At 41.6% G+C, this 72089-nt stretch overlaps 2 protein-coding genes across 3 annotated transcripts in view; one reads left to right on the top strand and one right to left on the bottom strand.

Moving 5' to 3' along the window:
• The window catches only part of nlgn2b (neuroligin 2b), a 67411-nt gene extending 58069 nt beyond the window's left edge, over nucleotides 1–9342 (bottom strand). Inside the window, exon 1 of one of the 2 annotated variants that reach the window (XM_069146858.1) lies at nucleotides 8516–9342. The gene's annotated coding sequence lies outside the window, so the exon portion shown is untranslated. The remainder of the gene's footprint in view (nucleotides 1–8515) is intronic. The other variant, XM_069146857.1, reaches the window with a different exon arrangement.
• Nucleotides 9343–40911: 31569 nt separating this feature from the next.
• On the top strand, nucleotides 40912–71480 carry fgf11b (fibroblast growth factor 11b). The gene is made up of 5 exons (XM_069146856.1): nucleotides 40912–41901; nucleotides 58825–58935; nucleotides 60028–60131; nucleotides 68196–68394; nucleotides 68504–71480. Exons 1-5 carry the CDS (start codon nucleotides 41709–41711, stop codon nucleotides 68638–68640), a joined length of 744 nt encoding a protein of 247 aa, XP_069002957.1. The 5' UTR covers nucleotides 40912–41708; the 3' UTR covers nucleotides 68641–71480.
• The last annotated feature ends 609 nt before the right edge of the window (nucleotides 71481–72089 follow it).

The following is a 72089-nucleotide window of genomic DNA, read 5'->3' as shown; positions in this document are numbered from 1 at the left end:
TCCTTACATAGCATATAGACAGATATTAAAAGTGAGACTGTTATATAACACTTTGTCAGTGAAGGTAATTCAGGGTTTTGCAGCACTGTCCAATCTTGATCTTCCTGTCTGGTAGCAGGGTTGAGAAGTCAGTATCAGTAACGAAAGAGAGCATGTGGTGCATCCTCATACAAAATGTCCTTTCCTTTTGATGTTCAGGACAGCATTATCATATGTTTTACATCTATATTTCAAGAAGACCTGCAGCCGGGGGAATCTTAAGTACTGTTTGAGATGCAACACGCACTGTAGATCAAGTGTTATTACACTCTGGCATAAATCAATGGCTACACGGGGCAAATCAATATTATAATTTGTCAAAAGCCATAATAAAGGCCATTTTAATTTCATTTATTATAGTTGGTGACATTGCACAGATGAGATAAGGAGGGAGCTGTTATTGTTATTTGGTAATGTAGATGCACACCATATTGGCATATTTGCAAACAGAGGTTCAATCCCAAATGGAAACCTAAGAAGATCATATGCTGTATGTGCAGGAGAGCAGGTGCACAATGTTTGACGATAGACAATCATAATAATGGGTAATACCATCATCTACAAGTCATGCAGCTGGTTTTATAGCGGCTATAGCAGTGTGCCTTCTATGTCTGGCCAGGACGGTTCAGCAACATAGAAAATAAACCTGTTTCAGTGTCTTCCATTCAGGGCATCTTTCATTTAAGTGAATGCATACAGTTTATTTTGCCATGCTCATGTTATTGAAGCTGCCGCAACACAAAGCTGCAGCTGGAATTTTAACGTGGCCTTAAGAGGACTTTGAGTGCAAAGTGTACCTTGACAGATGGGCTGGCTGCACTGATGATGTGTAAGTTAGCTCTAAGTAGAGCGCTGAGACTTGCTGTTCGTGATGTATTCTGCTGGAATGATTTGTATGCCGGAAACTGTTTAGAGGTTTCCTGCTGTACTCCAAAGGTACTGCTCTGTGGCCGGCTGAATAAAAGATTGGGACGGTGGGGTTTCAGTGCTAAACTGGCTTTTAAAAAGGATAAATCGTTTTAAAATACAAGTCATTAGCGAGACAAAGACTTTGTTGTTGACTAAATTTGGATTACAAATGAATGTTTATACGGTATATTTTGCTCCTTAATTACTGTAAATCATTGTTACATTGTGGATTTCACAACAAATCCAACATGCTTCAATAAAAAGTAGACAGAAATATTTTATAATGGTCAATCTAAGCTGATGTTTGGAACTTCAAAGCCAAGTTTGACATCGTTCAGCCTTATGAAGCCTGACATCTGAAGATATAATAAGTCCAAACTGCAATTCTCAAGGAAGGATTGTTGGAAAATTATCAGAATATTAATTGCTGCCCCTTTTTCATGAACTCCTGTTCTAATGGAGCGATATGAAGCTTCATGTTGGCTCAGGTAGCACTCTGGGTTCCTGCATGCCATCGGCTGATCAGTATCTGACTCGTACAATCACCTATCAGATTCTAAAAAAGGTAATTAGGTGGTTTTAGTAATCTGACAAGCTCACACATTGACTCCTGTGATCATTCTGTTACTCTCTTCTGTTACGGCAGAGGGGTGTATCTGGACATCTATTTTTGATAAATCATCCTCTTTCCTTTGATGTAAGTGTCTGACTGAACTGCAAGACATTTTGCAAGAGCACTGTTCAGTGTAGAGGTCTTAGTAGTGGCAGTCCGCAATGTAACCCGTCGGTTGTGTTTATATGAACTGGCTTAGCTGTCTTTTTTCTAAAACATGACTTCCAAACAAGAGGGCGTGATGTCCAACAATTTCAAATGATTTGCCAAGATATACACACTGGGCATTAAATTACAAGTATACAGCAGATGCAATAATATTACTGCAATGTAAGGGGTGTAATCGTTGGTTTCACTGGCAAGGAAAAAGAGATTCTGCATTATTTTTCACACCGAGCTCAACTCTGGTTAACTTTGACGTGCAGATTTGAGCCAGTGACAATCAGCAAACTGCCCTGTTCAGTGCTGACCATCGATCCAGAGAGTGTAAAATAGAAGGAGCTGTCGTAGGTCATCTGTTTTACACAATTCAGTTTAATGTAACCATCTTATTCAAAGTATAAACTGCTCCACTAGGGAAAAGTGATTTGCAGGCAGAAGCTGATGGTACAAATATGGGTTGTGAATAAATTATGAGAACTTATTGTACCATTAACAACCAAGCTAATTGGCTCGCGAACTAAAAATAACAGACAGCAACTTTGGAGGGATTTTTTTTCTTCCTACGTGAACTCTACTGAATAACATATACAATTCTGGTCCAACAAAAATAAAAAATAAAAACTCAGAAAACTGTTGTGACTGTAGAATATGAGCCCAGAAATTAGTAGAAAGCTTGCCCAGCTACAGTAATTCATCAGCGAGACCTGTGAGTGCGAGTAGTCAGCGCAGATGGATTTCCCTGTGGATTGTCTGGTGTCATTAGGCCTTTAGCATGAGCGGAGTATAGCATCATTGCTCATTTCTGTCACAACAAGTTCCTGCAAATGTTTCAACATAAAAGCCTTGATCAGAAATAAAGGGTGTCTGTCTGCTGAAAGAGGGGGCTTTTAATTTGAAACGGATAAAAGGAAGTGTTGAGTTTGGATTATTGCACAAGGCAGTAACTTTAACAGGGCAAATGGTAGCGGATCAAAACGAGGCTTTGAGTTGACATTGTAAATCAATGACAACTTCGACCATTCCATTTGTTTTAATTGGTTCTCTTGCATGACATACACTTTAGTACCCCCCAAAAAATACAGATGAATTTCAATCGGATCAAGCAAACTGTGAACTTTTTATTTCCTCAACTAGAGAAAGAGAATCGTTGTGGTGCGCTCTGGCAGCACTACACCTATGGAATCAACCTTTTACGAACCTGGTTTTATGTCCCTAATTATATCTTCAACACTGAGTGACAGTTTCTGCACTAGTGGCACAGATAAGGTGGGAGGTATGGTTATTTACATTTCCTTTAGCACTATATATACCAATTTTCTTTATCGCAGTTCTTCACTGTATTCCAATCCAATAAAATGATCAGCTAACTTCATCGGGTAACTATCATATTCCCATCTAAAAATGTATAAACTCACATTTATATCAGATTAAATGGGCTGCCACCCTAACATATCACGTAGGCTACATGTCAGATTCCTATGTGTCCCATTCATGTCAATACTCCCCACACATACATATAAAGAGCACCAGCTGCCTATTAAGTTTTGTACACTGATACACTACCACTACGTGAGAGAAATCAAACCCATTTTTTTTCCAAATACATGCAATGTTTGAATGCCAGCTCGAGCTTCTGCATCACTGCCCAGAAAAATATCAGAGAATTAAATGTTGCAGCTGCTTAATGGATCATTTCTAATGAACTGAAGGGGGGAACTTTGTGATTCAGGAAAGGTCACGTGTCCCGTTTTAATGGGCTTGTGCCTCTGCCGCTAATAGAAGACCCATTAAATGACCAGATATCTTAACGGGGGTTTTTGGTGTGATATTCTTCCCAGACTGTACAAGACAGGCTGGCACTTACCCTGGCTTATCTTAGGGATGACTGTTATGTGATATTGTTCAAAGGAGGTTACACAAGATGGTTACCATGGCATTTGCACAGGCGTTTTTGCAGCTTTACTTTGCTCACGGATAATGGGTCAGGTCAAGCTATTCCACTGCTTTTCTCCTCCGTGGTCGTGACGTGACTGAGAGCTGGGTCATTTTAACCTCCCTTCTCTCTGACTTGACATCTTCACGCAGAAATCTAAATCTTGGAGCCTTAATTATGGTGGCTACACCATTAGGCCAGCACACAGTTTGTTTTATGTAAAGATGCTGAGGCTTGGTGAGAAACTAGGCTGGTCATATGGTTAGAGAATGCATAGTAACAGCTGCCACGCCTCCAAGCCGCTCAAATATAAGGCAATGCCGGATAGATTTTCATGCTCTTTTGTAATAATGATAATTGTACAAATACTTAAATAACAACATAGTAATGCTCCAAAATGTCCCATGTGCAGCCTTCTATACATCTAGTCAGTGGGATTAAGCATCATAAAGCAGAGACAATACAGGTAACTTCCCATCCCGAAGTCCAACAGAAATCACAGATTTTTGAAGAATGTTCTGGATAAATCTCTCTGAGGGCTCAGTACAGTCCCACACTATGAAATAGTTAAGTCCTCTTTTGTGGACTTTCTAGACTCTCGATACATACATTCTGTAAGTGAAAAAAATCCTGCACTCTCCTTAAAGGACTGCCTCACAATTTATTGTGTTGTGACTTAAAAAAGAAGACAAACAAACAAAAACAAAAAAAACAGGAATGACAGGGGAAACCCCATAAGTTACCAAGAAAAGATGAATAAACAAAACAATAAATTAAATAATGGTCCGTTGTCTCTGTCCTGTGTCGTCTGCTACCCAGTACCACTCAACCCATCAGTCCACTAGAGAATACAGTGTAAGTGTCACGTTTTGCCTTGTCTAGGCGTGAAAAGTAAGAGGTTTAACCACCAAAACCATGTTGTTAGGTTTAGGAAAAAAAAAAAAAAACTTGGTCAGGGTTAGGCACAAAGACTACTTGATTAGTGTTAGTAAAAGTTCATGTTTTGGTTTAAAATAAGTCATTTTACATGTGCTATACATGTACTATATGTTGTGTAAGTAACTTACAAGAAATCCATGGACTTGAAACCCTGATTTCCTAGGTGATAGTCTTTGGTTTAATCAATCTAACCACCCCCAACCGGCCTCCCCACTTGGACTCTATCACTCTTTGTAATCCGTCACCTGACCTTTGTCTTCTTCCTCAACCCTGATCATACGTGCGTGTCATTTTCATGCTTAGGTGAATTAAAACATGACACTGACTCTGTATCCTCTGGTGGACTGATGGGTGTATTACATAATTTGGCATGATATTGCGCTGTCATGTGCGCTTATGTGGGAATTGTTGAATTGTTGGGTTTGTCTGTATAATGTTGTAAAGTTCTGCTGTAAGGACTTTGATGTGTTAAGAAATACTGAGATCAGAAATAACCCATGCTGTGATTTAGCTCTATATAAATAAATAAAATTGAATTGAATGTGAATTCAGTGCCATCCCACAATTTATATATTTTGTGCACTGTATATTCCTGCATTTCCTGCTAAAATTACATCAATTAAATGTTGTTGGGTTCAATGCTCCAGTCAAAGAGCGCACACTGAGATTGGGTCTGTATAATACTATATGACATATAGCCTTCATTATAAAAGTTTCTAACAATCATGGACTCACATGTGTTCCTTCTAATCATCAAAGATCTCTGGCTTGAAACACCATACAGACTTCACCAGCGATACCTGAAAAGACAATGTTGGGTAATAAAGAGAAAGTCTCTTCCACCTCTTCTCTAAGAATCAGCCCGGATCTGCTGTTCTGCCATTCAAATCATACGGCAGAAGCACTTTGAATGCAACTAGATTAAATGAGAATATATAATTACATGAGAATACAGAATATCTTTGCACTTTTCAAAGTGTGAATGCATCAATGCTGAGACCACTCATTTATCAGCACTTTTTTTTTTCCACAGTCGCCTGCTGTGATGGAAGCATAATGATACTGTTGAAAATGTAATGCTTTTAGTATACAGTTTTCTGTAAATTTATGAGTTTTTAACTTATGCTTGGAAGACAAGATAAGACTCTCTTGCAGCAGCAAAATTCTTAATGACAGAGACACTACATATCTACGCTTTTAAAATGGAAGGCAGCAACAAACTGTGACCCGACCACACACTGCACCGCCCAGTCATGTCGCTCTTTTCAGGTTAAACAGATGGTTACACATTTTTCTACCTCATAACTAACTGTGAATACATAATGTTCACAAAAAAATTTAAAAGACTTATCATGTGTTTCACATCTGGATGATTAAAGACATGGAAACACACATACGAAAAGAATAATTTTTGAGAGGAGCATTAGTAAAGGGTGGGAATAAAGATATCCAGCTGAAATAAAACACATCTGCGCATTTGGAAGAAAATAAAATAGAATTGCAGCTGGCTTTCATAAATTTTTTTATCATGCACATTTTTTGTGACGGTAAAGAAACAAATGCCACCCTTAGTCTACCGTCACATATTACCTCAATGTTATAATTGACACCATATGGTGTTAGAAGTTTGTTCCTAGCAGCATATGAGCATACAACAACAGCAGCCTGTATGGTCAGGGAGCTGACATGAAAGGGCCAACTGCACCAACTGCCAGGTTCAACATACTGCTCTTGTTTCAAACTACACAGCGTGCACTTTTAACTCACAACCATACGCCGAGCCTTTGTTATATTAGTAACTAGTCAAATATCAAAGTCTGTATGGGTAGAATGGTTTCCTTTGTTTTCCTTGCTTGGACCCATAAGATCCATCCAAAATTAAATTAACCAAAAACAATACACACAATGCAATACAATGGTAAAAAAAAATAATCTGACTATTCATTTCAAATGCTGGCCTCTGACAATAGAAACAAGCAGTGATATGTGACAAAGGTTGCTCCTTCTTTAAACTAACTTTACACTCCAACAACAGGACATCAACCGTGCCCTGTAAGAAAGCTTTGGCTTTATGAGAGCAGGACAGAATAGCACATCAGACACTTCACCTTACTCACCCACTTATCAGCCAAACATACTTCGTTAAACATTAAGACTTAACACGTTTTGTTCTGGATTGTAAGTCTCCACCTCCAGTTGTCATACAATCCATTAAGCAGCCATTCTTTTCCTTTTCTCTTCATTTCGCCTCACTTATCTTCTATTTTCTCTCTGGAAAACTAACTGACACTGCGCTGAACACCATATTAGCTTTATTGGCCCTTTAGTGTCGTTTATTGGACACAGTGCTTCGGGAATGGCTGCAATCACAGAATGTTCTTCTTCGTGATTAAAAAAAACAGCTGGAAAACCAGTGTTAAAAGTCAAAGAGCGTGTATTACCTGCTGACAGTAGGTGTCTCATGTCAAAGCGCTATGCTTGCCACCATATCTGCCAGGCCCTCTGGCTGCTAAATTACTGAAGACAAAATGGATCAATTCCAGAAATAAATACTGAAATATTATCTGAAAGGAATAAAGGTTTTAAAAGTTTACGAGACATTTAAATGTTGGGTTCAAGAAGCATTTCTGCAAAATGTGATGTCCAGTCATGCTTTAAACACCATGTCCTTTTCTCTGTTGTATAATGAAACAATTTGGATTAAAAAAAAAAATGCACTGAATCAGGCAAACGTGTGGCATATACGAAGCCCGTGCAACTCCTCCAAGTCTTCGGCCTTGCATTTGAGTAAGTGGCCAAAACGCCAGTAGCCATGGCTGACGTGATGCCGACCTCAGAAAGCAATCACAGCTATTTCAACAGTACACCGACAAGAGTAATACAAAATCCTGCAAAAGTCTACAAAACCACTTTATTGGTTTTCTGATGGATTTTAAATGTCACTTCTGCGTAGCTACACGGATCATATCTGCGAGGGAGAGCGAGAAAAAAAAACATTCATTCCCCTAAAAATTAAAATATACCATTTCTCATCCATGACCTGTCAGAACAGAGGTCCTGTTGTCTGCCATTAACTGAGCACAGCCCAACCACCGCTGAATATTAATGGAGCCTTCCCTGGATCATCAGAGTGTGTGCATTTAATTCACAATCCTATCTGCATCTTCTAGGGCACAGGCTTTGTGTGGCTGTGTGTGCGTGTGTGTGTGTGTGTGTGTGTGTGTGTGTGTGTGTGTGTGTGTGTGTGTGTGTGTGTGTGTGTGTGTGTGTGTGTTTGTGCATGCTGTGTGTGTGTGTCTCAGAGCTGTTGTTTGTTCATTAGAGAGGACATCTTCTGAGTTCAGGGCCTGTCACACACTCTGCTTGAGATTAGGTATATGGCAGCACAGAAGCTTGTGTGTCTCATTAAGATGTAATCAATATGTGTAGCAATACAAATACAAAAAAAAAAAAAAAAAAAAAAAAAGGCATTATGAAAATAATCTATACCTTGACATGAAAAGGGGAAAATGGGAGCCCAGTTGAGAAGAGCAGCCCGGTCTGATTGACGGTCTACATGATGAGCTGGTTCCAATTAAATCACACTAATATCTTCCTGTTGGCAGCGGCACGGTTGACACGACTGAATACTGATGTTGGATACACAAAGTAGAGCGATCATGTTAAGATGTGATAGCTTATCAACAGGCAAGGCCAATCGAAGGCTCCCGCTGAAAGGAAGAAAATATGTGCTATAGCAACAAAGTGGAACGAGGATTTTACATTGCAATCCCATTCCCCAATTGTGACAGTGCGTCAAGATGGGTAACGTGCGCAATGTGCGAAGTCATCAAAGCGTACATATTGCGCACACATCAAGCCCATGATGGACAGAAAATCTCGAGTCACGTTCAGGAGGTAGTGGGGAACATATGGCTTACCTAAAAGACGCGATGCAAGCACCGGAATTAAGATGATGACGATGATGATGATGATGGCCCGTCCATCTAAAACACGATTCTTCTTTTCTATCCTCTGTCGGCGTGTCGATGATCTTTTAACTAGGCCATGTCTTCCCGGATCGCAATTATTTCTCAGGAGGGCAACGCGTCGCAGGCTCTCGCACATCAGTACACCTTCTCGGTGTCCGTCTTTCTCCGGCTTTTCCAAAAAAAGCACACCTCATACTGCCCCCTCCTCCTCTCATCCCTCTCTGACAACACCCTGCTCTGTTCCTTATCCACAGATATTTGACTTTTCTGAGGTTGAGATGCAGCGGCGGGTGCAATTCAAACAGGGGAGAGAAAAAAAAGACAGTAAAATAAATGCGTAACGCTGTAGCGTCAAGACTCTGCGCGTTGCTTCAAAAGTCAACGCAGGGATCTGTCCTCTTTTTCCCGTTCGTCCATGCCGATGATAATCCACGGTATCTGCCCCGCTGCACCGCCAGGGGCTATAAAACACGGGGGTGTTGGACTTAAAAAATGTGAAATAGCGCTCTAAAGACACCCCACGAAATCAGGTGTCCAATCTCTTCTTTACGCGCTTGCGTGGTGCTCTCTCTTGGTTTCACTTGGTCTCTGATGCTCTGAACAGAAAATAGAGGCTCAGCCTGAGAAACAGCGCGGGGATCTTCCGTTTAGCCTTCATGGTGTTAGAACAGCACCAGAAATGCTTTTGAATATTAGGATGATGCAGTGATATTATTTTGTAGCGCGATGTCTGCACTGACGAGGATCCCACGGCTTGTGGCTTCAACAGCCCTCTCTCTCCCTCTCTCTCTCTCTCCCCCCCCCCCTCTCTCTCTCTCTCTCCCTCTCTCTCTCTCTCCCTCTCTCTCTCAGTGCGGTCTCATGGACTCTCGCTTATAGGGCACCACTTGCAATATTTCAATCTCACAGCTAGTTGTCATGACGAGGAGGCGCGACGCATAATTCAGTGATCAGGCGCTCGTTCTGCACAGATCGTCATGTGAAAAACAAAATGTGCATTTGAAACACAGGCTTTGCTTTGGTTGTCATTAGGTGAGGGTCTGCAGGCTGACGTCACACCTGTGTTTTTATTTGTATTTATTCACTTTTTTTTGGCGCCAGGCATCGGGGCATTATGAAATATAATGGTATAATGCTTCCAACATATCTTTATAACAAAAACAATAATGATAATAATAATAATAATATTAATAGACCTAATAATAATAATATGCCCACACTTCCTGGAGGGAAGGTCTCTGGGCTGGTTTTACAAAAGTGACCATGGAGACAGTATATTGAATTGGTACGTTCACTTCAACCTGCATTGATTTGACCACTCGGAGGCAGCAAAAACAAGCTGTAAACATAACATAATTGACACAAGTATCAGTCATGTTGCAAGCAATTGTTTGATTCCTCTAAGTCCAATAATTACACTCTATATTAAGCTCTATTTTGTTCTCTACCAACTCCTGAGGGAAATTTCGGGCCCAGTAGCTGCTTAATAATTTCTCTGTTTGTCATTTGCTTTTGGACAGGTAAGCATGCATGTAGGGGGAGGTTTAGAGATGTTTTGGAAGAACAGCTGCCAGCTGCATCTGAAAACAATGCTGATGAGGGCAGCGAGAGTGAAACTAAATACTAAAGCTGCGAGATTTGAAACCAAAACAACAAGCTGAAAGATGTTAACACAACACGCTGTAGAGCTGAGGGAGTTAAGGGGAAATGATTTGTAGATTCATTACTATTAGTGACCCTTTTCACACAAACAGCATGTGGTGTGCCCACAGACTGTGAGCTGTGGAGAGTTTCTGTCTGTATAGGGCTCTGTCTGATAGCCTTTTGTTGAAACATGCAACCATTTAAACGTAAAAAAAAAAATTGACCTCCCGTACAGTTTTCATCAACAGGGAAATTATCTAGAGACCAAAACTGCTTTACTTCCAGCTTTTAAACATGTTTTAAAAAAAAAAAAAAAAAAAAAAAAAAGCTATAAAATTGGATATTTTAACATGGAGGTCTATGCGATTGACTTACTAATGAAGCCAGCCCTGAGTAGCCATTCAAGGAACTACAGTTTTTAGCACTTCCGCTTTGGCTTCATTTTTTTGCCCTGGAGGTTTCAGCCTGGGGTCCTTTCACAGGATGACTGATTTGTAAGAGCTCAGACATACAGATAGAGCTCAGAGCCAATGAATGAGCCTTTATGTTGAATGAAGCCAGTTGAGGTAATTGTGCCATCTGATGAAGTTGGCCCCCGGGACACCTCCCCCAAGGTTTTTTTTAGGCAACCGGAAGGAGATCAGGGGAAGACTTAGGGATGGAATATTTCATTTGGCCTGGGAATTCTGCAGAATGCCACAGGAAAAGAAATATGCAGAGGAAATGGACATCTGGGCAGCTTACTAAATACAGATATGCCTCAGGAAATGGGTGGATGGATGGATGGATGGATGGATGGATGGATGGATGGATGGACGGATGGATGGATGGATGGCTTCACACTAGAGTCTGCTTTGATTTTTAGTCATTAGTTTGATTGGATGTACTAAGCACTGCAGAAGTTGCGCTACACTGTTACCTTGTAATTAGTTTTTTTAAAGTCGCCAACAAATGTTACAAATGTAAAGCTCCTTCAAAAGGACATGTGACCTCTCTCAAATGAATCTCACCTGATTTTAATAACACACTTGTTTTTTTTGATGAAACTTTAAATAATTAAGTGTGAATAAATACTGTGACACACTACCAGAGCACAAAAACAATTTAAACTTTTTGAAATCAATTTAAACAATTCAAAATAATTGAGAAACGATTTAATTTAACTATGAAGGTCTGATCCATAATTTATCTGTAAAAAATTAAAAAAAGAAGAGAAATATGCACAACTGATTCAGCTTGCAGACACATGAATTGAAAAATGAAGTGTTTTAACTTGTAAGAGAGCCTTAAATCAGTTTTTGCATTAGTTTCAAGCTATGTTCAGAAAGTCTAACTATTTGCCCCGTCTCTGTGGAGGAGCTTAAACTGTCCATGTACTTCTTAAATACACCCTTTATTTTGGATTTAATTACATAATTGGATCCATATTGTGAAAGTATGAGATCTGAAACAGTCTAATTATCTATTTTACATTGCTTCTGTTAAATCAACCCTGTTACTCAATTCTGGAACTTGCATGTGTTTTGAATGATTATGTCATATTCACTAAAGGAGATTAAAAAAAGGAGTCCAATTATCTGTCATTCTAGAGAAATTAAATTGATGAAAATTAGGATTTCAGCATGAAAAAAACAATCATACCACAGAACATTCTTTAAAATAAATAAATACATAAAAAAGCAGTTTGAGGAGGAAGAGAATTTGTTGCACATCAAAACAAGACAAGCTGTCCGAGTGTGATGATGTGTCATCTTTCTGACTAGATGTCATAGCTGAAGAATTTAGAAAAAAAACAACTTGGTAGGCTAGGCTAACCAAGTCTGGCTTCTTTTTCAGACCAAGTACTGTACTGTACTTCCTTTCAACACAAATGTTGCCATATCAAGTGACTTCGCGCCTCCTTCTCAGAGTCACAACCCAGTTTCTGGTGGGATATTCCCAGTTTAACAGGCAATCTGGAGGATTCTCCCACTCTGGGGTTGGAACTTTCCCACTTCCTAGTTGCTTGTGAATGCACCATTAGGCTATAAGTGTTGCTTTGACAGAAAAAAAAAGAAAAAAAAGGAGCTATAAACCACAACCTATGGTCAGTACAGATTGTAACCTTTTCTTGACACATCTGCAGATGGCAGATCTCAGGTGTCATGTCAGAACGAGAGGGGAGATGTTGTAGGTGCTGAGGTCCCTGCGGGGCTCTGACCACTTCTCATAGGTCAGGGAGGAGATTAAAAAGAGTCAACAGCTGCAGGATTTGCTCACTGAATAGTATTGACAGCAACAACAAAGCAGCATCTGACCAGACTGCTGCTGGAGTTTTAATGTCAGAAACGGTCTGTGAGTGGGAGTGAGTGTTTTTTTGTTTTGTTTTTCTCTGGGTTGCATCACAAGATCTACATTTTCATGGGAGAATAGAGAAACCTTTCACTGCTAAATTAATCTGTTGGCTGGCTTGGCTTGCATCCAGCTGGAGATATCCTCACCTTTTGGATGCAGGGTCAGTACTATACAACACTGTAGTGAAATGTGGGAATTCCTATTAATCATTAGCTAAAATGATTTTGAATTGCACCAACCTGGGAAAACAATAAAGCAAAATAACTTGGGTGTCCAGAAACGTGCTGACAAAATACATGGAGGCTACATTATAGACTGATGATTATATCAACACCTTGTAAACACTATTAAAACAGCCTTTAACAGAGACGAGGCTGCTGCTGTAACCGATGGTAACGAATCCGAGCGTCAAGGCAACTCACACGAGAATCAGCCAAGACAGGATCGAGTTCAGAGACGCATCCATAAGGGGATGACGCATTTCTCGAGTTTAGTTGTTGGAGAACAGCTCCCTCTGCTGGACAGATGCTACTGTTGCATTTCCAGGCATTTAAAACAACATCGATATTGTCTCATTATTGTTTTTGTGCTCTGTATGTGTCATAAGTGCCTGTAAAGAATTTAAAGTGGACATCAAGGACTTTAACCTTTAAAGGTCATGAAAATGAACGGCATACTTTATTTAAGGGATGTTAAAAACAGTGATTGTGTAGTAACACAGTTATGTGCCACAACAACATCCTCAGACAAATAAATTTTATAAGCTACGTCATGAACAGACACATCTTTATGAATAATCAAAATTGTAAGTTATTTGCAAACCTCGACATGCCTGCAGATGAGTAAACAGTGAACGAAAGCTGGCAGTGTCCTCCATCTGGAAAGATATAATTTATAAAACTCTGGATATGTTGTAAAAAAAAATCAAATCGTCAAGTTACAAATCATCAAGCTAAGAACAGTTAAAGGATTCATAAAACTGCATATTTAATGTATGAAATACCGATTTAATGATTCATTTCATTTGTAGAGGCCACTCATTAACCCAACAGCTGTACTGACTCTGAAAAGATAGAGTGATGCAACTGAGGTCCTCCTCCATTTCCAGTCACACAGAGAGGAAAACATGAGCTGCCACAGAGGTCAGAGTCGGAGCGGTCAGTGAACAACGTCGCGCTGTAAGTTACATTTTGGTTTTGGGATAAGAATGGAGACAGAAAGACGGTTAAAGGATGTTGTCGACTGCACTTCCATTTCATTCACGGTGGCCTGTTCTGAGTAGAAGTGTAATCAAGCATGTAAGCAGAGAGTTCAACGTGTGGACATTGGATGTCAGCTTTGGTACCCGTACATCATTGATTGGGACGTTGCTTTATTAGTATTAGCATTAGTCAGTATTTGATTTTCTGTAACCATGGTTAACATTCGACACTGTCATAGCACAACGGCAACCATGAAAGTTGGTTGGTGCTGTGAATGTAATGTGGCTAATGCAAAGATAATTTGTTGGTTTGGCAAAAGCTTATAAGTTGCTCCTGGGCAGAAGACTTAACAGATAACAGAGTTAAAAAAAAAAAAAACCCGACATAACCCTCATTGAATTCTCACAGTCGAGTCCACTATTTTCAGATATATTATAATTATTGGAATTGTTAATATAAAACTGAAAGAATGTTATGTTATCCACACTTTCAATTAGAATCCTCAATACCTTTTCTCGTCTAATGTTAAAGGTGAAAACATAGTTTGAAAAAAAATGTCTTGTTATACGACGACTAACAGGCTCTCCACAGCAGTACAAGAACACTGTGTTTTCTATAGAAATATGAAAAATTAAAATTCTACTACATGACTTGTATATGGATCATTGTCTGGTGATGATTCTTACTTTTTCCATGTGACCTGTGTCTTACATCAAGGCCCCAAAGTTTGAGAAAATTATTAGTTGTCCTGAGCATAGACTGTATATAAAAGTGGACGTAGTTTATGGGCCTGAAAAATGATGCCAATATGGAAGAACCTTGAGCTGTAATATCACAAGGGGTCGGCTCCAAAAAGCCTCTAGCTACATAAACTCCCATTTAATTTGTCTCACGAAATACGAAGTCAATACATTTTTACCACTAGTCATTTTGGTGTTGTTAGCTAAAGTTAATCCTTTTTATTAGTCTTCTGACGGTCCATCTATAAAATAATCCCGTCACTAATTAGGAAATAGGCCTCAAAAAGCCGTGTTTTAGGGGGCGTGTCTGTTTGCTTGACAGTTCTGTGTTGCAGTCAGGTTTCCGCTATCAGTGGGCGGGACGTAGTATCGACAGGTTTCCAATCAGATCGAGTCAGAATTTGAAACGTACCAAAAAAAAAGAGTGCTTTATATCAATATGCAACCCTTCAATATTTTGATTTCTTGAAAAACAGAGCAATTTACTTAAAGTGAAAGTTCTTCAACAATCTTTTACTTGACAATAATTCAACCTCCTTTGTGCTTTTCCTAAAGCAACACGAATATTGGCATGTTGTCATCGTGAGCTTCCAGATGTCTTTGGACCTAAAAAGGTTACTACGTTATGGTCTGTAGTACAGAAAAAACACAAGTAAAGATACATTCTGGCATATCTGAATCCCAACCGCAGGGAAAAGCCTTTGTTTTGAAGAGAAAGAAAATATATTTGAGTAGGTCAAATAATGAAAGGTCATCCAGCACCATCCAGTTGATAGTGTGAACATTTGGAGGCCTGATTGCAGATAGAGATGGGGCAGGAATGATGATTTGTTCCCTATATTTAACACCCATTTAATCTCTCTCCCTCTCGCTTTCCCTTTCTCTCCTTCTCGCTCGGTCCCCCGCCCTCATGTACGTAACACTTTACAGTCTCCCTATCCACAGCTATGTCTTTAATAGGATGAGGGAAATCATGTTAAAGGATTTAAAACCTCTGCAGTAAAATGCTGTAGCTTTGCCAAGCTCACTCTCTGTCGCTCAGCTCCTCATTCTCTGTCTCCCCTCAAACACTCGCCTCTCTCCGAATTACTTAGCACCGGCTCAAACTGTTCACTCCCACAGACTATAATGGGTAATAACAGAGGTCCGGCAAGGACACTGTAATAATAAAAGAAAAAAGTACAATAGTACTATAATAGTACAAGCGTGACTGTGTGTTTTCACACTTTATGTGAAGCACATGCCACATGAAAAGTTAAATATTTCTAAATGTGCAAATATCTCTGGTGCATTTGTGGGAGCTGAGAGAGCATTAAATATTGGAGAGCAGAGTCTGCTGTATCAATCTTCGGAGAGAAAAAAACAAAACTGTCTAACCGTCTAGTTTCGAGGAGCACGACTTGAGGCTGCTGTTGGAATCAGAAATGTGAAACACAAAAGGATACCGCGTGTGCTGCTGTGTCCCAGTTTTCATCATTGTATCCAAATTTGCCAAAGACCCTTTTTAAATCAGGAGAAAACCATTCTGACTGGATTAAATACTGAAATGACATTACAATATGATGCTCTGAGAGGCGCAATGTGTTGTATTTAATGGCTGTTTTAACATAATACAGATGGGGAACAGGCCATGTGGGCCATCCATCTATTTAGTAAAGTAGATAACACATTTGATTAAAACATTCTGCAGTTAATTCGAGTTAATATGAGGGGATTAAGTGGTGCTATGTTACAGACACCATTTGTGCTACATTTGTCTTTTTAGAACAGAAATGAGAACGGTTATTTTTATGATGGATTAATCATTTTGAGTTGAAAATGTCAGAAAACATTGAAAAATGTGTGTCACAAGTTTATACAACCCAAAGTGACACATTAAAAATGTGTGTTTAGTCCAATCAACAATCCAAAATTTAAGGGTAATCTATTTCTAATGATAGGAAACAGAGAAAAGCAGCAAAAGTTTGAGATTTAAACAGTAAACTGATTTGCAAAATAGTTCCTAATCAGTTAAATGACTCATTGTTGACTCTTTACATCTCATTCCTGTTTTTGCTCAGCAGCTATGAGGTGTTAAATTCTTCAGATGTAATCTTGCCTGCATTGAAAATGGTTATAATATCAGCAGATAACAAGTCAACTTGTGTCACTTCAAGGCTGCCCAAACAGATGTGGGCATTTCATAATTGTGAACAACACTGAGGATTATCATGATACAGATGTTAAGTGAGGATATAGTTTGGTATGCACAGTAGCTACTGTCGATGTAAAATTACTGTAATGACTTTCAAATTACATTAAAATTTCCTCTTGTTTGATCATCTTTTTGCACGTGATGTCAGACATGCAGCCACGTGCACTGAATTTGTTGTGAAAACTGGATGAACGAGCGAGCTGGTGACTGAATCGAGAAATGCCCTTGCTGTGTTTTTCAAGGATGCGGCAGACCTGCGAGTCAGTTGCATTTCACGTACAGCAGGAGGTGCTGGCTGACTGCGCTTGGCTCCCTTCATCTTCCTATAATCCTGTGGCGGCTCTGTCAGTGGGAGATAGTCACGGTCTGTGAGTAAGACTATCAAGGAGGAGAGGGAAACCAGGATCGAAAGGGAAGATGGGAGGATACACGGGGACCGGCAAGGCAAAATTGGTGCTTTAGTAAGGTGTTAAGATGAAAAGTGGGGGTATAGGTGGGAGAGAGTGTTGTTTTGTGTGTGTGTGTGTGTGTGTGTGTGTGTGTGTGTGTGTGTGTGTGTGTGTGTGTGTGTGTGTGTGTGTGTGTGTGTGTGCTAAAGCTGGATGGGTGATCCTTAAGGACATGGTTTGGTTTAGCAGAACCACTTTTCTTCCCAGTGGCTGCCTCTCCTCTTTCTGTCCTCTTTCTTCCGTCTTCCCTGACTGGCCTCAGACCAAACCTCATTCTAGTGTTACATCCTCTCTCATGCCCCCTCTGTCCACCTTCCCTGCCTCTTTCATCTCTCCCCCTCTTGCTCTCTGTTTTCTTCTTATCACTCGGTGAAATACTTCCTTATCCTATTCTCTCCCTGAGGCCTTTGTCTCTTGGAGTTGCAGGTGAAATTAGAGGGTATAATTTCCTACAATCAGCAGAATCTGGTCCACAGCACACCCCCTCCACCCCACCCCGATCCCCTCTCCCTCTCCTCCTGCCCTTCCGCCATCCAGCCATCCAGCCATCCAACCCCCACCTCCACCCCCACCCTTCTCACGCGGATCCCCCACCATGGCCAGGGGCAGAGGAACACCAGCAGTCTCAGTGAGAAACCTCCCTTCGTTCTGCCTTCTACATGGGGTCACTTTCATCTTGTGATCGCGGGGAAAGAACAAACCGACACAAGAGTAAAAAGAGGCACTAATGAGGATGATAAGCAGATGAGCGGATCTCCGTCCGCCGCGTGTGATGAAATGGAGTGTGCGTGGAAAGGTGGAGAAGGTTAGAGTCAAATACATGGAAGGAGAGGAAGCAAGTGAAGGACGAAGAAGAAGAGGTGGCAATGACGTGAAGGAGGACAAACAGACCTCTGCTGCACAAACATATCTCCACACACACACACACACACACACACACACACACACATCACACATTGGACCAATCTGCCATGGATAAGAAGATTATGCCTCTGAGTTTCCTGGAATGTTCTCTGCTGTACCCCCTCAACGACCACCACCCATCCCCCAGCCACACCAACACACACTGTCTGTCTGTCCCCGTCTCTCTTCTCCGGGGCTGTGGCCTGGACTCAGGCCGCAGATGCCCCCTTCTTCCACAGCTCTGCTTATATAAGCACGGCCCCGTCCTCTCCTGTGTCCCCAAAGCTGCCCACTGAGCACACGATCCGGGACCCCGTCACTCAAACACTGTTTCCACTGGTGTGACGTTGCGCAGCCCGCAGGAGAGCCTGTTTGCAGTCCATTAGCCTCGTGTAGCATCTTATCCATTAGAAATGGACTTGGATGCTTTAATGGCCTCAAACAACAAGCTTTTGTTTGCTGTGAACGATGCAGCTCCAGGAAATACTTTACCTTTTGGCCACTCGTGTTTCTTTTCTTTAGTTTCATGTAGAACAAAGATATTCTTTGTTATCTTCTCATTCTGTATGCCGTGCTACACTCCAACATGTGACGATCGCCCTTCAACACCGAGAAGTCAGAGGAAACTGTAATTATGTGGAGAGCAACTTCCCTTCGAAGGTGTGTTTCTCCCTCAGAACTTTGTTTCCTTTTCCCCGCCTAATGAAATCTATCCATCTTTCAGTCTGTCCTTGTTTCTACTCACTCGCAGCGTGCCGCACCCCCTCCACCACAACTCATGATGTTTTTTTCCTTTTGCTCTTCCATGTCTGTTTGTTGCCCATTCCCATTAATCTCCATTAACACAGAGAAAGTATTAATAGTTTCAGGAAGAGAAGAGAAAGAAAAGAGGGAGCAAATTACACTGGTCAATGAATGGCTGATTTACATTTTTGACTCCCCCTTCCTTCGTATATATGTGTGTATATACGTGTGTGGTTGTCCTCCTAAGTCCTGCTTTGTACTTATTATCACTGTGTATGTGAGTAGACGTGTGTGGTTGCTCCTGCTTCACATGTAAAGCCATTAATATATATATATATTAAAAAAAAAAAGTGGGCACCACTAACGTATTTGCTGAGTCCATTTATTTCTGTTAAATCACAAATATTTTTGTCAAACCTATAAAAAAATAAATAAATAAATAAAAAAAAAAATCATGATTCTAATGAGTAAAATGAGACAATAAGTATATGAAAAGTATATGTTAGAAAACAAGAACTCTAAGTAAATGTATTAAATGAGTCATAAATGTGTGAAAATTGAACTATAATGTTTAAGGTGGATAAATCTTCTGACGTTCCTGGGTCTTGGATTAATTCATTGTACACTCTACATAACGTAACAATATCAGGTGCTGTGTAAGTGTACGTGACATTAAATCTGGTTTGAGTCGTCTATAAAAAAGCAATATATTTACAGGACTATTACTGAAGGTCAACCATCCTAAACCATCCCCTAGATATTTGCAAAAGAAATTTCAAAAATTACAAAAAGAGAGGGAGGGGGATCCTGGTCAAAAGTTTAGGAATGCTGATTTACAGGATGCTGGATTTACTGATGAGAGTCGGGCTGCGTGTTGCCTCGCAGTTCCCTGCGAACTATTCAGCATATCAAATAAATCTTCTAAACTGTAGGAAGCAATAATAGGAAATTACTAAACTACGGTTCATTAGTTCGCCTGAAGTTTACAAGAAAAATTACCACTGCATCTGCTGGATTGCAAAAACATCTGTATTGTCGTCCTTCAAGTCACCTAAAAATAACTGTTCCCTCCCAACATGTTCTCATGGTCTGTAAATCAAATACACTAATATCTCTATGGAAACAAGCTTTTGTGGACCTTTTGTTACAACTAGAATACTAGCAAGCTAAACAAATGCAGATATAACTTCAATATTAAAACAAACATTAACATTTGGTCCAAGTTATTAAATACTAGCAGTGATCAATATTACACGATATTGTAAATAATCAAAAATATTTAGGGATCTTATAAATAGAGCAAGTCATGTTTATTCACAAATTACATTAATTGCAATAGTATTGGTTCTGTAGCAGTTTTCGTCACAATATATGTTCAATACAAATTGTACAATTTCCACAGAAGCAGCAACAGGTATCAGAGGTGTTTACGTTGCCTGGTAACACAGAGATGGGATGTCTGTGTTGCGGGGTATCTGAATGGATGTACTGTTTGTGTCCCCCATGGAACGGAACACGGCTTCTGTCTTGAGAGAACAAGTAAACAAAGCATCTTCCGATAAGCAAACACTTCACATCTGTATGCACAGTAAGTGCACGAAACAAAGAAGGCAACAAAAATGAAAATAAAAATGGGCAACAGCAAAATTAAAATTGCATTATAAAAATGTTTGACTAGCAAAAACAAGACTAAATTATTTTTAGGTTTTATTGACTAAAGTAAAAGTGTACAAAACTACATTTACATCAAAAGACTAAAACTAAATCAAAGGACCATAAGAGTTGTTTTGCAAATTTAAGCATCTTGAGTATCAAAAAGATTTATTTATTTTAAGAAAAAAACCCAGTCTTTTTTGTGTTTTTTATTGAATGGGATTAAAAAACGTAACTCAAAACTACTGTAATGCCCGTCAAAGCAACGGCATTAATCTTTCATGTGGTAATGGCCCTTCTGTGCAGGGATTTTTTTTCAACGGGCTGGATCTGCCCATTCTTTTCCAGGCTGATGGTGAATGGCACAAATTCAGGTTTGCTAACTAGCTAAAAGATTTATTTTCTGGCTCGGACTTGACTTGATTAATTAGTATTCTCTTTGACGATGCTTTTTTTTTTCCAGTGCGAAAAGGAACTCTTGGATGCAACATAATTGGCCATGGCTCAAAACCTTTGAAGTAAAATTGCCTGGGTGAAGTCGACTATTGTAAACTGGATTAAGAGTCAAGGGGGTAATAAGTAATCAGTTTTTCATTCTCTATCAACTTTCGCTCTCTTGCTCCTCTCAGACATCCACTCTCCTTCCGTCACCTCGTTCAGTCTGTCCTGCTTCTTTACCAATCCTCCCTGCTCCATTTTCGGTTTCCTTCCTATTTGAGCAGCTCCACCAGAGGACTAGCTGTCAATAGTGGAGCATTTTCTCCCCACTACTGTGTTAATAATAGACACATTTTGATACCCTTTGTGAGCATTGCTGCGATTTCAGATCATATAAGGCGTTGCACTGTGACTGCCAAACGTTTGGAATCAAAATAAAGATAAACGGAGAATTTGAAATGTTCATTAGCTCCTAATTAGCGGCATCCTCGACTGAGCGATTACCACAACAACGCACGGATGTGAGAAAATAAGACACGCAGTGGATGACGCACACACAGAGGAAGAGAGAAAGAGACGGGGGGAGACGGACTCCTAGTGGGGTGTGACAAATTGTTCCTTAAGCCATGACACAGTAGATGGGCTGCAGTCCGAAAAACAAGGGCAGTAATTATACGACAAAGGCCTCTCGCTCTTTACCACACACTGCAATAAAAGCAGTGTGAATTTAGCAAGCAGTGGTTCTGACGATACAAAACTGAGTGGATAGATGAGAACACAAATCTTTCACAATACGCAAGTGAAATCTCCGCTGATGATGCTGGTGGAGGGGGGAGGGGGGGAGAGAGGAGGAGGAGGGGTGCTCGGTCTCTGCCTCAAAAATATCATGACACTCAACATACAATCAGTGTTGTTGTTTTTTTTTAGCTTGTTCACAACAAGCCCCCTAAATAATGATCTTTGTATCGGGGTGTTAAACATATTGGTTTAGTGGTGAAGAGGAAACAGCGAGTTGGCTGCGGGCAGAGCGCCGGAGGAAATCGCACACATTTGAAAACTCAACAGGTGTTTGATAAACTGCTCCCCGTTACCGGCAGGTTTTGTTGCACGTTAATAACAATCTTAATGAAGGCTGGACTTTCTGTCTTTAAAGTCCACTCTACAGTCTTCAGTGTAATGCATTTTATGGCTCTTCTCTCCAGCAATTTGTGACTTTAAGATTCATCTCAGTTCATAATGCTTAATGCCAAAAGCTTATGCTGTCTACTTCCGAGGCAGATTCAGTGGGCTGTTAAACCCCCATATTACCAGGATGTAAATTTTTACTGCTAAATTTTAAAGCAAGAGCTACATTATGCGCCGTTCCTCAAATAACACCATCTGTTCCACCGATAGCAGCGGCAAAGTGTCACGGTATCAGTTTAAACTTTGCGAGAGTTACGGTGACATCATGCGCCGCGGCAGCTGAATGAAGACGACTAATCAGCGAGGAGAAGTCTCACGGGAACATTAAAGTCCTTCGCCATTATCATGCGAACAGATATGTCTTTTTGGTTTTGAAGAGTCAGTATTAGCGGCATTAGACACAATGAAGTCGCGTGGCGGGTTGGGGGTTGTTTGGAGGATTAAAAGTCATGACTTCAATTTTAGCTAGTCATTTTAGCAAACATTCCTCCCACCATCCAAAAGACATGCGTCTCAGGTTAATTGGTGGTTCTACAAATTGCCCTTAGGTGTGAATGAGAGCGTGAATGGTCTTTGTTTCCGTCTGTCCCTACGTGTTGGTCCTGTGATGGACTGGCGACCTGTCCAGGGTGAACCCTGCCTTCGCCCAATGTGAGCTGGGATAGGCTCCAGCCCCCCCTCCCCCGTGACCCTGTTGAGGATAAAGCGGGTATAGATGATGGATGGATGGATTTTAGTAAACACCCACAAAGACATAAAGCAGGTTTGTGTCCAAGTGATTGCAACTAAGGAGGAAGTTGAAGTTAGTAATGTTACAGAAAAACATGGTCTGCTTAGGGAGGTGGTTGGGGTGGATGGATGGTTCAACAAAACATCGGGCTTGAACACGAGAGAGCGTTGTTTGTTTCTAGTTTCCAACTGGGAGTTTGAGGTTGTTGTTTTTTTTTTTCATTTTTTAGAGTCTTGTAACGTTAGTCCCAATCTTCTGGCATGGATCGCTTCCTTAGTTACGTGACCTTTGAAACCCTGGTTGTCTGAGTCTGTTTTTGAGACTGTCATTGGTACACTACAGTTCCAAAGTGGAAAAGTGAAGTCATAAGGTTGACTGCTTATTTTGCTCGTGATATGCTCGCTCGCAGCACATGGAGCACCACATGGACATGCCAACAAAGTTAAAAACGTATCCACTATGGATGAATTGAACGAAACAATGATTATAATTCAGATCATGATCTTTCCCTTAACCTAACCAAATTGTTGTTGTGCCTCACAGCAAGTCAACACAGAAATTGGTTCAGCTACAATTTGTAGTCTAAACACAAGTCTGACAGAACAGATGCACTTTACACATGTTAATCAGTGTAACTTCCCCAACAAGCTGCGTGAAAGCTCGTGTTCTACTTTCACTATGGACTCATCATCAAGTTTAAAGTTTAGCTATAGTGATCGTGGACTCTGAACACTGGTAAAACACATGCATTTGTCTTGGAAAACAGTGGGAAAGAAAGTAGTCCCACCAACAGGGACATCAAATAAAAAAAATTTAAAAATCTTTATGTTTTGTTATCTGCTAATTTTCTTCTTGCACCATCATCAGATCAGAAATTCAATTTGTCCCACTTTTATTTATGACCATAACTTGTATGAACCGACATAAACCAATGCTATTGCCATAAGCCACTATGCATTTAGTGATCATTAGCAAATGCTTAATGCTAAACTTGCATGGTAAAAACAAGCAACATTATAGCCTCCCTGCTGGACATCAGTATTAGCGGTGTCATTTAGCAATGTGAACATAGTGCCATTTAGCATTTAGCTAAAAGCACTGCTGTGTTTTGGTTCCGCCTCATATGCAAGTTAAAGACTGCAAGTTTTAATGTCTTCCATATGTAATATGTGTGGGAATTGCTCAGCTGATTGTATGACACGGAAATTACACATGACATAGAATAGAAGACAAATAAACATGCGGCGGCACAGTGGATTGAAGTGTCAATGAGAGACCGTCAGGGGATTCACATCCACACATTGGCCTCATCTGCTAAGCTGACATAAATATCCATCAGTCTGCTGTTGTGTGTGCGTGTGTGTGCACGAGAGAACATCTGCACTTTGAATGCACTCGTCTCTCTCTCACACACACACACACACACACACACACACTTGTGTTAATATGCGGGAGAAACATCTGTGGGGATATTGCTGTGTATCTAATGGTGGGAGTAAAAGGTATCATATTCATATTTTAATTACAGGCTGTGTCGGGGCTTCTGTTGATAGACAGGCTTAATGTGGGGACAGACGAGGGTTAGGGGTAAACAAGGATTTGGCTGTCCTCCACAGGAATTGAGAGGACAGAGTCGCAGGATTAAAACTGCAGTTTTGGCTGAAAGGCACCTAGCCTGTGGTGGCATGGATGCAAATCCAACGGCTGATCACCGGGGGCACGAGCATCATACACCATACACTGGTCCTCTATCACAACTGAAATGTGACATTTCAGCTCGACAAATAGACACATCGTGTGTGATTAATCAAGGATGATTGGAGGGAAGATTCAGTGGTGGCTACAAAAGCGTGTCTGCCGTCACTGGGCGACAGCACAGGTGTTAATTAAGCTGCATTTGAAACAATTTGGAACAGCGAGGAGGGTCACTGACATGCTCTGTTGCCTCACAGCGTGATGAGGCTGTTTTCCTCAGAGGTGAGAATGTGACTGAGATGGTGTTAATCTGTTTTAGCCTTGTGATGGACTGCCAAGCTGCGAAATGCATGCCGGGATGAGTGCTTGCCCTCAGTAAGATAAAGGTAGCGCATGCCATTGTCTCCTTTTTCATCAACACTTCACATGAAGTTAAAAACCAATAATCAATCGCTTTGGTAAATAAATTGAGTGTTTTTCTGCTCCTCTGCAGACCGAAGGCTGCATCATCTATTTTCTAAATTGGATTTAAATTACACAAGAGGGATTGGCACACAGCCCCCCCCCCCCCACACACACACACACACACACACACACACACACACCACCACCAAACACGCATACATGTCTGCATACAGTCAAGTTCAATTTGAGCCTTGGCATGTACAGAAAGCCGGATTTAAAGTTGGTTTACGTGAGATAAACAGCCAGCTCTGACCACTGAATTAAACCTAGCCCAGTGCAGTGCACACATCTCTGAAAACCAGCACTTGCAAGGATGCATGAATTGTGAGTGCTGACAGAAAATTTTTAAACTGAAAAAAAAACAGCAATTATTTTTTGTTCAAAAATAGTGTTAACTATCTCAAACCATGCCGGATTTAAAAAATAAAAACTTAGCAACACAACCAAACACGGTAAATACAGTGGTGTGAAAAAGTGTTTGCCCCCTTCCTGATTTCCAATTTTTTTGCATGTCTGTCACACTTAAATGTTTCAGATCATCAGACAAATTTAAATATTAGTCAAAGATTACACAAGTAAACACAAAATGCATTTTTTAAATGGTTTTTATTATTAAGGGAGAAAAAAAAAATCCAAACCCACATGGCCCTGTGTGAAAAAGTGTTTGCCCCCTCCTGTTAAAACATAACTTAACTGTGGTTTATCACACCTGAGTTCAATTTCTCGAGCCACACCCAGGCCTGATTACTGCCACACCTGTTCTCAATCCAGAAATCACTTAAATAGGACCTGCCTGACAAAGTGAAGAAGACCAGAAGATCCTCAAAAGATAGACATCATGCCGAGATCCAAAGAAATTCAGGAACAAATGAGAAAGAAAGTAATTGAGATCTCTCAGTCTGGAAAAGGTTATAAAGCCATTTCTAAAGCTTTGGGACTCCAGCGAACCACAGTGAGAGCCATTATCCACAAATGGAGACAACATGGAACAGCGGTGAACCTTCCCAGGAGCGGCCGGCCGACCAAAATCACCCCAAGAGAGCAGCGACGACTCATCCAAGAGGTCACAAAAGACCCCACGACAACATCCAAAGAACTGCAGGCCTCACTTGCCTCAGTTAAGGTCAGTGTTCATGACTCCACCATAAGAAAGAGACTCGGCAAAAATGGCTGCATGGCAGAGTTCCAAGACGAAAACCATCACTGAGCAAAAAGAACATTAAGGCTCGTCTCATTTTTACCAGAAAACATCTTGATGATCCCCAAGACTTTTGGGAAAATACTCTGTGGACTGACGAGACAAAAGTTGAACTTTTTGGAAGGTGTGTGTCCCGTTACATCTGGCGTAAAAGTAACACCGCATTTCAGAAAAAGAACATCATACCAACAGTAAAATATGGTGGTGGTAGTGTGATGGTCTGGGGCTGTTTTGCTGCTTCAGGACCTGGAAGACTTGCTGTGATAAATGGAACCATGAATTCTACTGTCTACCAAAAAATCCTGAAGGAGAATGTCCGGCCATCTGTTGGTGACCTCAAGCTGAAGCCAACTTGGGTTCTGCAGCAGGACAATGATCCAAAATACACCAGAAAGTCCACCTCTGAATGGCTGAAGAAAAACAAAATGAAGACTTTGGAGTGGCCTAGTCAAAGTCCTGACCTGAATCCTATTGAGATGCTGTGGCATGACCTTAAAAAGGCGGTTGGTGCTGGAAAACCCTCCAATGTGGCTGAATTATAACAACTCTGCAAAGATAAGTGGGCCAAAATTCCTCCACAGCTGTAAAAGACTGATTGCAAGTTATCGCAAACGCTTGATTGCAGTTGTTGCTGCTAAGGGTGGCCCAACCAGTTATTAGGTTTAGGGGGCAAACACTTTTTCACACAGGGCCATGTGGGTTTGGATTTTTTTTTCTCCCTTAATAATAAAAACCTTCATTTAAAAACTGCATTTTGTGTTTACTTGTGTTATCTTTGACTAATGTTTAAATTTGTTTGATGATCTGAAACATTTAAGTGTGACAAACATGCAAAAAAAAATAAGAAATCAGGAAGGGGGCAAACACTTTTTCACACCACTGTATGACATACTGTATTTTTTCCTTCAGGTTTGCCTCTGGACATTCCTGTTTGCTTTCCTGATTTCTAGTAGCACTTTAGGCTTCCTCTTGCATGTCATTTAATTGTATTTCACAGGTGGGACGGTGCTTGTTCACTGGCTTGCTGGGTGGCTCTGACAGAGCAAACAAAAAACTATTTTTACCACTGTCTGGATGTGAGTGTGTGTGACAGTGCATGTGTGCTTGTCTTCATATCACAGCAGGTAGGTAATTATCATATGCCGAGCTAATTTGAACATTCGTGCTTCCTGTGTCACTGTTAGACTTTCAGATTTCCAAAGGACAGGAGCAGAATCCGTGGACTTAGATGGCAGTAAAAAAGAGACAGATTGTGTCCAGTACAGCTACTATCAATACTGTTTACTTATTGTTGCTGTGGTCCATGTCACAGCTCCATTGTACACGCAATGCACGTCATGGAGTCTGAAACACGGATAACTCGGTGTGGCCATGTCACATAAAAACTTTTATTTAACGTGTGAAAAACAAACGTCAGATCCCACGGCTTCGCCTCCGGCCGGGCCATATGCGGTGCATGACTTGTAGTAAGTTGATAATAACAAAGATCTGCATGGTCTGCTCACAATAGCGCAAGCAAGCCCCCAGCAAGAGACTTGACTGCAATATCCATTAATCCACTGCAGTTTCCCACTGGTTCAAAGGCTGTCTTGCAGCGGAGCTCTGCAACATCAAAGAGTGCTCTCGTATGAAGGGTAGCAGTGAAATGTGGAACTCTCAGCTCGGCTATCTACCGAGCCGCAGAGGAGTCTTTGGATTTCACCAAGAGATGCAATTACAGCTGGTTTGATTGAAATGACCCCTGCATTAACAGCATGCTAAAAGGTGAAGATAGTTATTTGCTTTGGCTTCGAGCCCTCTAATGATATCATGAGTCCTTTCGGGGCACAACGGGTTTTCATTAAATATGATGTATCGTTGGCAGTCTTCTGTGTTGCTCCCCAACTTACTTTGCTATCATCAACATCTAAGACAAAAGACAGAAGGAATTAAGAGCCCACATAGCACATGTTCTTTGGACATATTGGTTTCCATATGCAGCTTTATTTTCCATTGCATGCTAGTTTATGTGCTCTGTGATTGAAAACAGGTTAAATTAAGAGAAGTATATGAATATATATATTTAAAAAAAAAAAAATGTTTTGTTGAGATTGTTCCTGTTGTGCAGAAATGGAGAACAGCACATGTGGAGCAGGGGGATACAAAAACTTTCTTCAAACAAACAAAAGATAGTGACTGATTTCTTGAGTATTCCAAGTTAGGTCGCTTGATCAATACAGCAACTGAGTTACACATGTTTTTGTTACCAATACAAACACATCTGTGATTTCACCATAGACCTGAAGCTTGAACAGAGCGCACATCAAATTTTGTGTCAAACTCAGGATATCGGCAACAGAGACCCTTGAAATGCTTCAGAAAGCAATGAAGCAATGAGCCGGGCGACGTGTTTCAAGAGGGGCCGAAGGTCACTCACCAAGACCAAAGTAACGTCAGGTCAGGAGTGCTAACAAGAGCGTGCTGGTGGTTTTCTTTGACATTCGCTGGGTTGTGGATGGTGATTTCGTTCCTCAGGGTCCGACCGTCAATGTCAGGCTCTACCGTGACGTTCTGAGGTGTCTGTGGGGAAACATTCAACGCAAACCACCTATGTTGTGGTGCAACAGGACAACGCCCCGACTCACTGCACGAGTTTCTCTACCCGTGATGTTACTTAACGTTAGGAGCTTCTAATGTAACAACCCAACAGATTTCTGTTATGCCCAACAGTTTTAAATATTTCAGGTTGGCTTCTTCAAAATTATGTTTTGTGTGTCAGATTGGCATCTCGCTCGGCTCTACGCACTTTGATAGCCATGAACCTCGGCAGTCATTGCTGTGGAGAAGAGGTCAGTCAGAGGATGAATCGGAGCCATGACAAAAACTGTTTTAAAGTTGCACTTGAGAGCAAAACAAAATCAACCAAAGAGGAAATTGATTTAGACCTGCAATAACTGATTAGCCAGTTTTCTCAACAGCATCATTTTTAGCTTCCACCCACCAGTAGCAAACAGGGATGGTGATTTCAAGCTCGGTGATGAAATGTTGCTTGAAAAATAATTCTTTATGTTTTGCACAGTCATATATCTTTGACTTTTTAACACAGGAAAACTTTATAATTTGTTCGAATGAATCAACAGGGTGAGATTTATGCACATCTACGTCGTAGATGTGCTCCATCTGTGATTCACAGAAACTCTTTCCACATAGATTTTCTCCCTAATGAACCTTATCCATACACCTCTGGAGAGATCTATCTGCAACAGTGTGGATTTTACATAACTTACTATATACAGTATTATGTGTCTGTCTCGGTATGACGCCCTCTCCAACCACCTTTAAGAGCTATTGGGTGTTCTGCAGAAATGAATAAATATCCATCCATTATCTATACCCGCTTAATCCTGAACAGGGTCACGGGGGATGTGGGGGGATGCGGGGGGGTGGAGCCTGTCCCAGATCACTTTGAGCGAAGGCGGAGTACATCCTGGACCGGTCGCCAGTCCATCACGGGGCCATGAATTAATAACTTAAGCTTAAAAACCTCAACAAACATCATACCACAACATCAATGAATACTTGAATCTATCTTGAATTATTAGCCACAGAAAACTACATCAACCAAAATACTATCATGTTTATACTGACAACCTGGGAATTGGGTTGCTATCAGCCCAGTGTAATAAGTTGTTCATGCCATCCATTCTCCAGACAATTATCTTGTCTTCAAAAAGGTCAACCGAACTTGTTTCCCTCTTGGTTTGATTTCTTCATATCACTACCACGCCCTTACAGCCCTCCACATCCAAAGGTCATGTTTGTTTCATGGAAGTTCCTGAGCTTTCAATCTGTTTATAGCTCACTGCCGTACCATAATCCCACATGTGCCATCTCACTGTGAACACATTATGTCTCAGACTGTAATCTGACTAAAAATGCCCGTTGCACTAAGCCGGAAAACCACTAATGCTTTTATATAAAGCTCTCAATATATATTTAATTAAAAGAAGAAAAAAAATTAAAGGGTACTCTGGGACTGTGATTACTGTGTCTGTTAAATACCAAATATAGACTGCTGCACCCTTTACAGACAGAGCTGAGGTTTCAGTGACTAATGGATCAGACTGGTAGTAGTGGAGCGCCTCCAAGTATAAATGTGTGTAACTGTGTGAGGGTAACAACCGTGGGTGTACATTAAATCACAAATATTTAACCTATATATATATATATGTTAAACCCAAAGTAATAATATATGTGCTTCCACCTAAACTCACTTTGATCTAACTTTCACCCGACAGACATCAAATGTAGCACTAAAAATACTAATACTAATACTGAGGGCCTTTGATGGACTTGTTTGATGGCTGCTGTGACCACCTGAAAGGTGTGACAGATGACAGACTGTATAGTGACCATAAACAGAAACCCATGGCAGCTGTGTCAGACACAGAGGCAGAGATCAAGCCTGGAAAAAGTTCCTCGCAACAACTTGCAAGATAACGCCTTCGATACTTTTATGGCACAGACTAAATTACTTCAGTATTCTCTATTGTCCAAAAATGCCTTTTAACTTGGTACCAAAGTCTGACACCTAGGCTACATCCACATTAACCTATATCTGACATCTCAGACATCTTATCAGCATTGGGGAGACACAGCATTGACCATACTTAACCTCCACTTGGATGGTCCGCTCACGTACGTAAAATCTCCCGGCTTCAACTGTGATGAATAAATCTTGCAATAGGATACTCCACACTGTAACTGTCCGAGTTGTGAGTTGCTGCTAAAGAAGTTTTTTTTTCTGTGCAGTCAGCTCGCTAGCAGGTAAGCATTTAGGGAAAATCCATCAATTACAGTGTGTAGCGATTGCTTGCATGTGAGGCGTTTAGGGAACATCTGTAAATTGTAGCTGCAGAAAATAACCGGAGTTACACACTCCCACTCTGATCTGCATGAAAACTAAAGATTTGAACTGTAATGTGTAATGTCATTTTCTTAAATGGGTTTCTTAAAATTGGTATTAAAAGTAGGGATCCAGGATCAAAGGACAAGGTATCTCGAACAGTATTGAACATTTTTGAATGACACCCAGCCCTAGAAGTGTTTCAGATAAGGTCTTAAAATAGGTTAGTTGAACTGTGTCTGAGTTCAAACTAAATTAAGCTAAACTCAAGTACTTGACAGGTGAAATGCTGGAGATGCTTTACCTGCAAAAGGTTTTGGCTTTTCAAAGGCAGTGGTCACCTTACAGTGCATTTACATTTACACTGTTATTTTAGTTTCACAGAAGGTCAAATCAAAGTGACAATGCGTGATCACGCTAAGTAAACGTAATATTTACCATTTTAGTTTAGTGTTCTAGCATGCTGACATTTCCTACTTTGCGCTAAATACAAAGAACAGCTGAGGTTGATGAGAATGTGATTCGTTTTGTGGCGGTTCAATCCATTTTAACGTGAATATACAGTGGCGCTACATGAGCAGTCAGGGGACTTCTGCAGTTATTACACTTCATCCTAAAGGGGACGTGGATGTCTGTACCAAATATAATGGAAGCCCAAACCTATCGAGGCAGGTTTCATTGAGGCCTTTGGGATCCATTCATCTACTTGGTGGGAACATCCAGGGGAGCACCAAAGCCTGCGGGAGTCATGAATGTTGATACAGAATGGCAATCCCTTGAGTAATTGTCAATATATTTCATTCTGCACCAGTGATGCACTGATATTGTAGTCGGGCTCCTACCATGGATAAAAATGTGACATCATTTACATTCTGACGGGTAGAACCATGAAGAAAACAAATTTAATTTGGATTGCTTTTCATAATTTATCTTCAGTGTGAGAAGGTGGAGTTTGTTTGTGCTCTTTGCATCGCGTCTACACGTAGCTTAAGCAGCACACGAGCCGAGCAGCAGCTCCATGTGTGAACTACATGGGATGTTCAAGATCAGTACCGAGCCGTAGGTCACCCGTGTTTCTGCAGTCTTCAGAGCTCAATTCACAATCGCCGTCGTTACCGCTGGAAATCTCCGTAAAATAGACTTAGAGGGTAAATATACGCTTCATGTTTATGAGCATATAACAGCAAAACGTGAGCAGTTGCGTGATTCAAGTAGACGCCTACATTCATTTAAATAAAAGCGTATCTTTTCCATTAGATACATATAAGAGACTGAAAAAGGCGTAAGAAATGCATTCTGGGATGCTGTCTGTGTTTTTGTGAGACAAACCGTCAGTCTGTCTGCTCGCTGCCTCACAGCCCCGCTAAGCCACAGAATCTTTTCTTGGCATGTTTGCATGAAAGCCTTTTGTTTAAAAAATGGTAATGCTGGGCTAATGAGTACAAAACATCAAACCCCGAGCACCGGGGAAGGTGGAGCATGTACCGAGCTAAAGCCTATTGCGTAACATAATCTTTAAACTGAATAAAGAACATGATGGAGCGGTCTGACTTTGCACTGGTAGACAAATCTGGAATCATAAAAAGGAACAATCCACAGAAACTGCACTGAGAGCAGGTGGGGTGGTTTTGGTGCCAGAAGTTAGTTTTGGTGTTATGATCCTAATTCTGCAGAACATCTGCGATGGGAGGAGCCCGTCTGATAACCCAAAGGACACGCCAGCTTTCACCTACCACGTCTCTCCTCCACCATGAAAGCTGGATTTCTGCATCACACTCGTACCTTCAAATGGAATAATGTTAGTAATACTGCAGTGTGTGTACGTAAAGACCTGCAGCACAAACAGTACATGCAGTAACTGTAGTTTTGGTGAATCCTAAACTCAGTTTAGGCAGTTAATCTATAAAGCTGCGGTAAGTGTCAAGTAATAAAATGCCAAAAAGACTGATGGGACACTTGAGAGACCTCCAGAAACAGAAAATCAATATTTATTGTATATTGAATTCAAAGCTAATCTCAAAACCCAATTATGTGACCTCATTTTGCTGCCAAAAAACTATCTGCTTTTTTATTTTTTATTCCTGCTTTGCTTTGATTCTCTCTGGATGTTCTTCATATATGCGAGAATAAATCATAATAAAAAAAACTTCAGTATTTCTGTACATTTGTGCACACAAACACACTTTAATTACTACATTTCTGAACTGTTTGTGTTTACTGAGAGGACTCTGAGGGATGATGAGAATTTTGTTGTAGCGAGATCAGTTCATAAATTGTGAGTCATTATTTGAACCTAAACATTTCATTTCCGTTCCTAATCCACGAAATGAAAGGTCATCCTAATCTGACACGGACCTATTTCTGTTTTCCTTCAGTTTCATAGAAATGGAGGATAAAGATTGTGAAGCAGGGAGAGACAGAAAAAAAAAAAAGAGATGGAGGATTGAAGAGCAAAGATCACCCTTGGCTTGTATTAATCAGACCAAAGCATCAATGTTGCATCTGAGCGTTCAGTTGAACTTGTTTATTGAATTTGAACAAAACACATGAAAGCATTTGAAAGTTAAGAGGCAGTTTTTACGGGACATACTTAAGTGCTTTAAGAAGGGTTATTGTTAAACGTAATTCAACGAACCGTAATGCTAAGTGACAGAAAATTCGATTGAGAATTAAGAATGTAAAAACTTTATCCAGACGGTGGTATAAGGTACTAGCTGAAGGACTGACACTAGAGAACTTCCCGCCGGTCTTTCTTTGATAAAGAACCTCGCACCAAAAGTGGAATATTTCTGCTTAATTTGATTCTTAAACCAGTTTTAACTCTACAGAGAATTGCCACGCGTCAACCATAAGTCCTGAAAATATAACTTTTACAAGCCGAAGTTAGAAAAACGTAAGGATTTTTAGGACGTTTGTGCAGACAGGTTAAATAGAAATAAATACTCCACATGTGCAGGTCTAACAGCAATCACAGCAGTAGCTACCCGTTTTTGAAGGGGATCACACAGGACAGAGTGAAGGGGGGGTTAGTGTGGTGATGGGTGAACCGGCTGAGGTCACAGCGGGCTTAAATGAGGCCTTCCAAAAATCTGCATTCATCAAGGAGTCTTCACTTACTCTGAATAAGGCAAGTTTAATCCTACAGATTCACCTGCCAAGACTTCACCTCAGGCAACGGTGAGGATAAAGACAATGAGAAAAGTACATCCAAGTACAAAGAGAACGGGTTCATTTTCCTGTTTGCCCATTCTTATGGTTTACTGACACATAACTTTGGAAAAGTTACACCATTCATATCATTTAAGGTCAAATGACTCTTCTGAGAAGACAATGCTGTTGCTAGTGATTGTTGTAAATTGGGATGGCCATAACTAATTGTTCAATTTAAACAATCAAAAAATACATTAACCATCCTACAGATTCACTTGCTAAGACGTGCGGTGTAACGGGTCAGGAAATGTATTGTGGATTGGCTGCACTATCCAGTAACGCCACTAGGAGGCTCTTGCCGTTTGTTGAACACTCATGAGGGCCGCACAAATAATAAAAGGAGGGCACCACCATGCTGCCGGCCTGAGTGTGCTAACTGTGACAGGTGTATTGATGAAAATTGCCTCGTAAATTCCTCTGAAATGTTGTCTGGCAGCTGTCCAGTCTAACTAGCTATCTGAGACTCACACTAATGCTGGCATTAACTAGCATGTTGAACAAAAGCAGCTGCCGTGTTAGCCTGATCAGTGTCCTTGTGGTCCATCTGAAAATAATTCCATAATTAGATATTTGGCCTCAAAAAGCGCTATGTTTGGGGACGTGTCTGGTTTGATTGACACGCTTGTGGTGCAGTCAGGCTCCCGCTCTTGGTGGGTGGGGCATGGTGTCCTTAGGTTCCCATTCAGATTTACTCAGATTCCCCGCTGGCTCCTCCCCAGCTCGTCAAAAAATGGTCACTTCTGGAGCCAAACCAAGAGGGCGACGGCCGAAATGCCGAAAGTGAGGCTTCAAAGAGTTTAAAAAGCAACGATTGATGTCCTTGTTGGTTCCCACTTGGGGTGAATGCACTGAATTAAATCATTCCTTAAAAGTGCTCCATGGAAGGAGACCCGTTCCCTGTGTAAATATGAAGGACTCGTTATGGTAATGAAAACACTACGAATCTTAGTATCAGGTAATTATTCACATAATAATTAATATAATATTTAATTCCTGCTAATAGATCCCTGTAAATCCCACACACTGAACCTTTAAATACTAATAGATGATATTCAGCAAGTAAACTTAAAATAACAGGAATTATAAATGGAGTTTGGTGTGTTTGTCAAAGTGACAACACTCGTGGTTCTGGTGATCATGAAGAATAAACACTGTTTGACTGTGTTTCCCTTCACTGAGTGGGATTACGCAGTCACGGCTCACTAAACGAGTCGGTGAACGAATCTTTTGAACGAAGCTTTTAATGAACTGATTCTAGGGATTTGTGACACTGAAAAGAACTGCTTTGCACTATGACCGCATCAGACAGAACAAACCAGCGCTGTGGCTGCTAACAATGCTAACACTAAGGACAAGCAGGAGTCTAAATACACATGCTTCCAATGAAATAAAACAAAATGCATGCTTGCAGTGGTCAGAAATACTGAACTGAACTGATGAAGTTGGTGTGACTGTGTTTCTGGGCATCTGGTCTAGCTGAGCAGCTGTTTCCAGCAGCTGGGCTGTCGTTAACTGCAGTGAAAGAGTCCTCCCATCATGTAGATAAGTAGGTTTACCAACTTGCAATTTTGGTGTGAGACACCATGCTTTCAGGCTCTGCCTCACGCTGCCAGAACAAATCTCACGCCAAATAAGAGGACGCCTCAAAACCCAATCTTTTATGAAAAAAAAACACTTTTAAAAGGTGAAATATGTATTCTCTGCATGCGGGAAAAAGTCTGAACACGAGGCATTTCAGCACCAGCACCGGTCTATAAACATCAGAGAATATAAAACACAGTCTCCAGGCCTTTAGTTCAGGGAGGGTGTGCGCGCGCACACACACAAAAATCACAAAACACCTTTCATGTATATTGAGTTATGCCTCATTCACGTTGCCCCACAATTTTAGATCTATGAAAGATGATTTTTACAACAATGAGTCTGTAACAGGTTCAATTAATGAGACTCAAATACTGAATACTGTATAATCTGGATTTTGACAAAATATTTACAGGAGTGGAAGTTCTATTTGTTGCTTGTTGTTTTGTACTGTAGGTGTCTTTCCTCTGACTTTATTAAATACCTGCAGCGCCGTACAGCAACAAGCTTTTTGTTGCACTTGTTGCTCCACTGAACTGTCCGACACCGTTCCACATGTTAATTTCCATCCCCAAGTTTGAATGCTGTCATTAACATGTTAAAAGAAAAAAAAAAAATGCCAACCTGCTGTCAGTATTTTTGAAGACCATTCTACACACACACACGCATGTACACAACATTTTTTAGATTGTATTCAATAGTTAGTTAAAGATATTTATCTGGACCACAATAATAAGAAATTGACATATACATCAACATACTCCCAGAGCTATAGCCCCAGCATGGTTTAAAATACTAGAAAGAAAAGAAATTGGAGTAATTTAAATCCAGATTAAACTGTGATCAAGACAGAGGGGATAGGGTTAGTATAACCCCACCGCTGTCCTCAAACATCAGACACATCAGTTAAATACTTCTGTGTTAGTTTCAACCCTATAATTGCTGATGGTAACGGTAAGGAAACGTGATCCGGACCTGAAACTAAATTGTGAATTCTAGATGAGAACCATGGTGATGTTGGTGTGTCTGTTGGAAATGGGGAGAAAATGGTTACTAACTGGTAATAGATTACTATTAAAAACAAACAAAAATAAAATGTAAAACAAGTAATAATAAAAAAATAGTTGCGGCACTTATTGAGAAAATCCAGCATTACTAGCATTATTTAAAAAACAAGCATCTGCAAGGGGCTGCAGTACAAAAAAAAAAAAAAAATTGACAGCGAGTCAAACGAAGGAGCTGTTGTAAACAGAAAAAAAAATAAATAATAAAGTGAAAATTGGCATCCGTCTCAAACATCGAAATAATTTTCAGGAATGAAAGCTCATTACCAGAGTCTGGTCTGACCAGGTTAAATAAAGAATGAAACAGTGATATGTGCTGTTCAAAGCTAATGAGCAACTCACTCAAGGGTCATGGACACTGGAAATAATATTTCTGTATGCAAGAGGCAGGCCTCAGACTCCACATGGTCGCATAATAGAGGGGGATTAACGAAGAATACCTCCTGTCATCTGCGGACAGTGTGATGAGCTGAGAGGGGATTGAAGGAGAGAGAGAGAGAGAGTGATGAAGAGAGGAGGCAGAAAGAGACAGAACTAGGCCAATTGTTTTGATGTGCTTAACTCTTTCTGGCTTTGTGTGTGTGTGTGTGTGTGTGTGTGTGTGTGTGTGTGTGTGTGTGTGTGTGTGTGTGTGTGTGTGTGTGTGTGTGTGCATCTGTGTGTTTACTTAAACATGGCTCCTTGTCTAAACTTCAGTATAGCTACGTTATAGCACGATACACTGGACCAACAGGTAACCCTTCATCAGACCAGCACATCCGGGACATGTCCCCGCCCCCTTTTGGGAGAAAACCAACTGTGACACTGACCTTAGACTTTATTGGAACACTACCGGAGTTTAATTAGTTTACGAATGACCCCAAAGACACCCTGTCAAGTAAATATATGTCCACTCTGCCTGCCATACAACAAGCTACATCAGGGCTCTTCAGACGTTTTTCCCTCCGACAGCTACATAAACAAAATTAAAGTGTCGAGAGCCTACTCGCGGAACATTTTTGTCTTCGAGCCTTCTGCATACATTTCTATTCAATGTTTGGACTTTATTTCTAGTTTTCTGAACTACTATCCTGTCAAATAAATAGTGAATGTACTACATCTCCCTCTAAAATGTCATGGAAATGTAACGTTTTATAAAATGGAAATATAAGCACGTAAAAAAGGAATAAAGTACAAAACTTTGAGTAAATGTATTTAGTAAATTTAAACTTAAGTTGGATAGAAAACCACTCTTCTCCATTTTTCATTTCATCTATCTGGCTTAGCTATAAAATAAAATAAAAAGTCTTCATTAGCTAACATGGAATGCACCAAAACCTGGGAATCATCATCCTGGGAAAAAACGTTTCAGCATAAACCCTATAAAAGAGGATATGCTGTTAATGCCTTCGACTATCCATGCAGGGATTGCGGAATGGATTGTTTTTAGCAAAACATCTGCATTTAATCTCCTTTTGTGTATTATTCCGACGATGAGAATTTATATGTGGACACGTGACAGAATGCGTATTTGCTATTTACATTTTCTCGTACTTTCATTTTGATTTATGCTGCTGCTTTTTTTTTTTTTTTTTTTTTTACTCCACTGCACCAAAGAAGGTAGAATAATGACACGAGGGTTGAGGGCGCACGCACGGTAAAGCCTGAATGTGATCAGATATGAGTTTAAGAAGCTTGTTGAAAAGTGAGGCACGGGTGCATGAATTATGTTTGAGTAAGACAAAAGACTGAAATTAATATGGTAATAAATTCAAAGTAACTAATGGGGGCATTACGGATTCCTGACAGAATGGGTGTTTGGTTGTTAGTTGGGTGTTCATAAAGGTGATAGCGCTCAGGATGAAATGAAAAGTGGTTTTCGTCTTAATGAGCCTACTTATTTTTAGGCATAAAATGTCATTATAATGATGGAAGTATTTCTTAACCTTGAGACTATCTAATATCCCAAGAATCCCTACTTAGCTTTCTTTTGGTTTAACTTGGCATGTGCTTGGGACTGGGAAAAAGCAAAACGGAGAACAACCTTTGGCAATGTGTGTAATGTGATGTCCATTAGGAGATTGATTCCTAACCCAAAGTATGAAGACGAGCGAGCGGCCGAGGATGGTTGGAGAATGCGCGGGGGGGGGGGGGGGGGGGGGGGGGGGAGGTCATTAGAAAAGGAGAAAAATATCTTTCCTGTTTTCTCATCAATACAAACTGCGTTATCTCATCTGTGGTTCCCTCCCTCCCCGCCCCTCCGCCCCCGCCATGCCCTCGTCCCTCCGTGGAGACCAAACATCTGCTGTCACCTGTCAGTCAAGTCCTGACAGACAGTGACCTTGCTCGGCATTGTTAGAAACGATCGAAATCGACCTTGCATTTTCAAGTTGCTTCCGCTGCTGCTTTCCCAGGCAATTGGCTTTTAAAAGAGGTGCCATGCCAAATAAAATCGGAGTGATTGGCGCTCAGATAAGTTGTTTTATTGGGTTGGAGTATAAAGGGCCGGACCAGGGACGCTGATCGTGGGTTTATATTCAGTTGTACTACAGATGAGCTTTTCACATTATGGCCATGATTTATCGAGCTGATGTTTGCATCAGTGTGCCTGTTACATGGAAGGAACACACTCCCCGCGGAAATAAAACTGCTTCATCCAAACATACCAATAGTCTTTAATCAGGTTGTTTTGCAGAATCAAAATGGTGAGCAAAAACCTTGTTTTTGTTGCAACTAAACAAGGAAGACAAATGCTTGACCGTGGGGATATTGTCATTTACCAGCACCTGCTATTTTGTGCAAAAGTATGTCAGCATGATTTGTGCTACTCCACCGATACTTGGGGAAGTTTGTTTTGTACCAAATCATTGGAAAAAATGTCTTGTTCAAACCCTTTAATTTGCATCTAAATGAAAGTCGAACAAATGAGGTAAAATCGTGCGTGCAATCCGCAATGTATGCATATTTGTTGTTTTTGTATTGGTATTTTGCAGGTGTGAGTGTGTGAGTGTGTGTGTATGTGTGTGTGTGTTGTTGAGCGAGAGCAGGGGAGATAGGGGTTTGTTTGTGTGTGTGTGTGTGTGCGTGTGTGCATGTTGGCAGGGTTAGCTGTCTAACTCAATCTGTCCAAGCTCATGTTTCTGTCAGGGTTAGTGTAAGCCAGCAGTCAGCTCTGTCAGATACTAAATGCCAGTTTCAGGGAACAAAGTCACTTTATTTAGGTTTTTTTCTTGCCTCCATTTCATACGTGGAGCTCAAGCAGGAAATCACAGAGAGACTGTGAAGGTTACTACTGTGTGAGCGGGTGTCAGGGAGGGAGATGAAGAAGAATACTGACTAGAGACACACAATTATACAGCAGGGGGAAGACTCCACTACAAAATATGCTGATTTGCCGTGTGTATATAAATGTGTGTGTGTGTGTGTGTGTGTGTGTGTGTGTGTGTGTGTGTGCGTGTGTGCATGTGTGTGCGTGTGTGTGTGCGCATGTGACAGGAAGGTAGCACATGGTGATGCTGTTCCACTCGAGGAGACAGAGAACTGTCACAATCTGCACCTCAAGCACTCTCTCCTTCTCCTCCTTCTCCTTCCTTCTCTGGCACCGTCTCTCTGTTTCAGTAGGGCAGTCAAATGATTGAGATTTTTTTTTTTTTTTTTTTTTTTTTCCGGCAGACGATCCTGTAAAATAACAAAATTGTAGCCTCTGTGAAGTGGCCGTTACCCATCTCTCTCTCTCCCACATTTTTTCTTCCTTTTCCCAGCCAAGCTCATTCTCACACATCACAGCTTCTACCTCCTACCTCCCCCCTCCCTCACTCTTTTTTTTTTTTTTTTTTTTTGCTCCCCCCCTTCTCTCTCTCTCCCTCATGAATGTCACCTCTACTGATGGTGGTGGCTGCTGGAATTCACACACACATACTCTCGCAACCACTCGCTGACTTTGGATGGGAGGAGGAAGAGGAGGAGGAGGAGGAGGAGGGAGAAGAGGAAGAAGAGGTGGAGGAGGAGGAGGGAGGGGGGGTTTGGTGAGGACTGTGGGAAAGGAGCGTGCCATTGGAGGCAGAAGAGGAATCTCTGTCTGTCTGTGTCCATGTCTCCGCTGCGTTCCCGGCTCCGTTCCGACAGAGACCGTCCACGTCCCGCCCGCCGCTCTACCTCTGGATTTAAGTCAGCTGGATTACCGCTCGGACTCTTGGCTCATTATTCCGCGCTGCCACATTTAAATGGGAGGCAAAGTTGGACCTCCGTGGACTGCACAAATGGTGACAAACAGTTTGATCTTTGTCGTGCTTTTAAGAGCTTCCTAGCATTCAAAATGATCTCAATTTTCTTCAGTAAAAGTGTTTTTATATGTAAACTAATTTGAGCTCCTTTTCTTTGGTACTGTCTATTTAAAGTAGGGTAGTTATTTTGCAATATCATATTTTGAACTTGGCTGTTAAGGAACATTTTCATTTAAAAGATGAGTGGAGAAGAGGGGTAGAAACATGTCTCCATCTTTACCTTTTCAAAAGTCAGTCATTTGAATCTTGCTCTCAGTTTTAAGCTGAAAATGTGACTGTGGCACTTTTTTTCTGAGCTCTATTACGGTCAGATTTAGATTTTTGGAGGCTTTATATCGGACCGCAGGTGAACTTGCATCTCTTCCAGCTGTTACCTCTCCCAGGGAACCCTCAGACAAAACTCTTCCCTGTGAACCCACTTAAACGCCCGATCTCCCGTGGGGGGGCTTCTCTAAAACGGCCGTTCTAATCTAGTTTATTTTTGGGGAAAGCAAAAAGCCAAAGCAGCGACTAGGGGGTACTGCACAGGAAGACACCCCCCTCCCAAAGGTGAGAGGGGGGGGAAGATGGCAGCTCTCGCCAGCTCTCTCATTAGACAGAAACGGGCGGTCAAGGATGACCAAGCCAACCGACCGGTAGCCAACAAGCGCAAGCCCTGTCCTAAGAGCAACAAGTCGCTGTGCCAGAAACAGATCCTGGTCCTGATCTCCAAAGTACGACTATGCGGGGGTCGAAAAGGTCGAAACGAAAAAAGACCAGGTGAGTTGCTGCTATCATCTTTTCTGCTATTCTCCTCTTATTGCTCATATTTGGGATAAAAGCAGAACAATTTGTTTAATGTAAAGAGAAAGAATTGTAGCATATAACTTCATATAAATAAATACAAATTCAATGCGTAAATATTTCAACTTATAATTTTAAATAATTCAACTTATCGTAATGTCTAGTATTTAAATTTGTACTTTGGTTGAGAATCAGTTTCTCTATTTTCTGTTTAAAAGAGTCTTGCAAGTTTCTTTAGTCGATCAAAAAGATGCTGGACTGTTTTTTCCCCGTCTTCATTCAAACCTCTTTCATCTGTAACAAACAACAGGGCATTTTGAAACTGCAGATCAACACTGTATTAAAACACCTCTCCATTACAGGACCAAGGCATCATCATGCATGATGCCTACTTTTCATGCATAAATAATCTGTTTACAATTCACAGTTAAAAGTTATCAATTTTAGATTTGCTGCCATGAAACCTTGTAGTTTCACATTCGCACTTCTTTTTATGGCTCCCAACTCCTGCAGCTTCACCTGTTTGGGAGCCGCTGTACTCAGCTCCAGTCAAAAATATAAGTTGTTCAGTGAACGCAGCTGAAATTACTTTGCAGACACACAGTGGAGCTTTTGCATTCTCAAATATATATTTATGTATACCTGCATGAACAGTAAAATGTGAAATGAAGTGAAAGGCATCAGTACCTGAGCTGGCTTCACTCTGTCAGGTTCTCTGATGCTCTTTGAAAGCACAACTCCAACTCTGAGGCTTTGGATGCAGATTCATGTGATGTGTTGCCAACATCACTTTTTCTATTGTCGATGGAGCAAAAAGCAAACCACAACACTGATGAGTACAATCAAAAATAAACAATCTCCATATTTATACTCAGAAATTATACAATATCATGCTATTTTTTTTAATGTTAAGGTTGTTTGTTTTATTTCTTAATGTGTTTTTTTCTTTTATATTTGCTATATTCCTAAAAGCAGTGTTGCATTAATTGAGGCAAAACGATAATGTAATTTCTTCATTTATTTTTCTCCTTTGGTGTGACTGCTAGACTGCTGAATTATTGAATTCATAACAGAAATATTTTTGCCTTCTTCATGCACAATTAGTAAGGGTAGTATGCTTACATTAAATTATGCATATTACAGAAATGTTTCCGCACAAACATTGTTCATAAAGAGGCCACACACTTTCATGGCTGATTGGGGAAGAAACAGGGAATTTAGAGATGTTGTTTTTCTTGTTTGTTCTTTACCCCGCCACAGCTTCAGACTGCATCTAAGCAGATTGAACGTGAGAGTGATGAGCGATGAGCAGAGCTTCGTGCTCGATAAGGACTTTCATTTTCTTCAGCTCTGTTTACTTGTGTTTACTTTGATTCAAACAGCATTGTCAAAAAGATCCATTTCGGAGCCTGATCACCTTTATTTGGTCTGGGTCTTTAGGCTTACAGCTTTAGTGGCATTTGTGGTGGTCTGGCAGGAAGAATTATCTGTACTGACTCAGTACATTTAAGTCTCTGTCATTAAAAGGGGAATAAGCTTCCAGCCAATCACATCCATTTCTGGGTTCTGTAACATGATAATTTACACTTACTGAAATGTGACATAACACTGATAAGGAGCTGTAATATTGCAGCTGTATTTCTGAGAAAAAGTGTTCAGTATTGGGACCATTATTTTGCATCTGTTCAGTTTAGCAGAGACAATCCCTGTTTATTTTTATGAAACTAGTGGAAAGTTGTTTACATAATGACACCAGATGTACGGCTGGTCTTGCAGCGGCAAAGGGGGCTGATGAATGAAAAGGCTTTATGTTCACATACAGTTACAATCAGTCCTGAGATGTCTTATTTGCTGTAGGAGCAGTTTCATTCTGTGCAACATGCATCAGCTTTTGGGGTTTTAAATGATATTAAGGAACTTCTAGGCTTGTAAATGTCAATGTTGTGTAGAAAAGAGCGAAAGCTGCATACGGTATTTTTTTTGTGGTTGCTTATATGCTAAAAGAATCTATATGAATGGCATTTTAAGCCAAGTATAACAAGGGTTTCCAGCTCTGATTGTGGCTTTATTAAGCTACTCCTGGAAAAGCAACATGCTAAAAACGACAATGTTAACATGTTTCATATGTATAATGTTCAATCATGTATCATGTTAATTGTCTGTTGTTATTGTGTTATTGTTTGAATTAGCACAAAGTAAAAATTACAGCTGAGGCTGATGGGAATGTCATTCATTTAGAATGTATTTGGTGATAAACGAAAGTCTTGGACAAACAAAGAACTTGACCAGATGATGGCGCTAGAGACAAAGTCATAAGATTACCAAAATCAGTAGTATTCATCTTCCGGCTATTATGTATGGTTCTACCAAATTCCATGGCAATCCATTCAATAGTGCTGGACCAAAATGGTGAACAGACCCACAGGCCTGGGTGTACTGTAACAACCCAAGCAGTATAGCTTCTGTTATGGCTTAAGGCAGTGCTAGTTTTGTGCTAGCAAACTGTAGTACTGTGACGTCAGTTTGTGAACTGCTGTTAGTGAAATGCCAACACCAGAACGTACCTCTTTATAAGATCGAAAAATCTAATTCATTATTGAATTATTTTCTGAAGGATGACCACAGCACTGGCCAGAGGGAGTGAACTTAGCAAATGAAACCATAATGACTTATGGGGAAAAAAAATTATAGACTTAGTATTTAATTCAGTATGAAATACTGGGAATTAGTATTTCATATTAAATAGGAGCGTATTAAAGTCAGAGGATTTTAAGAACCAGCCCCTAGTGGCCCTTAACGGCATTGCCATTTAAGAATCTTCTGCATTGGCTCAACTTTTCAGACACAGAGACTATATGCCCATTTCCATCTAGTTTATGGACTTTGCTTGACTGTTTAAATTGTCACCTCTATGCAAGGAAAGTCATAACTTCTACGGTTAAAACTAGTAGGAAGGAGGTACTTTAAAATTGAAAGGAATACAAATTTATATTTACACAGCACTGCGTTAAAGACTAGGATTTTTTTTCAGGCTATTTCATGTATATATATATATACTTAAAAAAAATTCTATCGGCTGGAAAAAAGATTAGAGATTAGGGATTAATTGTGTTCCACATTATGCAACACAACTACATATCTTTTGTAGCATTTACATCAGTTTGTTGTTTGCTTTAAGTTAATACCTTCATACCAGGGAATATATTTGTACATTTTCTCCGCACAGCACAGCCACCACAGGATTCTGTAGATTATTTTCTTTAAGAGGAAGAAAGTTTCAGCTGTCATATTAACATCACTCAAGCAAACATAAGCCTTATTTATTAAAGACATAAAGCAGGGATGCGATCCATGACAAACCACAGTATCTACCCGTCTTTACCTGCCTCTATCCTCTTTATCACCTTGCTCTGGGTATCCTACACTGTCCCTTACCATATAGGAGACCCTTTTAAGTTGTGGCGCTCCCACTGTCCGGGATCTGCACTGCCGCCCTCTTTTCAGATCAATTCAGCTCATTAATGTGTAGTGATTAATCAATAATCTCCCTCTTAGTTTGTTCAAGGTGGAATCTGACTTGAAAAGGGAGGGATATCGAACTGCCTTTCCCCGTGTATCACCTTTAGTTCGATCAAATGAGCACACAGTTGAAACATACAAACGTGTGTGCGTGCAACTGAAAAAATACAAAAAGAAAATTGCCAGTGACAAGAGAAAAACACTTTAACAACTATCTGAACTTTGGTAGAATAAAAATGTCACTAGACTTTACAGAAGCATTACCATAAAAATACAAATACGCCTTAAATATAACAACACTATTAGCTGAGTCATTAGAAACTAATGCATGCAAATATAGTGCAGACCTAGATATCTTGTGGCATTGAGTGTGCTGTTTGGCATGGAGGTGCAGTAGTATGTTGTAGGAGTAATCATCCGAGGGGACCGGTCGACAGTTGGAGCACAAATGTAGGCCCCGGCTGGCGGGCAGCAGACCGGGTTACAAGGAGAGATCCAGCAGAGGATAGCATTAAGCTGACCCCAAGAGATCGGGGCTGCAAACTCGCTTACTCAACAACACCTGATCAGACAATGCAGTGTTAGGTAGCTTCTCATCAGAACTTTACTGACTGTGACAGGGGTCAGAGAGAGAGAGAGAGAGAGAGAGAGAGAGAGAGAGAGAGAGAGTCTGCGGAGGTAAACACAAGCTTAAAGAGAAAATTAAAGATATTACTGATGTCAGAGGAAACTGTATTGAAAGGTGGAGGTGGATGGTGGGTGTCGACGTAGATAAAGAGATAATCAAAAACATGGGAAGATAAGTAGGAAGCGATGCCGGTGGAGATTAAAGGGAAGGTGGGTGGGACTGCAAAGAGGTGTGAATCAGCCTGTCATAGAGGCGGCATGTGGAGAGGAAGATGAGATGGGAAACCATGGGGCTGGATATTAAGTGTCACCGCAAAACAGCTCCCCTTAGTTACCCTCGTGTTTCATAATCTGGCCGGAAAATAGGTATAATTGAAAGCTGAGCATCTTCCTTCTCTCTGAATGTGTGCTGCAGGTGTGCCAGTTGGTTGACGCTGACTGGTGTTCTGCTTACAGATGCTCGAGTCCACAACCCTGTCACCTGGAAATACTGTTTATATGCTGCTACACCCTTATGCAAGATACACTTTAAGTCGCTACTGTGAACCACTGTGCTAGATCACTGTAACACTTCTTACACAATTGTGTTTGTGTAAGAAGTGTTACTGTGATCTAGCACAATGGTTCACAGTTGGTGTAGCCTCTAAACATCCATTTTTTTTCTCAATTTCTTAATAATGCCATTAATATGTAACTCAGATTTGGGGAATTTTTGAGCCACTCAAATTTTTTCATGAAATAAATAGTGCATTAATACACAATACCTTTCTGCACTGCTAAAAAAAATATGAAATAAACAAAAAAAAAGTTCAACAAAGGTACAAATAGGGCTAAAAACCCAATGAACCAAAAAGGAAACCTTTTTTTTCCCAATAATTGGTATATTTGATTTCAACATGTTTAAAGTGGTGATGCTCAGGAAGCTTGTGTGTGTAAGTGTATAAAATATGAAATAAAAGGAAGACTTATCTTCAATTAAGTCAAAAAATGCTCAAATGAAGTTGACTACTGATGTGACGACGTTCATTTTGCTGTTGCTGTCATGACAACACTGGCAGCAAATGCTTTCTAGCACATGGAAAACGTATGTCCTTCCAAATAAGAGCATGAAATAACACGCACGCGCACACACACACACACATACACACACACACACACACACACACACACACACACACACACACACACACACACACACACACACGACCCACTTTTGGCTCGCAGCCCACCAGTTGAGAACCAATGGACTTTTACACCGGACACTTGGGTTTTCATAGTGACTTTCTCCTGTTGTTTGGTTAAAAGCCCTGAAAACATTTCAGTCAGCTCTTACAGGGAGTAATGGAGTCTTTCACAATCAAACAGATGGCACTACAAATTAGTTGCACAGAAATGTGTTGAGAATGTAGCAAATTCAGAAAACAGTCTGTCCGTCTTAGCTGCCCAGCAAGTTATGTAAAAACTTCAATGCTCAGGTAATGAATGCTGGTATCTGGTCAGATTTGTAATCCCATTTAATTGTATCAAATAATTCCTGATTTAAACCAATCTTGGGCTGGTAGAAAATTATTTTTTTTGTATCATTATTGAAAGCGAGAAGCCACAAAAGGTCCAGCATTCAACAAAACTGGAGAAATTTTCGAACAACAAAATCTAGACGGGACAAACAAAGGATTAGTGGTTGATTGCTGTTGAGGTCATCCCACCAGCATCTGGGGATTTTCAGCTTTTAACAACCCTTGTTTCATCACAGGGATCTAAAATAGCTGGTGCCAAATGGTGTTGACGAGGACGGGGATGCAGCTGTTGCTGTGGAGGAGCAGGTTATCTGGTTCATCCCTTAAACTTTGTCCAAAATGTATTCATCAGATTAAAAAAAAAAAAAAACCAACAACAATGAAACACAAAGTTTGGAGCTTTAGTCTTTCAGAGTTTCTTATCTAAAGCAAAAACCCAACAGAGATTAAAAGATTTAGTTATGTATTTATTTTGATTCTGAAGGTTTATCTAACTTTCTGTTTCTGGGCTGAAGACACTCAGCAAATAACATCAGTGGACATGAGGGGATCAGGGGATCAGCGTCTTTTGTGTCTGTGAGTATTACTGCAGTTTGAGTTCAGGAGTTGGCTTATGAAAACATAATCAGCCGAAGAGAGCCTGTTGACAATGGCCTTAAGTCTTATTCCAAGTGAGGTGGGCGGAGGGATGTGTACACAGTACACCCCTTTTGTTTCCTGTCCTTCTGAAGATTGCACCTTAACCTCCCACACATATCTGCTAAATTGAATCTGTGGGTGCTTTGATTAAAGCTGACAAGGGTAGATTGAATTTACCTCTAACAAGAGAAAGACAGTGAGGATGGAGGACACCTATAGAGGTAATGATGAGACGACAAGGAGAGGGGAATGTACAGAGTGAGACGAAGAGGGTCATGAATGGGAGACACGCTGCAAGAGAACCGGGTAGTTCTGTCATGTAAAGATATATTTGCATGCACATAAGTTGTTTGTGTCACTCTTACTACGTTTGAAACTCCTTTTGTTATTAAAACACAAAATGTTCCCAATAAATAAGCACAAGGTTTTCTGTTGTCACGTATTGCTATTTATGGGAACCTAAGAACTCATAACCTGCAGCTTTGCAAGCATGAACTTATACAAACCGGGAAGGTCTTGGAATAATTTGTATGCATTGTTTGGTAGGCGAGTGCAGCTCAGCGGGGGGAACAGACCAAAGCGAATACAGATTTTCTTCACATTTACACGTGATGACTTTTAGACGTCAGTACGAGGGTCGGTCAAAAAGTTTTGAGGCTTCTTGAACGATAAGAAGCAACGTGAGCAGGGGGGGGAGTTATAAACGACGTGAGGTGGGTTTTCTTTGACCTTGGCAGGTTTGGGCACCTCCAGTTCGTTGGCCAGGATGAGACGGTCAATGCAGAGTTCTGCTGTTACGATCTTAAGCGTGTAAGGGAAAACATTCGGTGCAAACAACCCGAGCTGTTCACACGCAACAGGAGAAGTCTCGAAACTTTTTAATTCACCCCGGTATTGTTAAATGAGTAGAAGTAAAAAGAAAAAACGTACCGTTAGGAGGTCGACATCCTGTTGTTTCCCTTAAGATGTACCGGCAACTGCCGGTCCTGCAATCTCCCCGTTTCACACAGTCAACTAAACATGCAGCTGCTTGGTTTGTTCCTGGATCTGAAAACAGGAAGCAACAGTGACAAACCAGGTTTGGGAACAGACGACTGCAGTATACAACGCAATCAGAAGGGATCAAATAAAACATAACTGTGTTTGGTCACACTACTCTCAACGAAGTGGGAAAAAAAAATAGCCCGCTTCTGGATATGATACATGATTTTACAGAATATGAGAATAATTAAGATATTCTATAAACTATATATAAACACCACCCCCACCCCCAACACTTCACACAATCCAGAGTTGACAAGGACGAATGCATAACAGCATAACACTCCTCATATTTTCAATTAAATATTAAAATAAATATTGCATGCATTTTTAATCTAACGTGTGGCTTTCTTTATGGTCGATGAATTCCTCCTGAGAGCACATGGTAGTTAGCTCGGCTCCGCCCGCCTATTTTTTTCTGTGATTATCGCCGGGATACTTTGTTCACACGAAGGTTCGTTCAGCCAGTCCAAAGGGCGCGGACCAGTCAGGGACCAGTGGGGGCTGAGGTAGAGCTATGTATGATATGAAGAGTTGAAGCAATGCTAGCATGTGTCGAGAAAATGAAGTCAAAGCAAGAATCATTTCTAAAATTGATGTCGTGTGGTGGTGAATGCCGAGTGTTGATTATACCAGGCTGAATGAAGGTGGGATTTTGCCCCGCCTCCCGAGCTGCACAAGAATTTATGTTCCAAAGCAGGAGATCAGCAGTGGGAAGATAAGAATAACCATGACAGCGGCTACACCTTAAGTTTCGTTAACTCATGAAAGTTTCTGCAGTGGAAAAAAAAACTATATTTTCCTTTCATAAAATACTGCAGGTTATCATTTCAAAATGATCTTTATGTAATCCTTAATCTGTTTGACGAAGCATCTAGATTGTGCTTTGCGCACTGGCATCAATGTTTGCATACGTGCAGCTTGCATTCATTTGTTCATACATATTTATGTGCCTACTTCTTTGTCTAGCGTCTCTATGTTTCTATTCAGATGCAGCTGTGTACAGCAAGTATCCAAACTGTGTCAGCTAAACTTAATCTCAGACAATGTTTGGCTAAGGATCTACAATGGATTCCCTCCTCCAGCGAGAAGCTGCCCCTAAGCATCTCCACCCGTGGTTTTCTTCTTCTTCTTCTTCTTCTTCTTCTTCTTCTTCTTCTTCTGTGTGGGGGGAAAAAGCGTACTGCATAAGCACTACGTCCAAGTGCTTCAGCAAACAAATCAATGCCAGTTCAAACTCTGAATTCTCCGTCGTTCGTCGCCGTGCTGCTTAACTTAGTTTTGTGCTCACTGGTGTGATCATTACCCATTCTGACAGAGGCCTGGACCCCTGTGGGAGTGCCGAGGATGTTCGTCTTTGTTTGTTCTGCATATATTAAAGTGCCTATTTGTGTCCTCGCTGGAGGGTCCGCGGGAGGGGAGGAAAGGTGAGGTGCGAGGCTCGCCGGTCGCGCTCTCGTGCTTTCCGCGTGTTTTTCCTATCGAGCTCGCGTGAAAGCGGTCGCCGGGGGTTCAGCTCGACCTGAAGGAATGAAAAAATGTGTCTCTCGAACGAGGACTGCCGAAGCTCCGAGGCCGCACTTTGGTGCTGCCCCACATCGCTCCGACTCCCCCGGGCCGAGCACGTTGTTAACTGTCACTGACATGTTCCCGTCATCATGCTAATGAAGCACATATGTGAATATTGAATGCGTGTCAGGGAAGCAGTGCGAGTCCTATTTGCTCCTGCTCGTGTCTGACACGCTCCTGTCAGCACCATTAATAAGCAGCAATAGCTCGGCCTCACTTGTGTGAACTGCTGCCATTGTCACGTGAAATGATTTATGAAGCCTTGAATTGAAATGAAGGGGGCCCCTGCTGAAGTTGCAGGTGATACGATACACCCCATTCATTGCTGATCTTTCTTTAACCTCGCCCCCATCCTGCTATCCCTCTTCTTCTTCCTCTACGGCATCCTTTTTCAATGTGTACCCCACACCCCCCCCCCCCCCCCCCCATCTCCTCTCGTCTCCCTCCCGCTCACGCTTGTAACGCTCTGTATCTCAGTATCGTTCTTTCACTCCATCATTGCCCTTTTCTCTTGCTCACGCCGTCCTCCCTTCTTATATTTCTGGACAGAACGGAGAGCGTCCTCCTCAGTGTTGCCTCCAAGTTGTTAGCTATAGCTTTCACGACTTCATTTCTCCCTCGCTCCTCTCCTTCTCTATCTTCCCACAAGGTTGATAATTACTAGCAGTGCTGTAGAGCCCATGGCCCAGTTTAGAAAAGGAGGGGAAAAAAAAAAAGAGGAACCGCGTTCTCTTTTTATTAGACGCAGAATCAAACACTACACGAGATTTGCATTTTTTTTTTTAATTATTTTTATTTTTTTGCAATATGAGTTACGACTGTGAATATATGCACGCAAACACACAAACACCACACTTTGCACGCTTGCACAGAGAGGGAGAGGGAGAGGGAGAGGCAGGGCGAGCTGAAAGTGAACGAGAGCACAATGAGAAGGCGAGAGAGTCGGGGAGTCCTGAAAATATAAGCCGAGGAAACCCCTGTTGTTCGGTTCGGTCAAAGCAGAAGAGGAAGAAATGCCCTTGGCTGCTCAGTCATGCAGGCCCCCAGTAATTACCCCCAACCTTATCGAGAGCAGGTCGGATACAGGGAGATCCGCCCGCGACATACTGGGCTCAGATCGAGCCGGATAAATACATTAGCGTAATGATAACCAACACCACGCTGATTAGCAATAAACCTCGACCACTGCCTATTTTTCAGAGCAATTACGCAGCGGCAAAGGGTTTAAGTGTCCTTGATAGCAGCCGTGATGCATGAAGTGATTACCTTCGGTTCTTATGTGTGCTGACCTCATTTACACGGAGACACACATAATTGCTGTGTGAATGGCTGAACTGGAGGGCTATAGGTTCCACGTCTCCCCAGGTGATTCTCCAAATGATTATCGGCGGCGAATGTAAATTGACGAGGGGCATCCCTGCTTAACGCCGGCGGCGGTCGTGGCGGGATTAGAGGCAAACTCAATTTAATAAACAAAACGCTCCCGTGACTGAGATCTCTCAGCACATATTTCATAATCACTTCCTGTGTCTGAAAAAGTGTACATTTAATGTCGTTACATTTATCCCCAATAGAAATGGAGACCCAAAAAAATTGCTCTCATCTGATAAAAAAAACAACAACTTCATATTGTATACATATTATACACTGGTGTTGTATTTATATTACTACTTGCTGGGACCCTAACATAAACACAGTTATAACTGCAGCATTGTTATTTATTTATTTAATTCCTGTGCATCTGTTTCATTTCGGTGTGAAAGTCGCTTATATATATTTTTGTCACTAAAGGTCGCGCTAATTTGCCTTTTCCTCTGCTCGGCTGCGTGTCTGGGTTTCATGAAGGGCGGCGTTCGGCCTCGTCACACACACACACGCGCACGCGCACACACACACACACGCACACGCACACACGCACGCACACACGCACGCACGCACACACGCAGCCGAGCAGAAGGTGGACACGGGTGAACATTACTCCAGTCGATGACATCCAAACTCGTTACATAACTGTAAAAAAAAAAAAAAAAAAGCGTAATAAAAGCCCAAAATGAAGCTGTTAATGGACAAACCTCGACCTCAAACTGCTGAAAACCAGACCAGAATATCAGCAAGTACCAAAGATGCTAACAAGCTCGCAGTCAAACCCAGAGTTGCCCCACTGACCAGTACCAGTATAGTACCGGTGCCCTCCCCCCCTCTCCCCCCCTCACTCGAAATCACCGCAACCACGTGTGTGTGTGTGGGGGGGGGGGGGGGGGGGGGGGGGGTCCTCTACTGTGGGTTTGACTGCGAGCTTGTTAGCCGCCCGCCTCGGGGAAACACTGCTTATCGAGAGCGTTTTGTTTGTTGAGCACGAATCGCACGGGACAAATTTGACTTTGACTCACGGCGCATATAGAGTATCTTTTTAAGCCACATCACTCAAGGCACTCCCTCTACACACTTTTGCTTTTGTGCTCGTCATATTTTGCCTTCGTGCGTGGAGAGGTCACTTGGAAACAGGCCTGCTGATGAGTCAACATGTTGTCGAGAGCGCTGACAACACCTGCGCGCTGATGTACATAAACAGACAAGGGAGCTCTCGTTGACCCACACTCCACTGACCTGGATCAGCGAATGTTTCCTGTCACTCAAGTCCACACGTATTCCAGGAGTGATGAGTGTAGTGGCGCACACACACACACACACACACACACACACACACACACACACACACACACACACACACACACACGCACCTCCTCTCCACGGGAAATACCCAGGACAGTTGAAGCTTCACAGTGTGTTTCTGGCATATTTAGTGAACAGGAAGATGTGGAGTGTGCTCACCCTGAAAGATAATGTGGAGTCCCTGCTGTTCTTCTAACTACAGATGAGGATTGCACCTCACCTTAGATGACTCACAGGGTACATATGGCAGGGTTAATGATGATTATGAGCAGTTTCAATGAGAAGAGGGAAGTTTTTTGTTTTTGTTTTTTTTTGGAATACGTGATCATGTTTGATTCCAGAAGGAGTAAAATAGCCGTGAATTAGGCTCATCCGAGTTCTCCTTCTTCCACGATGAAAACAAGTTTGATGTTCCGTCAGCCTCCTCTTTTTTATTGGTCATGATTCACAGGAAACTACATGTTCTCAGTTTCAGAAAAATACGGGTTTTTGATTCATTTTCAACCCATCAGGACAAAACTTAGCAATTAATCACTATTTGGAATGGATAATTTCATGCATTTTTCAGGGAGAAACGTCACAAGTTTCCAAACATGAGCAATTCAAATACGTCTCGTACACTGTCGATGTTTCACTATTTTCTGACATTGTATTTGCACTTAGTTTGCCATAAAGCCATGAATGTATAATGAACAATCGTTTGTTGCAGCCTTACTTTTCATTGGATGCTGTTATAACAGAGGTAGAAGAACTATTCCCATACTTTACTTCAAAAGTAGCAAAACATTAATGTGAAAAAAAGAGTACTAAAAGTATTAAAATGATGGGGGGAAAAAGTGCCTATGTGACTGATATAATATGAAATATAATATGAAACACCTCATAGCTTCATTGCTGGAGTCATTCTGCAGCATTTCAAAGGTCTCCGCTGGCGATTTCCTCGAGTTTGACACAAAATTTGATGTGTGCTCTCTGCTCGAGCGTGAGATCCAAGGTTAAATCGCATATGTGCACATATCAGTGGAGATAAAAACATGTGGAACACCGACATCCCTTCTCAATGCAGATGACTTTGCTGCACTCAGTTTGTGCAAAACAGGAACTTTTCAAATGCACCTCGTAGAATCTGGCTGGGGAGGAAACTGGAACTAAGTTCCAATAAAAAAGTAAAAAATGATTACAACTGTGCGGTTAATGCAGTGTAGTTAAAGGTACCACATTTCAATCTGAATGAAGAAGCAGGAGGTAGCAGAAAAAAGTAAAGTAGTGCCACTAAATTGTAATTTAATTAAATGAAGTCAGGTACTTTCCACAACTGCATTATAAAATGTTTTACCTCAACGTTACATCTGTTTGAATTAGGGATTCATAAAACAGCCACTGCTTTGCCCACTGCCATATGAAAAATGCTGTTTGAATGCAGGTCTGCCCTAACATGCCAAAATCTCTCCACGTGACCTTTGAGTCAGTAGCTCTCCGAGTTATGGTCTTCTCTGTTTACCCCCGTGGAGCAGTAAAGACTGCTTGTACTCACGATGCATCCTCATGATACAAACGTGGGCTTTTTGCTCATGTAAACGACTCGGTGTGCTCTGCTAACCCAACCAGAGGTAGACTGCTGTCACAGTGTGTCACTGTCTGTCAGCGGACTCCTCCAGGGTTTATAAAAGAGGTTTGGGGGTTGACTTGCTAATCATGTGTGGTCTTTCTACTGTGGCATGGACACAAGCCGTTGAGTTTAACTGGGTACTGCACCAATTTTAACACATGAAGTTCAGTTTACGCTGGAGTAGAATTTGGCTGTTGTCCTCAGGGGGAGCTTTTCATAGTTTGAAAAAAATCATTTTGACAATATCATCAGGCTGATCTCGATTTGGACTTGAGCTAGGGAGAAGCAAAGGGTGGATCTGACAGAGAACGTGAGGACACCCATATATGCATGAAACCTGACTGCACCCCAGACATGTCAATCAAACCAGGCACACCCTGAAAAATATGGACTAATATCTAATTATTATGGAATTATTTTCAGACGGGCCACCAGAACACAAGGAGTAAATTAATGACAAGTGGAAAAAATGTATGGACTTCTTCTATTTCATAAGAGAAGTTGATATTTTTGAATAAGAGCCAGCCCCTAGTGGCCCTCAGTGGTATTGCACTTTAAGGCACTTCCATATTGGCTTTAATCTTTTTGACCTTTTTAGGCTAAATGTCCATATTAATATACAGTCTGTGGAAATGAAATAGCTGTCCAGTTGCATGATGGGCAAAGTAGATGTGTTTCCTGGAGGCTGTGCTATACCCGGGGCTAAAAGCCAGGATTTTCTTGGACCCTGCTGCTTTGTGTGTGTGTGTGTGTGTGTGTGTGTGTGTGTGTGTGTGTGTGTGTGTGTGTGTGTGTGTGTGTGTGTGTGTGTGTGTGTGTGTGAGGGAGTTTGTGAGAGGGGAGCGGTTAGCAGAATACACATGGGAATGTCGAGCATCTCTGCTATTTGATGTCAGCGAGTTGAGTCAGTGTTATGATTATGCACAGTTTTGTTTATTTGCATGTTGTTAAAAGCCTTGTTGTAGTACTTTCTTTTAGGGGAAAAAAAAAAAAAAGAGGCAAAACAGTTCAGAAGTTTTTGCTTGAAAAATAACTAAAATAACAAATCAGTTCAAGGCTGCAACATCATCATTCACTTCAGTAATTATATAAATTCACTGTTGTCTCTAAACATCAGAAAAACAGTGGCGAAAAATATCTCGGTGCCACAATAGCTCTCCAACTGACTTTTTTTTGCTGGGAGCAAGCTTCCACTATCTTGCATGAGAATTTAGGGTGTGTTGGTGTTGGGGGTTTGAAGTCGGAGCCAGCTCTGCTAAGTGAAACATTAGTTTTAGTGCGTCCGACACCGAGCATGGGAGTTTTGATTGCAGCCATATTGCACTAGCAGTCTATTGAATTTCTGCCTAAATGTGCTGTTTCTCGAGCACATACAGCCGTCACTCTTAATGAAATGACAGTGTCATCTCATTCACTCTGTTCCCTCTGCCGTCCCTCTGCTCGCTCCTCTCCTCCCCGATCCTCCCATTTCCCTTTCTTTTCCTCTTTCTCATCTCTCTCTTTCGCATCTGTGGGGACGAGTAATGAACGGCTTCCCAGCTCTGATTGGATGATGTATGATGTTATTAGGTGGGATGAAAGCGAGCATAACTCAAAGGGTATGAAATGGAAAAGGAGGGAAAGAAGAAGAAAGTGAGAGAGGAGAGACACTGAAATGTTTTGACAAGCAGCTTTGAAAGAGAGAGGACAGGGAGTGCTGCAGATGCACACATGGAACAATGGGAGTAGGTCACAGTTTCACTGATGTTTCAACCCTGGCACGCTTCCTTTGGGAAATAGTCCCACACAGATCTCATCCCCGCATCCTTTGCCACTCTCTGGCTTCCTGTGCTCGTCCCGTAGAAGACGGGCAGATTGCGCAGTGCCCTGGGTTGCCCCCTTGGGAGTGCGCGTGAAAGGCGTGGGAGGAGCCTAGCGCAAGAGGGGAACTCCCAGATGGCTCTGTCATAAACTGCTCCTTCATCCATGTTTCATCTGCCTTATTAAAGCTGCAGCGGAGGAGACTGGTCAGTTCACTGGGTCTGACCAGACTAAATGACTGTGCTTTAAGCTCAGTCAGGGGACCTTGCAGGGTTCTCCTTTGCCGTCGGAGTCGACTGGCCGAGGCAAAAGAGGTGCCGAGCTCAGGGGACAACTTAAAACTCCCACGACGCAGAGAGCGGTTCGTATAATTGAAGGGAGGGGAGAGTATAAGTGCTTCTGCAAAGATTCTGAACACAAAGTAGGCTGCAGGGACTCCACTCATGAAACATTCAACCCCTCTATTCGCCCTCCGTCCTCTCCTCCGTCACCCAGTCCCCTTGATTATATATATTTTATTTAGCGGGACACGGACTAACTCTTACTTGACTTCATCCTCTGATGGCCTGAGCTCTTGCTAAAAATAACAGTGGAAGCGACACAGTGGACTGAACTTAAGTTGTCTGTGCTCTTTATTAATCATTGAGAGAATTATTGGCTGCTACAGAATTTCAGACACATTGTGTGTCATACTGTTTATTCCCAGCGTTAGGTCAATCAGTCCATAACTCTACCTTGGGCAAAGCACTAATTAACAAAGACATTGTTAATGAATATTAAAACTCTAAAGTCTCTTTTTAATGCTGAACATTTTCATGTCTTTCCTCCTCTAGAGAGAAATCTTTATCTTCCAGCAAAAAATACGCAAGAAACTAATGAGGGATGCAGTTGTTTTTTTATGTGCTTTTGTTGATTACAAAGTGCGATTAAAAAGTCCCACGACCGTTCCTGTTGCATGTGAACAGAGTGCAGTGCAGTAATGTGTATGAAGCAGAGGAAAGCAATAACTTTCATCAGTAAATATTCCAAGTTATGTTGCTTCATTAACATCAGCACATGTGTTACAGGTGTTTTTGGCACCATTGGTTTGTGCGCATTTGCAATTTTCCCCACGAACCTGAGCAGAGAGCGCACATTAAACCTTGTGCCAAGCGCGGCAATTTGGCGACGGATACACTTAAAATGCTTCAGAGAGCCCGTAGCAATGACGCAAGGAGCCGGTCGAGGTGTTCTGAGTGGCAGACGAGCATAACGTCACATCAGGTTAGGAGCGTATCCGGGTGGGGTTTTTTTGGCATTCGCGGGGTTGTGTACTTTCACCCCTCAGGGTCAGATGGTCAATGCCGAGTTCTACTGTGACAATCTGAGGACTGTGAGGGCAAACAGACCGGTTTCTCACTGAAGGACGGGAAGATAAAGTCTACAGTCATGCTGTGGATCTAGAAGGAAGTATTAGGCAATCTTACTATGCTAATGTTTAGCAGCTATAAGATTTATCCTGTTCATCATCTTAGATTTGTGTGTTAGCGTGATCATTTTCGATAATTAGCGTTAAACAACGGTTGAGGTAACGGTTATGCCGTTTACTTTGTAGCTGTATGAAAATGATGAATTTGGATTATGGTACTGGTACAAAAAGTCGCTTAAGTCATAAGGATTCGTCCTCTGGGGACGAAGAGTGTCCCACAAAGTGTGTAAATAATTGAATGTTTTAGAGAACGCATTAACGATACAAGAGCTTCCAATATAGCTCAAAGTAAAAGTCCTCTGTGTTTGAGTAACTGACATATGTGCCTAACCCGTTCCTTTTTCAGCTTCTATAAATTACTGAATGTCATTTCTGCTGTCGACTTCTGGGCGCGGCACCTGTCTAATGCAATGTTGCTCTCCTGTGCTCCCTTGCAGAGCCACAGCTGAAAGGCATTGTTACCCGGCTGTACAGCCAACATGGATACTACCTGCAGATGCAGCCTGACGGCACCATGGACAGCACACGGGATGAAAGCAGCTCATTTTGTGAGTCTGTGTGTGAGTGTGTGTGTGTGTGTGTGTTTCTGTCTTCAGCGTACATGTTGGTGTTGAGACATTTTAACAGAATTATTCACAGTCTTGCCTCTAGCAGCAGTTGGAGGAACTAAAAGCAGGCATGCATATAGTACGAGAATGGAATAACTCATGAGCTCATTGGGAGCCAAATCTAAAACTATGGCAAAGTTAATGATGTACTGTGTGTACTGAACCGAACAGAACCACAGCAGGTACCGTCGTAGCTAAAAAAAAAAAAAAAGTCTGGGCAAAAGTTCGGATGTTATCAGCTCACCTGTCAAATTTGTTCCAATTACTAGTTATTTTTGTCCTTTAATAGGAAGGGACATCATGTCAAACTGCCTGTCAAACGTTACTGTGTCCTTGCTCATGTGCAGAAATGCTCGGATGATGATTATGATTGGATCTCACTATTTGATCATAATGCACCAAAAAAAAGCAGTGATATATTGCCACAGTTGAGATGACATGAATGTTCACCCTGACCTTTAGCGATCTAAATTTGGTTTTCGGGCCGGAAAACTATGCAGTGTTCTTTTCCAAGTATCATTTCTTTGTATTTGCCTATTTGACCTTCAATACTCAGACATGGGCCCATTTTCAGACTGCAGCTTGAATGTAGCATTTCATTTATTCACCAAACTAGATTATCTCTCTGTGAGTTTAGTCTCTTAACTGGTTTAATAGTAGTATAATTAACCCAGATACTGTATGTATCCATGTCCACTTTTCCCTGTCTTTGCTCTAAGCTGGTGTGGCAGAACATCTCTATTATTATCCCGGTTTAGGGGCGGTGTAAAGCACAGCGAAGGTGACATGGTGTTGTGTTTCCATAAACATAAACTCTGAGAGGTCACAGCATTTGGGTTTAAGAGAGGTATAGCATGCAGCAGTGGGACTGCAGCCATCCAGCCTGCTACAGTGAAGACAGAGAAGCATAAAGTGTTGCAATACAGTATTGCAGTTTGATTTCACAATCTTCTGACTTTCTCTTTTTTTTTTTCCTCTCCCCCCTCTGTCTTTGCCATGCTCTATCGCTCCTATTTTATTCCCCTAATTTAGCACAGTTCAACTTAATTCCAGTGGGACTGCGGATTGTGGCAATTCAGGGAGCAAAGACAGGGTTGTACCTCGCCATGAATAGTGAAGGATACCTCTACACCTCGGTACGTATGACCTACATATCAGTCATGTGTGTTCAGAAGGAACAAACTTCCATGTAATCACATATCTCTACCACCATATTCAAGAAAATTGCTGTGACACTGAATCTGAGTGAAAAAAAAAAAATATGTTTGATATGGTTTTGGATTAAAATATAAGAATTTAAGTTTGGATACAGGCTGAGTTTGTACTACCGTGATATCTTTCCTTCAGAGAAGCTATTGGTTATCCACATCACTGACGTGAAATTCAAGAGGGAGAAAACCCGGGTTTTATCATTTACTGTCATTTTGGATTTAGAGGTTCAGCTGTCTGTCAGCTCGACTCCCGTTTAGTGTCTCTCCTATTTCAGGATAATATGGATATGAGATCAAGTGTTATTAACCACTGAGAAGGATTTCACCAGTTTAACATCAGTCTGTGATGCATTTATATGCAAGCTTTGCATCTGTGTAGGTGAAATAAATGGCAGTAAATTGAAGAAAAGGGCAACAACAAAACAAGAAGCGAGCTGCTTTAGTATTAACAATGCCATGGTTATGATTTTTTAGAGACCAATGGAAAAAGAAGTAGTGTGTCTCTTATTTATAACATTAACATACATTAAATCAGTCCAAGTTGACTTTCCAATCTCGTAGATCTTATAACTGGAAGGAGTAGCAGGAAGGAGAGATGGGTAACCATTTCATGTGCAACAGCCATGACAGGATTAAAGTATTACAATTTGTTTTGTTGAATTTGGATAGCGCTGCAATGTACTTCATTACCTCTTAAGTACCTTTTCTTTCGGAGTTGCATACGAGATGTGTTCAGCAAACTTAGTACCACAAAGAAAGATCGACAACTGAAAATCAAAAGAGGCAGCTACACTAGCAGCAGGCGGGAGTTCTAGCGAGTCGGCTCCTGCGCTCCGTGAACAGTGCTGGTTCCAGTGTGCAGCCTAATCAATACCTCGTTACAATGCCAGAGATGGTTTTAGGCCAAAATACCACACAACAGGTAAAACTATAACATCTTTTATCAAGGAAGTGTTGACGCCAATTTTGGCAGCGAGTGAATCGTTCAGGCTGGGCAGCACCATCAGCACCTCGGACAGCAATATTATCAGTTGTAGAGTATGTAGTCTGATCAGCACCCTGGGCAGTGCTCATGACACTGCTTTACATTAGATTAGTGTCGAATCATTTAACAATGGCTACATGGTTAATAATATATGACTGTGGTAGGAAATGTTTACCATTTACACTATACTCTGGCAGCCCTTGTTTTTTTTATGCAAGTCTGCATAAATAACAGCACAAGAGTTATAAAGTTACACGTGCTGCACTAAATAACAGTGATCAGGCTCCAAAAGCAGGACATCCATTACCGTTACCTCTGACGAATGATTCTTCCAGTTGACAAGCAGTCAACTAGCAGCACAATGAGTAGTTGGCTTGCACATCTATGATATCAATTTAATTATTTAAACATATTTTCTGGTTTAAGTTCTGGGGCTGATAAAGAACATTTTAACTAACATTGTTAACGCTGTAACACAATAATAATAAACCTTTAAAAACATGCATGTGCGTACGCAAAGTGAGCTGCCTGGTAATAACCCATAAAACTGTCAAAGCTCTCGATAGCGGCCATACTAGGTGGGCAACATTCGGCTACTGACATGTTTCAAATAATAGATGTTGATGTTGTATCGGAGTAATCCTTTATCCAATCAAAATTTTCCAACACTACTGATGATTTTCCCAAAAGAGTAACTAACTAATAACTCTGATGACAACCTCTCTGTCAAGGCATCGATCCGAAACAGTATAATCTTGACGTGGACTGAAACCCAATTCACTAAAGCAGGTTATTTTACTGAGGCAGGCAATTCGGACGGCAGCAGAAAATCAATTGGTCAAATGTGTATTGTTTTTCTTCCATTAGCTACCCCAGTATTTAGCGAAGCTATTACCACAGCATGCAACGACTTGGCAGGAAGCCCATTTGTTCTATGAAGTTTATATAGTTTCCTCGTTCACGAGTGTCTCTGGTGATGGTATTGCTCTACATATTATACGAGTATTACCCAAAATAATTTTCCAGCGACTCACAGACCAATTAAAACTTGGTTGACTGGGACTCTTCTCTTCGACTAATGTTTGGTCGCCTATTTAAAGGCAGCCCCTCTTTGCAATCATGCCTTTAATAATTTGGACTCTGTATCGGTGCTTTCTCTCCCATTATCATCATCCTTGCTTTGGATATCGTGTACAATATATCAGTATGGGATCACTCATACACTTATTCGTAACATAAATAAAAAATCAAATATCAAAGAGAATGTTATAATTGGGAAGTTTGCCAGTCCCTTACAGAAAAATGCATTTCAGTACTGAGAGAGCCATCTATATATAGGTTATACACATTTATCTCTAGTGGTGGTGCGTGTTGGCTTCCACAGAACACTTGGGGAAAACGAAATGCAAAATCTGTGAATGCCAAGTGTGGTGTTATGCATACAAGGAGAGAGCATCATACACCATCTCCTACTATCTTCTTAGCCCCTGATTAGCGTGCATTAGACTTTGGTGCCTCGCCTCCGTGAACTGAGAAGAGAAGGGATTTCCTCGGCACCAGTCAATAGCTGCACTGTATCCCACACTGACCTCTTTCAGAGAATCTCCTCTCTCACACACACACACACACACACACACACACAAGTATATATATTCACACTGTTACAGCAGTCGGTTTATAAAGGTGCAGAACAGCTGTTTTCTTGTATAATATAATGCATGTTTGATTTCATGGCACCATCTCTTTCTATAAAGTGCGTCTTGACGTACTAATTTGCTTTAGTGGGAAGGTGTGCAGGTGGCATCATTTGGCCCTTCTTTGTGCTTTCAGAGCGTATTTGCTTTTACATTCACAAGCTTGTCAAGAGAGTACGTGACACAGACGAGGAATGTTTTCATTTCTGATAAATAACCTCATCGCTGTCACTTCCAGAAGAGCCGAGGTGACTGACACAGTGACTCGTCGCTTCCTTCCAGCTATCTTGTCATCCTCTTGCCTCTTCTTACGCTTACTGCTGCTTGTTATGCGGTCGTCCTCTAATAATAATCAAAGGAAACTTTCTCATGCCCCCCTTACTGTGCTCCCACATGTAGTGGTCAGTGTTTTTGAGCCAGGCGCTGTAACAAGCGGAGGGAGTCCACTGCTGACATAAATCTCAGCCTCACTACCTGTAGGTGTCAACAGGAAATGGCTGATCCCGATACAAAAATAGAACTTGGCTTGTTCCTGCCCCATTTTATACTCTATGTGCTCTGGAAAACACCTCATAGAAAGAGAGAGAGAGAGAGAGAGAGAGAGAGCGAGAGAGAGAGAGTGTGTGTGTGTGTGTGTGTGTGTGTGTGTGTGTGTGTGTGTGTGTGTGTGTGTGTGTGTGTGTGTGTGTGTGTGTGTGTGTGTGAAAGAAAGAAAGAAAGAAAGAGAGAGTAAGAGAAAGGGAGGTGGTGGAGGGGGGGGGGTGCTGATGGAGACTAACATGATTGGTGGCGACCATGTTGTCACTGAAGCAGTTTTGGTGCCTGGAATTAGACAGATACAAAGTTAATCAATATTTAGCTAAAATATAAGAATCAGATTGGACTCGGGCCCAAAACATTCTACTACCTAGGACATTTCACAATCAAACAAACAATGTAAACTGGCCTTCCATTCATTAAAGAAAACACCACAACAAACACTATTGTGTGTGATCTCTGCTGACTGGCACACAGAGTGAGAGAGAGAGATAAAGACAGTGAAAGAGCGCGAGAGGTTGTGATGAAAAGCTCTGTCCTTTCTATTCTTTTCATGGGAGGATTACATTGAGATGCAGGACAACACCGGCGGCCAGATAGCATCGCTTTTTTTTTTTTTATCACAGGACAGGAGAAAATGTGGACATTTTGAAAAAAGGTAGCAGACAGAATAATTGGACAGAGCGACAGAAAAAGAGGTGAAGTGCGGGAATGCAATGATAAAGAAAGACATTTTGCCAGGCAGCTAATTAGGAGCACTTAGGGAAGGCAAAAGCTATTCTTTCTGATAGATTCATGATGTACCTTGTACCACATCTCTCCTTCCAAAAAAATGGTCACAGGGATATATGAGAGTGTAGCTCTTGCACTTTGCAAACAGCTAATGACACACAATCAACCACTATTGTCTGCGTCCCAGGACATTTGTGGAGGTTGTTGTTTTTTTTTTGTTTTTTTTTTTTAAAGGCAGCAGTCACCTCTTTTACTGAGAGTCAAAGAGGAGGTTGTCAGCTGCAGCTCTGCTCTCAGCAGCATTATATTGACAAGGGCCTTCCAGCTGTCAATCATCATCGCGGAGCCACGAGTCCCCGCACATCCACGCTGATCTTGTCACGCGAGCATCACGCCTCCCCGGACCATCATGAAAGCGTGACGGGACAGACCGTACATGTGCGGCGCTAGACGGTATTAACTGCCGGTCTCACCCTCCGGAAACCCCTCTTAATGAGCACGTCCACGCCCTATTGACTTACGTAACGTGGCGTGGCGTTTCATCGTGCGTCTACATCTGCCTGGACAAACAACAAGCATCGTGCCCCGTTCACGGATGGTGTGCGTGTGCAACAGAGGCTTGTTGTGAATGAGCTCTGCCTTTGATGTGAGCGGGGTCGCCGCAGCGGTAATGCAGTGCAGTGGGACATGTGGTGGGATTACTGCAGCTGGGCAGATCTCCCTTCTCACCATAGATTAATCAAAGAGCTGACGGGATGGTCAATAGACGCAGGAAGCCTGCGTGACACTGTGACCCCTGCTGTCTAAACAGGGGACTGCAAATAATTGAAACATCACAGATGCTAAAACATGTTTTGAATCCCAGACGTGGAGCTACATTTTTTTTTTAAGGGGATTTAGTTCTGATTTCATGCTTGTACGTGCATTATGAAATGAAAGTAAACAAGATCTAGTCATAACTGCCAGTGCTGCTCCTTAATTATACACAGAGAAACGTGTTAGTCAGGTTTAAGGGAACTCTGCCCTGTGAGTGTGTATGATTAGCACTTCACTGTCCTTGTTTGGAGGTAAGTGCGCTCCCAGTGTACGGTGGCACCAAGAGTAAAGCTTCCTGATGCAGGTAGAACAGATGTAATCAGACACAAGGGATGGAGAGGGAGGTGGTGTGGGCGGGTAGGGTCGGGGTGATACGCTGCATCATAAAAAGGTTCTTCCCCCATTTTAGGGATTCTCAGCACGGCTGCTCCATATTACCTTTCTCATCTGCTTTCATTCAAATTCATTTTGGGCTTGAGACGCATGGAAGCGGGAAAGCTGGAGCTACCAATAGTCTACCGAATAAGTCACGGATGGAGAAGGAGGGTTTTTATTTAATTTCCGCTCCACCATTTAGATGGAAATGTCCCCTCATCCCTCTTAAAAATGTGCAACACTTAACACATTGTCAGCGATTATTCGTCTGCGCAGGTAAATCTGGTAGCTTGAGCGATATGGTGGGCGAGTGCACCCGGTCTGTTGTTCTGCTGAGGTCTGGAGGTTATCTCAAGGTGAGATTCAGGGACCGGGATAATTACAGAAACATATTTGTATCATTTAGGGACAGAGATATTGGCCCTTGTGGTGGATTATCATGAAAAATCACTGTCATAAGCATGTTAATTTCATTGTCTCAATGTTTTTTTTTTTCTTTCTTTCAGACCTTTGGAGACTACTTGAATGAAATACAGAAGATGTGGGTTCTATCATTAGACTACTTTCAGGGGAATGATTATGAAGGGTAATTATAGGATGACTTGGGAGAGGGGTTATCACTGGTGTCATTTCAGAGGTTGAGCTGAAGGGTATTTTGCCGGCGTGATGGCTTCTCTTTCCAGAGGGCCATGAGTGTCGGATCGTGGGGTGCTGGCGACTGAAGTCCTTGTCGGTCCCGGCGTTCCGGCTTTCGGTCCTACGGCAGACGCAGGTCTCTCCCTTTTCCCTCTCGTCTTAATCTCCTTTATTACCCAGCAATCCCTCTGTCCTCTCCCAGGCGATCCTCTGCTGCCTTTCACCGTCTCTCCTACCGTTCCCCTTCTGTCTTCCGCACTTCCCGCCCCTCTTGCTCTCTGGCCTGATTAATAATGAATGAAGCGGCTCATCTATCGATCCCATCCTCTGTGTTAGCACAGCAGAAGATATCAAACCTGTCAGTGGATCTTAAAATAGCGTGGTGGTGATGGTAGTGGGGGTGTTTGTTGAGGTAAGGGTAGGGGCGTCTTTTTATTTTTTTTATGATGGGAGGATAATAGTGAACATAAATGGCGGTGGAGTAGCGGTGGATGGAGAGAGGGCACAAAGTCCTGAAATGCCTTCTCAGCTAAAACACGGTCCCTCCCTGTGAAGGAGAAAGGTGATGATCTGTGATAAGTGTGAAACTGGAGGTCTCTTATACCTTCTCAATCTACTCTGTATTAAAGCTTGTCTATGCCAGGCTGTGATCTTTTGGCCCTTTTCTGTCATCCCAAGTCTCTGAGAAATTCTCCACTCAGCCATTTCTGCTACTCCCACTTAATCAATCCAGCAGATTGGCTCTGCTCTCTGACAGAGGAAGGACCCTGTCCAGACCCTGATGGAGACTAATAGAGATGTATATCTGTCGCTGTTGGTTAATATCACCAGTCAACATTATGCAGGATTCAGTAGTCCTTATGTTGGGGACAGGGAGGAAGGGGAAGTGCAGCAGGAACATGATCATTTACAACGACTGGCTGAACGGTTGGATTTGATCCAAGCTCGGCTAATTTGATTTTGTAATGTCTATTCAGATTTAGCCAGTCACGGATAATTGACAGTTCATGAGAGCGGTCTATATTAAAGGAATATTTCTCTTTTAGGGAACTGCAGCGGAATGGTTTTCACCGTTGTTAAATTTTATCATTTCTTTTTAGTTTGTGACCTTTAAAATAATTTGTCTATTTGCAACCCCTAATCAAATCATAACCTTAGATTTTTTTTTTTCCACATTGATAGAAACCCTGCAATATGCAAATTAAGTCTTTTACGTCTTAAGTCTCTTACTTAAGCAATTGATCAACTTGATGAAATAAATTGGCAATAACTTATTAGTGAGAATTTGCTGGTTTCTATAATTGTAAACTGAATGTCTGATTGTCACAAAAAAAGCTTTACGTCATGTGGTCTTTGAGAAACTGTGCTGGATGTTGTTTCGTGTTTTTCTAACATTTTAGGGACCAAACATTTAATAGCTCAATATAGAAGTGAATCTGTATTAAAAAAAAAGATTATTAGTTGCACTTGCAATCCCACTTTAACTTCCCCAAGATGCCTCCTACATCTCTTTAAAGTACGGTGAGCTCAATAAACAGATGTCTTTGGGATCAAATAAAGCTACTCTCAAAGGCAGGTTAAAACATGAATAACTGGACTATCAGTGGTACTTAATTAGTTCAACAGATTTATCAACTTAACAGCAAATAAAGAGGGACATCCATTCTGCAGTGATTCTGAACACAGTTATGTTTTGGGAGGATTTTGTTCCTAAACCTCCTCCATTATCTCGGCTCTTTTTAAACTCGCGATGCCTCTGAAGCGGTCTGTCGGAACCAGTCATTCACAGTATGTAACCGATGTGTGTACATTTCATTTTTTTATCGTATCGGTGTAAGGGTCAGTGTTTTAGTGCCTTTCATCTTTTTTCTGCTGCTTTCCTTTGGGACTGTGTTATGTTCAGCAGAGATGTTAATGCTTCTACTGCAGTCTTTGTGTTCTCAGAGGACGAAGATGTTCATGCTTTCAAAGAAACACAAGTCCAGATATAATTCTATCCTTCTTTTCCCTCAGGAAACAGTCACCTAATTAACGTGTTGTACTGTGTGTGTGTGTGTGTGTCCATGTAATATTTGTTCCAAGTGTGTGCTGACATGCACTGGAGTTCGTGTTCAAAGACTGCTAAAGATGTTCTCGTGACATCCGCACATTATTTTTCTTCTTGTTTGCTAATTCGAATGCACCTCTTCCCCCTTTTTCCATGTTTCATTTCAGGAGCACTTCACTCCCGAGTGCAAGTTCAAGGAGAGTGTGTTTGAGAACTACTACGTTACATACTCCTCCATGCTCTATCGCCAGACCCAGTCTGGCCGTTCCTGGTATATCGGTATCAACCGGGATGGCCAGGTCATGAAGGGCAACCGGGTAAAGAAGACCAAGGGAGCCGCACACTTCCTGCCTAAAGTTATAGAGGGTCTGTGTCCTATATGTGACTTTAGTACAATTTTAAACAGTTTTCTTTTTCTCAGTTATTGATCACTTCCTTAATTATTTAAACACCGGATTCTATCTTTGTCTCACAGTTGCGATGTACAAGGAGCCATCACTGCACGAGCTCGCCCCCGAACCGGTGAGTCCTCCGCGGAAGACAGTGAAGACGTCGGACTCGCCGTCCCTACAGAATGGACGGAAAGAAGCTCCCAAGGCGGACGCCTCATAGCACAGGAGATTGAGGGTGGGACACAGGGCGGCAGTGACACTGGGAACACAGTTGCCCGTTATTGCACTGAGGGTGGTTGAGGGATTGGCCCTCACCGGCCACCACATTCCAGAAGTACACGACAGGATGCTGAGGGATGAAGGGTCAGCAGTCCATCAGCAGCCAAGAAAGGCCTGAGAGAGGAGTCCCCCCCTCACCTAACACCACAGAGAGAAAGCCCAGGGTTAAAGCCAGGACTACTACCCCCCCCCCCCACACTCCACTGTCAGTCTCTTCCTCTGCCCCTCTGTGACTTCTTAATGCACAGGCGTCTTCATTTCCCTGTCAGACTCAAGCTTCTTTGTACCTTCTTCTGACAATCTCCATCTTTTTTCTCACATGCCTACCCGCCGTCTGCTCTATTGTACTGCGTATTCATTACTGAACGCATTTTCCAGCGCTGACTCGGCATCATAATCCTCACCCATGGGCCCCCTCTTGAGCCCTAAAGTTGGTGACAGTGTGGCTCAGCCAGCTTTCCGCTCACCATCTGCCTACCAGCTAAGCTAATCACCAAGGTCAATGAAAGCTCAGAGCGAGATGAAACGGCTCACAGAGGAAAGAAATCTGCGGGAAGCCGGGGTCAGGTCGGGTCAGGAGAGTAGGGCCAGCGTATGAGAAAGTGCGAGGACAAAATTATTTAAAAAGGAGTTCATCGCATCCAAACTAATTATTTTTTTATTTCCTCCTTATCAGGCGATACAAAGCGTAATTCATGACAGCCCAGTGAAGCCCTGTCGGTACAATATAATTAAGGCGATAAGAATGCTAAAAACATGATATCAAATCAATAGGAAGGTGGTGATAAAAATGTTAATAATGACGGCGATCACGATTCATGATAACAACGACAAGATCGGTACGTACGAATTCCAGAAGATGAGAAGCTGCCCTGCTTGCATTAGTATGCATAAAATAAAATAAAATAAAATAAAATAAAATAAATTAAAATGCAACTACTCCTCATGGGAAGATGAGCCATAAAATAAAGCATAAATTACTGCGGTTTTTATTCCAGACTCTTATGGAAAGGGTCAAAATGTCTGAGCAATGTATTCACCTACAAGCCACAAGATGATTCTTAGTAAAAACAAATAAAACATTAAAAAAAAGGGTGAGCAACACCCTCTTTCCACCCTGCGATCTCCACCGGGTGTTCGTCGCTAATTATTGCACTAGCTCGGCTGCGGATGAACAAGTGGGTCATATTTTTAAATCCAGGGTGGATGTGCACTCAGTCACCTGAAAAGGAGCCGTAGTTGTGTATACTTCAGTCAGCATCTGCTGTCAACATAAAGCCAGGTTTGAAGCCCCACATCAAAGCCAGAGGAGCCTCTGAGCTGCGGCACTTGTTATTCTGAGGATGTCTAGCAGCTTATCCACTCACTAGCTTTATCAAATCACCTTGGAAGAATTGCCCTCAAAAAAATGTAGTTGTCTGAGTGAATGTCGTGGTGTGACTGCGCGTTAACCCCCCTGTGTGGACGTCTTCTGGACGTACTGTGGGAGTCTGCGCGTGAGCGAGTGCCGCTACAAAAGGAAACATAGATGAACTGTACGTAACCTACAGCGTCCTTCAGACAGAGCACAACACGGTGTCTTTGATACGTCTGTGAATAGGTGATACTTTATCCGCCTTGTGTACCGTTTTCTCTGACTTTACATTTAAAACGGCATGAAAGAGGATTTCCACGGGACCTCATGGGGACTGAACTGGAAGGGACTTCATTAATTTAGCATTTTGTTGAGGTGCAATCCCCCAATGTTTGGACTGCACTCGCATCCCTTTCTGAAAAATATGCACTGACCTGATAGAAGTCGAGGCGTCTAAATGGAAACTGTCAGGGTATTTCAGCACCGGCTGCTGCTGGCTGCTGGCTGCTGTCTGCTCTGGTAAGCCACTGAGTGGAAAAAAAAATGTCACCACCATGTTCAGTCAAAGTGAATGTGCATGGATACCACCAACAAACACAGACAGCAGGAAGTCCCCTCGCCGTGTCAGGGAGAACAAACTGTAAAAATGCTCGTTAAAAATCTCAGATACATGTAGGGAAGTCCTGAGCACTGGCGAGGGAGTGCAATTTGAACGGCAACATAATGTGAAGACGGGTTACTGAATGTGAAACCAAAGCTTTACGAATGTGCTGTGCTGAGGGTGAAAGCAAGTCAGAAATTGTGTGCGGAATTGTAAAGAGGTCATCACACGGAGGCGTTTTTTAGAGAGAGTGGAGGATTAGCAGGTGTATTCTTGAGGAATGTTGATAAGGAATTTCTGCAATAAAGTAAGCAAGAATCTTGGCAGGGCTGTATGCGGCATTTGGATATGATAATGAATGAGAGACAAAGACGTAAGGCACTGTGCGCTATTCATGACGGGGAGGGGGTCTGTGGAGGAAATTAGTTGGAGGGCTTTGCTTTTTTTTCCATTAAGTCTTTTTAATTTTCTGGACTTTTCAAGGGGGAATATTACTCTGTTCAAATTTGGATATTTTGTCCCTGTAGCGGATTTTGCATTGCAGACCTACAAATCTGTATTTTTGAAAAGTCACAGCTCCTTCTCCCTGATGAATTTGGAACATACTAATATGGTTTCTCACTGTGCATTACCGATTACTGCATGATATCAAAGTGTGTGCACTGCAGGTGTGTTGTATCTGTGTATTTTGAAGTTGATCGGCGGTGCAAAGCAGTAACGGCGAGAGAATTTCTTAAATGCCAAAATGAGACCAAATCGCATTCTTATCCTTTCTTAGTAATGACAGTAGAGCTGAAACTAATAATTACTCTGAAAAAAAAAAAAAAAAAAAAAAAAATCATTTTTTTTTTTTTAACCATTTTTTCGAAGATAAATCAGCAATTTTGGGGGTCATTCATTATGAAAATAGTTGCAAATTAATTTTCTATCAACTTGCAGCTCTACACTCCAGTGCACTATAAGATGGAAAGTACATTTATAAAATTAACTGTTTTGATGCACATTTGTCACTTTATGACATTAAACATTGGCAAGGTCCAGATTCCTCCACAGGCTCCTTCGTCCCAAAAAGCATCCAGCCCTTACGTTTGTGGTACTGCAGACTGCCACAGTAAGTTGTCCGATGGTGAAATTGCAAGTAGACAGACAGGAACAGAGAATGTATAATAGGCCGATGTCAAATGTGAAGAGAAAAACCAACAGAATCCAGGCAGAGAAGTACGTTACTATGATGAATGTGAAGTAAAGGAAGTCGAGAAGTAGGCAATATAATGTGACTGTTAAGTGAAACTAGTGAGGCTCTTGAATGTAAAAGTTACGGGAGAAGCAGCAGGAGAAAGTAAGCCAGAGAGCACAAAAGGTATGAGGAGGATTTGGTTATTATGCTCTGAGGAAGTCAGAAAGTGTTTTGTTATGCCAGTGAGAATACATTTAT

This window comes from Embiotoca jacksoni, unplaced genomic scaffold (assembly GCF_022577435.1).
Source record: "Embiotoca jacksoni isolate LCO1_2020_lvr unplaced genomic scaffold, fEmbJac1.0.p SCAF_13, whole genome shotgun sequence".
In the NCBI taxonomy this organism is placed as follows: domain Eukaryota; kingdom Metazoa; phylum Chordata; class Actinopteri; family Embiotocidae; genus Embiotoca; species Embiotoca jacksoni.
The sequence above is the reverse complement of the archived record's forward strand: the minus strand, read 5'-3'. Positions and strand labels throughout refer to the sequence as shown.

Excerpts from the sequence above, each read along its gene's own strand:
- fgf11b (XM_069146856.1), top strand. The coding sequence starts at position 41,709 with ATGGCAGCTCTCGCCAGCTCTCTCATTAGACAGAAACGGGCGGTCAAG. Across the intron at positions 60,132-68,195 it reads AAGGATACCTCTACACCTCG|GAGCACTTCACTCCCGAGTG; the intron begins GTACGTATGACC and ends GTTTCATTTCAG. Across the intron at positions 68,395-68,503 it reads CCTGCCTAAAGTTATAGAGG|TTGCGATGTACAAGGAGCCA; the intron begins GTCTGTGTCCTA and ends TTTGTCTCACAG.